Source organism: Artibeus jamaicensis, unplaced genomic scaffold (genome assembly GCF_021234435.1).
Source record: "Artibeus jamaicensis isolate MK-2021 breed Jamaican fruit bat unplaced genomic scaffold, CSHL_Jam_final contig_252, whole genome shotgun sequence".
Taxonomy (NCBI): Eukaryota; Metazoa; Chordata; class Mammalia; order Chiroptera; family Phyllostomidae; genus Artibeus; species Artibeus jamaicensis.
In genome coordinates this window covers 762,233-823,180 of record NW_026521538.1, presented here as the reverse complement: position 1 = coordinate 823,180, position 60,948 = coordinate 762,233, and the positions used below count along the sequence as shown (strand labels likewise).

Sequence of the window (60,948 nt, the reverse complement as noted above, 5' to 3'; positions counted from 1 at the left end):
AGATGTGTTATGCCAAGGTCAGAGTCCTAGTTCAGAATACCTGGGACCCTGACAGATGGGATGAGTATACCTGGTGATGAATGGTGGTGAATCCATCACTGGTGGTGAATGTCACCAATTATTTGGCTTCCCAAACTCCTCTAAACACTCAGAGTCTGCCAGGATGCCCGGTCTCATTAAGAACTAGGGGGAGGGATTTTGAGGAACAAGTATGAATGAAGGGGGGGGGGGGGGGAGGAGAAAGCTGAATAGAATTACACACCTGAAATATATATGATTGTATTAAAAAAATAATAATAAAAAATAAAATAAAATAAAAAAAATAAAAAAAGAACTATGTGGAAAGCACCGCACTCTGCCTATGTGGAAAGATACTGCAGAAGCCTCTCTCCTAGAAGGCTAAAGAAATTCCCTTTAGGATGTGTCTCTACCTTCCATCCTGGCTGCAGGCCACAAAAACCAGCTATGAATGCACTAGACTTGCTGAGGCAAGAAAAGATGAAATCCTGAAGGAGGTAGAAGAATTAGGCACCATGAACTGACAGGAGTTGAGGGAGTACCATGGGACTAGATATGAGAATGTTTGAGCAAAGGAGTCAGAATATAATACTGGATGAGGAAGAATTTATTAACTTAAGGGTAATTCTCGGGATACAGGATTAAACACCCTAGCAAAAACCCTAAGAAATATGAAAACTCACTGGGTGGCTCCTGGAAGACCAGAGAAAGTGATGACCTTCATTGCTTTGAGGCTGAAATGCCTAAATCACTACAGAAGATAGTAGAGGAAAGGATTTAAAATCTCAGGGAAGAGTAGATATATTATGTAAAGGCAGAAGACCCACCAGAGAATTACGTGCCAGAGGACAAGGATGTTCAGCAAGGCCATCAGAAATGCACTACTCTGCAGGCCAGGGCTAATTGTACCTGGGGCTACTTTTTATAAATACCAGCACAGTGATAGAAACACTTAATTATCAGAAGCTAGGGGTCTTAATTATCACAACAATTGACAAAATCTGGGGTCCGGTCAAGGGAGCTTGGCTCGCAGTTATAGATAAAGTTAACAGAACATAGCCACCACTGAGGCAGAATATGGGCAACCAATAAGGGTGTCGTTTAATGCATATATATCTCCCTCCCTGGTTCCAGTGTGTTTTTTATCCTATCAGTGGACTTAGGGAAGCCCAGTGACAATCACTACCCAGTGAGCTTCTCAGCCACCTAGCAGGTCACTTTTTTCAGACCAGTTGTGGCCTGTGGCATTGTCCACTGAGCATTTGTGCCATCCTCCAGACCACCAGTTTCTGCTGGCTCTAGCCCACCAATGCTCACCAGTGAATTGCTTTCAGCCACCCAGTAGCCCTCAGCTGGGCCATATCTTGTAGTGAGTTTCTCTGCCACTCAGTGGGGCAACTTCCTGTGGATCAGCAGAAGGCTGCTCACAGCTTCCAGCAAATTTCTTTAACACTCAGCAGGCTGTCTACAGCAAACCAGCTCTAGCTGACCAGTACACTCCAATGGGTTTCACAGCCACTGAACTGATTACTCCTACAGACCAGCTCAGTTCTTCACCCTCTGGTGAATTTCTTCACTACCAGCAGGCTGAAAGAAACCATGGAAGCAACAATCTCTTCAATAAGGTCTGAATCTCAGACTGGGGGGCAAGGAGCCTTATTCTAAGTGCTTAGTTTCTTTCTTGTTTATTCTCTCTCAATCCTATAAATAGTAGCTAATATCTGCATTCACCAATTCTGTATTCCTTAGCATCCAGTTTTCCCCTTATAATAGTTAACCAATAGTTTTACTCGATCATTTTAATGGCATTATCAAGATATAATTCACATACTATAAAATCTACCCACTCACAACTATGTAATTCAGTGGGTTTTACTTTATTTGGAGCTGTACAACCATTACCACAATCTGTTTAGCACACTCTCAACTCAAAAAAACAAAATCCCATTCCCATAACCACTCTCCATTCTCCACCAATGTCTATCATAGTTAACCACTAACCTATTTTGTGCCTATAGATTTGCATACTCTTGACATTTCATATGAATGGAATTATATAACATGTGGTCCTTTGTGATTAGTTTCTTTCATTTAGCATAATATTTTCAAAGTTCACCCATGATATAGCATATATCAGTACTCCGTTTCTATTGCTGAATAATATTATACGGCTATAACATACTCTGTTTACTCATTTATCAGTTTAGACAGAGTTGTTTCCACTTTTTGGCTATTATGGATAATGCTGCTATAAAGATTTGTGTATAAGTTTTTGAGTGGATATAGTTTTCATTTCTTCAGGAGACTATATATATATATATATATATATATATATATATATATATATGGAACTTGTCATATAGTAACAATGTTTAACAATTTGAGGAATACTCAACTGCTTCCTAAAGTGACTGCACCGTTCTACATTCTGACCTACAATGTTGCAACTTCACGTACTCACCAGCACTTGCCATTGTCTTTATTTATACCCATCCTAAAAGATGCAAAGTAGTATTCTCGTTGTGGTTTTCATTTGTACTTCCTAATGACAAAGGTATTAATTATATTTCATGTGCTTACAAGCTATTTGTGTATATTTTTTGGAGAAATGTATACTCAAATCCCTTGACCATCTTTTGTCTTTTTACTTTTGAATTGTAATTTTTATCTATTGAGTACAATTCCCTTACCATATATATGATTTGAAAATACTTTCTCCCATTCTGTGGGCTCACTTTCTTGAGTTCTTTAAAATACTAAAGTTTTTCATTTTAATAAATTCCAATGTATCTTTTTTTTGTTTGTTTGTGCTCTTGGTGTCTTATTTAAGTTGTTCTCTAATTCAAGGTCACAAAGATTTACACCATGTTTCTAACATTTTTACAGCTCTGTCTCTTAACATTTAGATCTTTGACCCATTATGATTTTTATGCATTGTGTGAAGTAGGTATCCACGTGCATTCTTTTGCACGTGGATATCCAGTTGTCCCAGCAGCATTTGTTAAAAAACTGTATTTTTCTCATGGAATTGTGTTGGCATTCTGGTCAAAAATCAATAGGTCGTAAATGTAGAGGCTTATTTCTGGATTCTCAGTTCTATTCCACTGATTTACATATTTATTCTTATTTCAGTACTACACTGTCTTGATTACAGAACTGTGGTTTCAAAATGGGGAGTTACAAGTTTTTCACCTTTATTCTTCTTTTCAAAATTACTTTGGCTATTATGGATCCGTTGCATTCCCATATAAATTTTAGAACCATCTTGTCAATTTCTGCAACAAAAAGGTAGCTAGAAATATGCCAGGAATTGCATTGAATCTATGGATCAATTGGGGGAATACTGCTCTTTAGACAAAATTAAGTCTTTTGATCCATGAACACTGGCAGTCTCTACATTTATTTAGGTCTTTGTTAACTTCTTTCAACAGTAATTTGTAGTTTTTGTATAAAAGTCTTGCATTTCTTTTGTCAAATTTATTCCTAAGCATTTTATTCCTTTAGATCTGTTGTAAATGGAACTTTTCTTAACTTCATTTTAGGGTTGTTCATTGCTAGGATATAGAAGTACAATTGATTTTTCTATTGATCTTGTGTTCTGCACTCTTGCTGATCTCATTTATTAGTTGTAAGCTTTTAGTAGATTCTTTAGGGTTTTCTACATACAGGATAATGTCATCTACAAAGGTATTTTTAATTCTTTTCCCATCTAAATGCTTTTTGGGTTTTTTTTTTCTTTCTTTTTCTTTTTTTTTTTGTGGCCTAATTGCCCTGACTAGAACCCATATAATGTTTAATAGAAGCAGTGAAAGTGGATATCCTTCCTTGTTCCTTATTTTAAAGGAAAAGCTTTCAGTGTTTCAGCTTTTAGTTTGATATTAGTCATAGTCCTGAAAATAAAAGCCCCCATTCCTGATAACAGAGGGAACAGAACTCATTCACAAAGAATTGTAATTATTTGTTTTGACCAGTTTTGGTAACTTTCTAGAAGAACTAGCTTTTGTCTAACTTGAAGTTGGCCCAGAGTTAAGGCTGCTACCTAGGGGAAATCTGAAAACACGAACAGACAAATGATTCAGTTGCTGCTGCCTGAAGTGATAGATAATATTTGAGGCAAACAACAGACTTAACCAAAACGCCAGGTAGGAAAGGCTGGGAAATGAGATGTTCAAAAGGGCTCCATAAAGCTCCAACATATTCCTGGGAATCTAAAAGGCCACATGTATGGCAGGACCATGTGTATGCTAAGGAAAGACTTGAGAAGGCCCTGAGCTGTCATCTCCTCTCACCTGGAGGCTGTGCCAAAGTATGAGGTGAGAGCAAAGGCAGAGTTGTAAAGTGCCTGGTTGAGTGAGGATCCACCACAAAAAAAGCAGTACCTTGGCACAGACTGGGAGATGTTTTCTACTTGGGATGTTTCAGGAAATCTCTAATTATTGGCTGACCATTAAGCCAAAATAACAGAGACTTTGGTGGCCACATATGACAAAGAACAGAGATTTTAAAAATTTAATTTAGAAAGGTTACTAAAAAACAACTACAATAAGCAGCAACAACAAACCCTGGGGCAGGGAAGGAAAGAGGTAGAGACTCTGATTTTCAAAGTTGCCACAAAGGATATTTTAAATATCCTATTTTCAACAACAACAAATTACAAGGAATGCAAAGAAAGAGAGAAATATTGCCCACACGTAGCAGGAAAACACAATTAACAGAAACTCTGAGAAAGTCCAAACATCAGAAATACTAACAGACTTTAGCCATTTTAAATATAGTCCAAGAACAAAAGGAAGCAAATCAAGTTTAAAGACCAAAAGGAAAGTAACAGAATGATGTCTCAACCAAATACAGACAATAAAGTTATGAAAAACATCTTTAATTTTAAAACTGTCTACATAAAAGTTAAAAAGGACAATAACTGAAAAAAATTCACTAGAGTAGCTCAGTAATGGATTTGATCAGTCACAAGAGAGAGTCCATGAACTTAAAGGCAGGTCAACTGGCGCTGTCCAGTTTGAGGAACAGAACACGGCCTCAGAGACCCGTGGGACACCATCAAGCATAACAGCATACACATAATGTGTGTCTCAGGTGGAGAGATGAAAGCATCAGGAAGAATATTTGAAGAAATAAGGATAAAAAAAACTCTCCAAATTTGATGAAAAACATTAATCTATCAAACCATGATGCCCCAGAAACTCCAACTAGGATAAACTCAGATGGAAGCACACATATCATAATCAAACTATTAAAAAACAAAAAAATCCTGAAAGCAGCCAGAGAGAAGTGTTTAATTTTTCATCAGAAACCAAGGATCTCAGGATGCAGAGATGACAAAGTGCTGAATGGAAAACAAAACAAAACAAAACCACCAACCAAGATATATTCAGCAAAACTATCCTTTAAAAAGGAGGAAAAAAGACATTCCCAGATAATTCCCACCGCTAGCAGATCTGTGCCACGCACACACACACAGCTACAGTGAGTCCAGAATGAAAGGACACTAGATAGTAACTCGAACCCATACAAAGAATACAGAATAAAAATAAACACACCAGCATAGGAAAACATAAAAGGGTAAATATATTTATTTGTATTTTCCCCCTCCTAACGTAAAAGACATGTACATAAAGCAATAGTTATAAAACGATGTTAATGGGCATGCAATTTATAAAGACATTTGTGACAGTATCAGCAGGGGGAGGGAATGAGGCTACATACGGCAAAGTTTTATTATTGAAATAATTTTGTATCAATCCGAATTAGATCAGCTGTACAATCTAATAAAAGTACTATATAACTTTTGTCTTTTTAATTTGTTCATTTATGAATTTAGTGTCATATTTAAGAAGGCTTAGCCTTAAAAAGGTCACAAGTATTTGCTTCTATACTTTCTTCTATAAACTTGTTTATATTTTGGTTTATGATCTAATTTAATTGTTGTGTATGTGAGGAATACTGTTTTTATTTCTGTCAGTGCTTTTGACTTCATAACCTCTACCAATCTATCTGCTTGTTTGCCGATTCCTCTTCCAGCTGCCAATATACGCCTTCTGTGGGACACAGGTGTGTGGAAAGTGAGATCTATCAAACAGGGTATATTTAATCTTACACGCAGAAACACTGTATTCCTGGTCGGTTTTGTGATTTTCTTCTTTTGACAGCTTCATACTTGTATTATAAATGGGCCTTCCGTTACTGTTTCCCAGATGATTCCTGTTAAGCATTCAGGAAAGCTAATTTGCAGTGTACTCCTTTGAATTTTCAAAATATTGAAACCAAGTTATTTGCATATAGTAGTAATTTGGTCTCTCTCCAAGTTTTACATTTTGCTTTCCTTTTATATTCGCATGAAGTAATTGATAATAGCAGGTATCTGTTTCACTCCTTAATTGAAAGAAGCAATTTCAGTTACAACCTGAACCTAAGTTCAATTTTGGTTGAAGGACTCAAACTACTAGGGATTAGCCTTAGCCGCTGTGGTTCAGCAAATTGAGCACCAGCCTGTGAACCAAAAGGATGCCAGTTCAATTCCTAGTCAAGACATATGCCTGAGTTGGGGGCCTGCAAGAGGCAACCAATTGATATTTCTTTCCCTCTCTTTCTCCTTTCCCCTCTGTCTAAAAATAGAGACTTCTGGCCAACATGGGGGCAGAGGTAGACACATTGTGCCTCCTCACACAACAAAATGAGGACAAGAACAATTTTAAAACAAAAAAACAGTACTGACAGAAAATTGAACTGTATGAAAGTCCAACAACCAAGGAGTTAAAGAAGACACACTCATCCAGACCAGTAGGAGGGGCAGAGGGGGGGGGCACAGTGGAGAGGTCTCACAGAAAAGTGACATCTATGCTGGGTGTGCAAGGTGGCAGCCAATGGACCCAGGGAGGTGGCAGATTGCGAAGCAGGGTGCAGCGCACAAGGCAGCTGGCAGACCGGGCAGTCCCACATTTGCATGCAGATAAACCAGGTGAAACTGGGGAGCAAGACAGATCGTGCAACCCAGGGTCCCAGTGCAGGGAAATAAAGCCTCAAAACACTGACTGCAAACACCTGTGGGGGTTGAGGTGCAGGAGAGACTCCCAGCCTCACAGGAGAGTTTGTTGGAGAGACCCACAGGGTCCTAGAACATACACAAGCCCACCCACACGGGAATCAGCACCAGAAGGGCCGTTTGCTTGGGGGAAGCAGGGGAAGTAACTGAAATCCAGCAGGCGGAACAAGTGCCATCGCTCCCTCTCAGACCCCTGATCCAGATAGAGCGTCACAAGGCAGCGATGTAGGTGGCCTGGCTCTGGTGAACACTTAAGGCTCCGCCCCTCACTACATAACAGGTGTGTCAAGACAAAAAAAAAAAGGCCCAAATGAAAAAACAAATCAAAGCTCCAGAAAAAAATACAACTAAGCAACAAAGAGGTAGCCAACCCATTAGATGCATACTTCAAAACACTGGTTGATCAGGATGTTCATAGAATTGGTTGAATTTGGTCACAATTAGATGAAAAAATGAAGGCTAAAGTTAAATAAAGGAAAATGTACAGGGAACCAATAGTGATGGGATGGAAACTGAGACTCAAATCAATGGAAGGGAACAGCAGTAAGAAACAACCAAACAGAAAAGAATGAAGACACAAGAATTCAAAAAAATAAGGGGAGCTTAGGAACCTCCAGGACATGTTTAAACATTCCAAGATTCGAATTACAGGGGTACCAGAAGGAGAAGAGGAAGAGCAACAAGTGGAAAAGTTATTTGCAACAGCATGGATGGAACTGGAAGGCATTATGCTGAGTGAAATAAGCCAGGCGATGAAAGACAAATACTATAGGATCTCACCTTTAACAGGAAGCTAAACAACAAAATAAACAAGCAAGCAAAATATAACCAAAGACACTGAAACAGAGAACAGGTGGACAATGACCAGAGGGGAGAGGGGAGGGAATTTCAGGGGAAAAGGGGAAGGATTTACAGGAACTAGTATAAAAGACACATGGGTAACGACTAAGGGGGGTGGAAATGGGAAGGAGGTAGGGAGCACTTGGGGGGTGGGCTGGGATGGGAGTAAAAGACAGAAAACTGTACTTGAACAATTAAATTTAAAAAAGAAAAGTTTTTTGAAAAAATAATGAAGGAGAACTTCCCCAATCTGGTAAAGGAAATAGACTTTAAGGAAATCCAGGAAGCTCAGAATCCCAAAGAAGTTGGGACCCAAGGAGTAACACACCAAGACATATCATAATTACATTACCCAAGATTAAAGATAAGGAGAGAATCTTAAAAGCAGCAAAAGGAGTTAACTACAAAGGAGTGTCCATAAGACTGTCATCTGATTTCTCAAAAGAAACCTTACAGGCAAAAAGGGGCTGGAAAGTTTTCGAAGTCATGAAAGGCAAAGACCTACGTCCAAGATAGCTTTATGCAGCAAAGCTTTCATTTAGAATGAAAGAGTAAATAAAGTGCTTCTCAGATAAGGTCAAGTTAAAGGAGTTCATCGCCACCAAGCCCTTATGATATGAAATGTTAAAGGGACTTATCAAAGAAAAAAGAAAAAAACGTACAGTAAAATGACAGCAAACTCACATTAACAACCACACCTAAAACAAACTAAGCAAACAACTAGAATAGGAACAGAACCACAGAAATGGAGATCACATGGAGGGTTATCAACAGGGGAGTGGGAAAGGGAGAAAGGGGGAGAAGGTACAGAGAAAAAGTAGCATAGATGGTGTGTACAAAATAGAGAGGGGGAGGGTAAGAATAGTATGGGAAATTAAGAAGCCAAGAACTTTTGACACATGGACATGAACTAAAGGGGGGGAATGTGGGTGAGAGGGGGTGTGCAGGGTGGAGGGAAGGGGGAAAATGGGATAATAGCATAATCAATAAAATATATTAAAAATGAAAATAAGATCTTTTAAAAATAGAAGTATTCTTTTAATATATCATAACCATCTTTACCAGGAATAAGTATTTTTTTGTAAGCACCATTCTTGGTATTGACCAAAATCATTTTTAAAATTGATGTTCATTATACTAACACTGGTACAATTTTCACTCAGAAGTTTACACTGTCACAGTGATACTCATTTGTTTAAAGAAAGCAGATTCTTAAATTTGGAGCATTTATTAACAGAAGTCCTTTGAGACACAAAACTAGTCAAAAATAATTCAAAGAAAATTCTGTCAAGCATCTTTCAAGGTACTGAGTACTTCTCTATTGTCCAGTTATTATGGGAAGCATACTTGGACCAGTGAACACCAAAATCAACCAAGCTGGTGCTATTTCAACTCTCCATTATTGGGAAATTTTCTTGCTACTGCCATACTCCTAACTAGTGACAAGTACTACTCTGAAAACCACTCCATCAAGTTTTGCTAGGTAAGATTCTTAATAGTCACTAATTTTAAAAGATTTTTAGTATTGATCTCTGAGAAAGAGAGAGAGGGAGTGAAGGAGGGAGAGACATGATTGGTTGCCCCTCCTACTCATGCATTCTTTGGTTGACTCCCCTGTATGTGTCCTGACCAGGGATGGAACCTCCAACCTTAGCACATCAGGCCAGGGCTAGAGTCAAGGATTTTGCTGAAAATAAGGATCATAACAAATTGCCATGGAAGAAAAAGAGCCAATACCCTTACACAAACGGGACATATCCCAAGTTAAGTAATAAAAAAAATCGGGAATTAGCTGCATGAAATTAATATCCTTCCATAAGCTGCATTACCCTTACATACAAATGACCTACCTACCCAGTCACCATTTTCATTACATTTACATTCTCTTTAATTTTAAGCACACATCTACATTGGTGACTTTACATACATTTTAGTTTTTACATTTTGTAACTTTTATACAGGTAGTGTACATCACAAAAATCTATACCAAGTGTGTTTTTAATTTTAATAAAATTCCAACTTAACAGCAGAATTTTGAGACATAAAGGTTGGTAAACTATTTGGTAAGCTAAATTTGGCCCACTGCCTATTTTACAAGTTACTAAAACATAGGCAGTCACTCACTAATGTGTTGCCTGCTTCTGCATTATGACAGTTAGGTAGTATGACAGACTAAATGACCTACAAGCTTAAGTTATTTACTATCTAACCTGTTACTGAAACACCTCATTGACCTTTTAACAAGACCAAAATTTTTCATCAAAAACTATTATTTAAAATTGTTACTAAATGCTCAGGATAAAATAAACTCTTTAAAAATTAAACTAATTTTTAAGTTAATACCAAATAGTGAGGCCCACTTCAGTGGAGATGGGGAAACAGGGAAAAAATAAAATTACTGACTCAGAAGTTAAGATTGCAAAAATACAACTTAGTTTTCCAATTTGTAAGTACCTCGAACTACTGAACATCACATTTTGTAAAGTCATCTTCAGCTCAGTTTCAACAGAGAGAAAAGTGGATAGATTTTGTTTTCTGCTCTGGCAATAAAGCTCCGATCAGGTTTCTTGCCTTCAAAATAACCTGAGGAAGTCAGGTCATTAACCTGAAAAAGCTACTAACTAGACTATCTGTTGCATGAGATGTTTTTAAATGGTTTTCAAAACTTTAAGACAAAAAGTATGTACTTCACTATACTGATATGACTGTTCCAAAATGTAATTTTAATTGTATTGGGGTGACAGTGATTCACAAAACCAAACAACGTTCAAGTGTACAACTCAACATCATCCGCACACTGCATCGTGTGCCTGTGACCCAAAGCAGTCTCTTTCTGTTCCCATTTACCCTCTTTGTCTACCCCCTTCTCTCTGGCTATCACCACACTGTTGTGTCCATGTTTTACCTGTATATTGTTGGGTATTTTGCTTAATCCCTTCACCTTCTTTCACCCAGCCCCCCCAAACCTCCTCCCCTCTGACAGCTGTCGGTCTGTTCCATGTAACCATGCTTGTTTCTATTTAGTTTTTTTTGTTCATTAGATTCCACATATAAGCAAGATTATATGGTATTTGAAGTGTATTTTACAGTGTTGCTAATACTGGCATAGTTCTTTCTGTTCTCTATTTACAAAAGGCCTCCATAAAATAGGTCTCCATAAAAACAGCCCTTCAATTTTATTGTTGTTAGGGTACTGAAGGGCATAAGCCTCTCTAGTGGCTTCCTTATAGCACTATAAAATGGGGTATTTGTTACCCATGTCAAACCTGTGGTTTGGGGGGCAAAATTCCACACTTTATTTGCATAGTTCACTAGAATAAAAATCTTTAAAATCTAAGTATTCCCCAATAGAATAAAATTTCCATTTGATTTTAGCACAGCAGAAAAATTGTGTAAACACAAACTCAAATTTAATTGAAAATGTTCATTATAGAAATTAACAATGCATACCATTCTTTAAACACCATGTACATTATTAATATATACTGTATATTTCCAATCACCTCCATTCTTAGGCTCAATTCAAGAAACACAATTTTAACAAGTTTTATACAAAAAATACTTCACTAAGAAAGTAGACAAACTGCACAAAAACAGTACATGTATAATGTGCATAGCAAGATTAGCTTGAAGCATCTATGTATGGCTTTCTTTAAAATAAAACTATTTGGAGAATGGGCCCATTTGGGACCTACTGTTACAGTTGATATATGTAAACTGTTTCACATCTTTTAGGCACTTGCTAACAATAGTGTTCAATCCCTGAAAAATGAATTTATCCTCCCCCCACAAAAAATTCTACCTCTGAAATAAAAACCAAGAAAATAATATGGGTAAAGTTTTATATATTCCTTTTAAATTAAACAACCACTTTTATTAGTGCATGCACAGAACTAAATTGAAAAAAATAAAATTTATGTCAAAAACTTTCTGTGCAAAATTTACACAATGAAAGGTACAAAAATATGTACAAGTTTAAATTCTTTGTTATATACAGAAAAGAAGCCCTGAAGTTTTCACTCAATCAATGAAAATGTCATAATACTTATAGTAACAGTGTAACAAAAAATTATATAGAATGTAATTTTCCAATAGAACTCCATTATTCACTGACTTAAAAAAAAAACAAAAGCTCGATCCAAACTTAAAGGTGAAAAGCTTAAGCCGATGATTCTGCCACTGTCATGAAAATATCCATTTTGAAATTCTTTCTCTGTTGGGCACATCCCTTAGGAATCTGTCCTGAAGTTTTATGTGCCATTGCTGAATCCACTATTAATGATTACTTTCAACTGCCAATAATTAGTAAATAATCTGCTTTGGGTTATGTCATACCAAAAATTTGCTAACAAAAATGGTTTGTCCCAATGTGGAGATTTTCACACACTAATAGTAATTAAACACACACAAAAATAGGATTCACTTTGCTAATCTCGCTTCAAATATCATTTCTGTAGAATTTTTAGTTTTCAAGAAAAGCCATTCTCTTGGAAGTGCTTCTATGTTCCACTCTTTTTAAAGGAATGGCGACCAAGAAAAAAAAATGGCAATTTGGTTTATGGGGGACAATTTAAATCAAACGAGCATAGTTGTATGCAAGGGGCTCACTGGAAAATATAAACAGATTCAGAAGTGTTCCAAGTTCTTTAATTGGACTTCATCTGAGACCAAGACAGTTTAATTCTTTCAAGGCTGCCCATCTACAATGCTTGACCTAGCCATTCAGAAAATCACCATGGAAAGGTGTTACAATCTCTGACAAGGGACACCAGCTTATGAGAAAAAAAATTTGTCAAAAACTTTCTGAGCATCATGAGTTTTAACTGTAGTGAATGAAATATACTCTCAAAGGAACCTATACTCTTCACAAGAACTTATATTTAGCAGATGTAGACTAAGTTCTTTACTCAAGCTCTCTTAGTATATATCCTCACAAATGATGTGAAACTCATTCAGTTCCATGATGAAAGAGCTCTCCATCTTCAGAGGAACTATACTTACCAGATTCATAAGGCTGGTGAAAGAGAAGGAATGGATGGGGCTGTCAGCCAGTAAGTCGCTGAAGAACTAAATTGGGTAAACTTTATCAAAATTTACTTTAGCCCTAACTTCCAAAGAACACATTTTTTAAAAATCAAATCAAGGTACATCTGTGTTGTGATGAATTCTTTCAAAATTAATGTGTGCAGTAATAGCATTTTCCAACATCACACATAAGACTTTCTCTTCTAAAGAATATAGCCAATGGTTAAATGTTTAATTTCTATGGAAGTAGAAAATGTCTGTATTAAGGTAAATCCACTGTTTCCTTTAATTTTACCTTTCTTTTCCTTGGTAATTACAGTACATTATTCTAACATATTCCAATCACGAGTAGCTTCCATTAAATGCCTCTGCCCATGACCAGCCCAAGCATCCTGATTGTCAAATACTCTACCACAAAACCAACAGTTAAATTTAGCCTTCAGAATATTTTCAGAGGTAGTTTTCACAATCTGATAATTGTTTTTGCTTGTCTTTTTGAGTGTTAATTTTAGCACAAATCTTTCTTTCACAGAACTAACAGGTTTAAATGTTTTGTGCCTCTTGGAAAAATCACCGTAAGTTGTTTTAGAAGTGTTATAACAAACTGGTTTCAGTAAAGCACTGATAGTTCTTTTTGACAACGAAACCTTAAGTACACGTCCATTAAATTTGGAAATTGTTTTCATTACATTTACTACTTCTGGTGCATCTGCATCTGGATGATTCAACACTACAACTGGTTGATTTCTCCTGGGACATGTCACGAGCTGTTTGGAGCTAAAGGGAAAAAGTCGCAAAGTTCTGACAGAATCTTTTGAAAGCCTCGGCGTGCAAAATCCAAATGATTCATGGACATCTTCAGGTTTAACTTTTTCTTTACACTTTCTATGTAATGTAGCTTTTTTTCTTGGACGTTCTAGGTAACTGTCCCTACACTTTCGTTTACAGTTTCTGCTTCTAGATACACCGGCAGTTTCAGAGTCTCTACTTACATGAGTTTTTATTCTTGAAATATTTTTTTTTGAAGTCTTTTTTCTATTAAAACTTCTCTCAATTGTACAATTTGTTTTATACCTCAAAACCCTGGCCTCTGAACCATCAGTGATATGTACTGGTTCCTCAGAAGATTCTGGGCATGTTGCAGTAGAACTTACCACGATTTCATTTGCTGGCATCATATCATCTACTAAGAAGGGTAAGGCATCTCTAGATGATTCTGGCTCTTTCTGCCCTCCTCCTGCAGTCTGATTAGATGACACATTGTCTTTCTGCAATGAGGATGCAGAGTTGCTTACTGACAGATTATTAGCAGCAGTCACATTTAAAACAGGGTTAAAGATTTTCAGCAATATTTTTTGTGATGTTCCCTCAGGTTTCTTTGGCTGTATATTTTGATAATAAGTACTATTTTGGACTAATTTAGGCTTAAGCAGCTCAGTTTTATTTGGCATCACACACTTCAAAAAAACAGTTTGTTTGCCATCAGGCAAAAGGGTAAAAAGAGGTGGTTTTGGAAAAGTCTCGTTCTGCTGTTTTACTGAACTCAAGACATTCGACTTAGCACCCTGATGCTCAGATACTATATTAAAAGTGGGAACAGCTTTCACTGAAGAACTTGATGGTGTTTTAATAATGTAAGGGCCTTTTAACGGCAAAGTATTTTCTGAGCTACTTTTCGTGCTCAAACAACTGCCAATGCTGGAACAAAGTGCAGGTGTCAGACAATTATTGTTTGGTTCTACCTTTAAAAAAGGTGTTCTGCAAGGCTCTTTTGTTGTAGTTCCACAAGCTTGAGAACTCTCACTCTGGACAGTGTTAACACCTTCAAATTTCCCATTATTAAATGTTAAAATCATCCCAGGTTTCTTGTTTAAAAGAAGAGAAGCAGGTACTCCTTGATTATTAACCTGTGGTTTTCCTGAAACAACATGTAATCCAGGCTTGTTAGCAATGTGCAATGGTACAAAAAAGCCTTTTGGAGTCTGGACGAATATAGCTTTTTTTGGTTCTGAATTTACAAGTGGACTCGGCATATACAAAGAACCTAAATTTTGTGTAGTGGCTCGCAGTTTGTCTTTTACAAGCTGCTGTGTTATTATTGCATCTGACTGAGTCTTAAGTAATGTGCCAATACCTGAAATTCTAGGTGTCTTCTCTAAATCTCTCACATCTTGTGACACTGACAGCATTTGTGTTTCTTTTCCACTACATTTTAAATTCAGATCATTTGTAGGCACATTAATATCCATACTACCAGACGGAACTGGGAAGATGCCTTGTACTCTGAAGTCTTTTGAAGATTCAATAATTTTGCCTTCTCCCTCATGTTTCTGAGAAGACTGGTCGCAGTGATGTGACAGGCTTTTATCTGGAGTGTCACTACACTCTTGTTTTACATCAGATTTTAATATATCTTGAAGTAACTGGTTTATTTCAGGTGGCAAAAATTCTGATGCCTGTTTGCTCTGCAGAGAGAACACAGATGTGATCCTAGGCATCAAAGGTGATTCAACGCTGGAAACGTCATCCCATTTAGATTTTTCAGCCATGCTCTCTAAATTTTGGTTTTCATTAATGTATAGGTTCTGGCCATCAGTGTTTTGTCCTTTTTCTAAAACATACTGTTCTTCTATATCAACTTGAGCTTTTAAAGTTTCATCTTTAGTATTTAAAAGGCTAACAGATGCTAACATGCTATCTGGGTTTGAGCTCTCCTTTTTCACTAGTGATAAGACTGATGCACTTATTGGTTGTTGACCAACTGTCCTACTTGATGAAGATTCTCTTTGAGGGCTTTCACATGCTGTTCCTGAAGACCTCCGACGTTTATTAGAATTATTCACTTTTGAGTAATTATGAAAAGGTAATGATCCTTGTTTGGAACATTCAACAGGTGATTCAGAGTTGACATAATTAATGCAGTAGTTATGCATATCTCCACTATGGTATGCATTTGGTTTGGTAGCAGAGTTGATTTTATCTGAACTTTTAATGGCAGTACCTGATACCTCAGGGTAACTATGAGTAATATGACTTCCTAGTAAGTCAACATTATCTCTTGTTTCAACTTTTGTACTGAAATTCACTGGTGACGTAATTAATCCTGATGATGATGTAAAAGATACACTTTTTTCATCATCCACAGTTTGAAGGGTATTACTCGTCTGAGACAGCAAAGCTATTTCTTTTTCTGAAGTTACTTTCCCTGCAAGGATAGGAGGCGAACATGAAAATGTAGTTGCTTTCATGTAAACTGTGTCACTTAAGTCAGTTGTTCCTCTTGTTAGAAATCCAGTGGTGTCCAAAGTCTGTAGCTTCAAATTAGCAGTACTGTCCTTTGCAGCATCTGACTGTGAACCTGATGAATATAAATTCTGTTTATTGGTAGGCAACAATTTTATTACAATATGTTGTTTTCCATCCACCATCTTGAAACCCATAAACTTAGCACTATAGTTAGCTGGAACTGTTATTCTATTGTTCTTCACCATTAACACTGTAGGTCCTTGTACAGCAGTCTTCAAGAAACCTGAAGTAGAATTTGACAGCTCTTCAGCTCTATTATGCTGTCCAGTGGACAGAATAGTTGGCTTTTCTGACTCTGACTCAGCAGGTTTGTTATTGCTTTCACAGTGCAGTCGTTCATCCTTTTCATTTAAATGTTCTTGAATAAGATGGCTCTGGCCTTCAGATTTAGCCTGTGTTTTGTTCACTTTTTTTTTAAGTACTTCAGTGTTTTTCTCTAGAATTTGGTCACTTCCACTGTGGATTTTCTTGCGTTTCCAGAATGTCTTCCTTGATGCACCTATTTTGTATCTTTTCAGTATTAGCTTAAGTCCTACTGAAGTCTTTGCCATCTTTTTTTCATATTTGTCTTTTTCTAATTTTTCTTTTGCATATAAATGTTCTTTGTGTAATGTCAGAACATGTCTTACAAGGTGCTCTCTCCTTGCGGCACCATAGCTACAATATTGACAAGTGAAGGGAAATTTAACAGAATGAACATGAAGGTGCTTCTGAATCTCTCCTCTAGTAAAATATATATGATGATATTTATCACTTTTATAATGGATTTCATTGTGTCTATGAATATGCTGAACAAATGTGCCAACATCCAGGGTGGAAAATTTGCACTTTTCACACTGAAAACTACCATTTACACAATGTGTGGATACAAAATGTTTTGTCAAGTCTAATAAAGTATATACATTCTCATTGTTACAAATGTCACATTTTACTAAAGTGCTTCTATGGGTTCGTCTGTGTTGTTTAAATGCCTGAAAGTCATTTGCTGAAAAACTGCACATTTCACAAGGATATGAAGGTAATTCGCCATGGTGCCACATTTGAAAGTGTTTTTGCAAATCATTTGGGCTGTATCGAGTGCTATCTCGGCATTTTAAACAGCTGAAACTGAGTATTTTTGCAGACATTTTTATACCCTCTTCTTCAACCTTCTCAGGCTTATGGACCAACACACACTCCCCTACACAGCTTACAGCCTTTATAGCGATAGATTTCCTTGCAGTCTGTGGTTTATGCTGAAATAATTTTCTGTATTTGTCAACTTCATGTTTCAGTAGGACTTCATTTGGAATATTTATCTTCGGCAAATAAATTTTCACATTCTTCAGTTTATAATGAAAATCACTTTCTGAAATTTTTGGTTCAATTACTGATCTGATAGTATCAATTACATCACTTTTCGTATCATAATCTTTTCTTAAAGTAGCTTGTTTTTCATCAGAGAATAATTGTTTCTGTTCAGATGGCATGATTTAACTGAAAAAATCCGGATTTCTTTTTTTCTGAAAACTCTTGAAATTACTGGAAACTTAAACAGGAAACAATACTGTGCTGAAACATCTTCGAAATACCAGGATTTTTCCCACATTAACTCACCTAAAACCAAACAAAGAATTGAAACTTTTATCACAAAAGTATCAGTAAATTTCATATATTTAAGTTTATTTTGACAGAAGATAGGAATGCTGCTCAAATACATAAATAAAAGATGTAATAAAAGATCTGTTAATTATTTTAAGAACAGCTTACCAAGAAGCAAAAGTTTGAAGTAGAGATATCTCTAACATGAAAGTCAGGGAATACAAGAAGTTTTATTTCCAGCTTTGCTCTGTGGCACTGGACAAGCTTCAACTTCTCTGCACCTCAGCTTCCTCATCTAAAGAAAACCAGAATTGGAAAGGCACTCAAACTCTAAGATTTTTATATTAAGTTGATGTTATAGTTTTTAAACAGGATTTTTAAAATCTTAAAAAGAGAGCCATAAAACTTTACGTTCTAATTACACACTTGTACCCTTAACTCTCTCACTTGTTTATTAAACTGACTTTAAAGATAATTGCTTGGAAAAATTTCAACAAACTTCTCTCCGTATTTCCTACTTCTTTAGTATATCAGGGACAACTTATATATAAAATCAAAGTTTCATTCATCTAACAACAACAAAATGACATTATCTGCTCTCAAGTTATCATTACTAACATGTAAAAAAAAAAAAGAACAAAACAGAAGAAATGAAAAAAAAAAAAAACCCCAGCACATTCCCTTGAGGTACTCCTAATATCTACCTAATAATACCTTTCTGGATGTTTGGCTGAATCCCTACCTTTCTGTATCCCTACCATTTTGGCTGTTTGGCTTTTTGTTCCTAGAACTCAGATGGCACCAAGTAAAGCCTTGGCAGATTAGAATGTACCCATTACTATTTGCTTCCATTAATTCAAATACTTATTGATTTATGTTATTCTTGCCAAGTGTCAACCTGTACCTTAGGTTCTTCATCTATAAAATAAAAAATATTAGTACTTCCCCTACCTATTTTATAAAATTGTTGTGAAGACTAAATAAGAAAATATATGTAAAAGTATCTAGTAAAGTGCTAAATAAGTTGCAGCTACCATCAGTATTGTATGTAACTATCATGGATGAGGGAATATGATTCAAATTTCAGAAGAATAAAAAACAGTAAAGTAGTAAGTTATGACAGTTCCTACCAATATGACAGGATATTGCTGAAATTGGAACCTGAGTACTAAATGTTCAGTAGTAAAATATCAAACTATGTAGTTGGAAGAATTACATTTTCTTACTTTAGTGGTCTTAAATATATATATGAATAATAGATAAAATTAGATAAGCTAATGAAAATAAAGTGAAAAATCACATGAAGGTTCATCTATAATGTCCACCCAAAGGTCTCAGCTTCAGATTTCAGTTAATCTAAATAACTAGGAACTTTACTGTCTTAGAAATCCTTTATTTGAGGAATATAATTAGAAATTACATTAGTCTTATATTAAAAGGCCCTTTTAATATTACTCAAACTTAATAATTTTGGGATGGGTCTAAAAACACATTTTTCAATATACACATATATATTTGTATGTGTGTATACACACGCGCACACACACACACACACACACACACACACACATATGCTAGCCTGATAAATTCATTAGAGAGGTAGCAGTTTACAGAATTTTTAAAAAAGATTTTATTTACTTTTTGAGAGACAGGAAGGGAGGGAGAAAGAGAGAGAGAGAGAAACATCAATGTGTACTTGCCTCTTGTGTGCCCCCTACTGGGGACCTGGCCCACAATCCGGGTATGTGCCCTAACTGGGAATCGAGCCAGTGACCCTTTGATTCACAGGTCGGCACTCAGTCCACTAAGCTACACCAGCCAGGGCAGTTTACAGGATTTTTTTACATACTATGCCTAATACAGTAAAATATTAAATTTTTACTGTAAATTTTTTACTATATTACTTAAAGCAAAATGTAAAAAGCTTTTTCTTCAAAAGTCAGAAAAATAATAAATGGCTAGAAAAAAATTCAATGATCTTTGGTGGTTATTCATACCAACTGAAAACATTCCCTAAAGATGATCACATTTTCAACAGTGACAAGTATCATAATTACATATAGAGTTTTCACCAGACCAGAATCTGAAGGTAGGGATCAAACATATGAAACTTTTTAAGAACACCTAGAACTAGAACTAGGTGTGGTTCTTAAGAATTAGAAATGGTTCTTCTCCATTTGTTGGTCATTCTGGATTGTCCATACCCAAGCTTTTCCATTTTTACATACGATTAAGAGGATTCTATATCATGAGTTTCACTGCAAAAGGCAAATTGTTTTTACAGTGATATTTCATGTGTTCAAAAATATAAGTGTAATGCTAAAAAAGAACAAATTTTAATATCTAAATATCATTAATTCCATTTCAAGATTTCCATGCAACTTAAAAAATTTTCTTATAAGAAAACGTGTATCTTAAAGTCTGACAACCAGTTTAAAAATATGATTTTAAATAACTCGATCAACTAACACTAATTAATACCTACTATGAAATGAGGCATTCTGATTGGTGTTGTGGAGAGATTCAAAAACTTGGTCCTTACCTATTTGAGGCTTACTCAAATATGAGTAAGCCTGATATGGGAGGACATTATGGGAGGCCATATACTTTAAAATATTTCTTATTAAGAGTTGACCAGCCAGGAACCTTACCTTTTCAATATACAAAGAACAGAAAATAATTAAGTAGAATATATTACAGCCAAATCAGATGCCATAAAGTTTACCCATTAAAGTGCATGCCCTTGCCCTGGCTGATTTGGCTTGGTTGGAGCGTCATCCTGTAACTGAAAGGTTGCAGGTTTGATTCCTGGTCAATGCACGTAACCTAGGTTACAGGTTCAACCCATGGTCCAGGCGCACATGGGAGGCAACTGATTAATGCCTTTCTCTCGCATCGATGTTTCTTTCTCCCTTCCTCTCTACAAGCAATGAAAAAATGTCCTTTGTGTAAGGATAGAAAAATAGATAAGTAAATAAAGTGCATACCCTTTCCTCACAGGCAAAACAAACCTGAAAGAAAGGGACTAACTTATTAAGAAATCCACTCAACTTTCACTTAAGTTTGACAATTGTTAATTAATGCTGAACACAGTATTAGGGGAATTTTGTGTATTTTAGGGAGTTCTGGGTTTGTTATTTTCCCCAAATTTTAAATTTGGAGTATCTATTTTGCCTTCAATTTTGTTCAACCTGTAGTATATATGGAAGCAATCAAAGATGATACCCTGGTAGCAAATTATGTTAGGGTTGCCACATATGGGAACAAAATACATTGCCATATCTGGAACACTTCAGAAAAATTTCAGGAGAAATTTACTATAATTTTAAGCTTCCAACCTATTAGCTAATGATCTTTTCACTATAGTCTCTCATCTCTACTCCAATATGGATTTTAAATCTTCTATTTAAACGACTGCCTTCTAAATATGTATTATTTCTTAATAAGACTTGACCAATATCTCATCAAGCCTTGAAATAATATAATTTGTATACAGTGACTGGCCCTTTAATATAACCTGGAAAGTTTCATGCACAAAGATAGAACTTAAGCAACCTGACTTCCTTCCTTTCCCAATTCCTCACTGAAACACAAACCAAAAAAAATTCTAAGACAATCCTACAAAATGGCTAGGAACTAGAAAACATTCCCTATATATACTACAAGGCATTGGTAGGAAATGGTCCAGAGAAAGAAGAGTGAAAATAAATGCTAACCAACTTTCAAGTACTATTTGTAAAGAGGAGGCCTACTAGGGGACATTCATTCAACCAATATTTGATGAGTATCTATTAATATTATTCCCTGAGTAAGGAAATGAATAATATAATATTGTCTAAACATACCTTGGTAGAGAAAGCAAGGGCTTGAGAGGAAGATTCTGCGGAGTCCCCTGGGGTAACAGAAATCTCCAGCTGAGGTATGGGGAGGAGAAGATGAATCCAGAGCTTTGATCTGGGTCCAGAAGCCAACCAGAGTTGGGGGTTGCTAGCACCTGCTATCAGGGGAAAAGGGAAAATTATTTCTGAATGAAGACATATCTTCCTAAATCCCTAGGTATCTTCTGCTTAAGATTTCTGTTTTTTCCATAGAAGTAAATAATTATTTCTAAGCTGTTAGAAAATTATTACATTAAAACTTTCCTCTGTCCTCAACTAAAAAAAAGGAAAAAGAAAAGAGTATCCTCTAAGAATTCATCTCAACTACCAGTGCCTATAAAGCACTGGGTAAAGCTGCTTTACCCATTGGGTAAAGCTAAGAGCTAACCCATTTTATACTTTTTAATCTTCAGAAGGATTTGGAACTGGCAGCACCACATAACTCTAAAATGGAAAAGGAGGAGGGAGTTGAAATAAATAGAAATTTGGAGAAAGTTGCTTGAGTTCTGGTTAGATGCTAAGAGTCCTCCCTATTCAATGCCAGGTAACTGCTGTTACCCCACCACAGTAGATGTCTGGAGGTTTATTCTCTGCAGAGAGTAAAACAGAATATCTGAAATAGGGGATACCAGACACACTTGAGAGAGTGGGAACCTAAAAGTAACAATCAGAGATGTTCATTACAGCCATTTACAAAAATCATAAAATTAAAAATAACTAAGTATCAACCAAAAAATAAATTATTGTATTTTTATTCAGTGGAATATTACTCAATTTTTACAATATACTATAAACACACATTTATTAACAGAAAGATATCCAAGATGTAGTGTGTGAAAACAAAAAAACGAACAATAGATATATCAGGCTTTCATGTATCCAACTACAACTATCGATATACATACAGAGGAGATGGATAAGCAAACAGTCACAAGGACCCACACAAATCATATACACATAAAAATGTTTAGTGATAACTGGTTTTCCTTAGGTCAGTATTTCTTAAAATGTTGTCGCTGGATCTCTATGGCCTCCATAGCGGCATACAGTATTTCCTTATCATAGCACAAGTAAACAGATTACATTTGTATGTAACAAGAATGACAATCTTGTCACCTCTAGACCACACTATTATGATACTTCATCAAAAATGCCATGAAACTATGAAACCATTCCAAGGTTTCATGAAACCTTGAAATTCTAAAACAAAGCAAGTGACTTCTGTGTAAACAGTTTTTCCTAAACTAACTTAAAGTAGTAAACTTGAGCTAAAACAAAACTGTTGTTTGTTTTGATTGCTTTTCTATACTGAAGGTAGAAAAGCAATCAAAATAAAATAGCTTATTCAGTCCTGTACTCCTCATATAAAAACAGAGGTGTCCAACCACACCACTATAGAAAAGTTTATTACAAAGTTAGTAGCAAACATCATATACAGAGAATGAAGAATTATGCTATTAGATGTCACTCATGCTTTGTAAATTCATGCTATAAGTGATTTTTTTTATTGTGTATTTAACATTTATTTTGTGAGCCCTGATGTTACATAAAAGGTAAGGGAACTGGCACCAGCAGAATAGCAGCTATGGAATGTTCTATACAAATAAAAAATTACATGTATTTTATAGAGGAAATTAATAATATGCCTCATTATCTTGGTATATTGTTAAAAGAATAAAAAAGTAAAAATTGTAACATCAATCTATTTTTTCTATATACTGCACAAACGAACAGCAAGTATAATGTTGAACTATTTTTACATTAATTAAGCATATCACTGCTTAATAAAGTTCTAGTTTTGATCAGACAAAATTTTATTTAGAATTTTCTTTTTCCAATGCTTGCTGTAAGTTTTTCTATTTCATCTGCTCTGTAAAGTTCACTACATATGAGAACTGTCTGCATCTTAAAACAGCATACACTATACTGACTTTCCAGTTCCAGGCAAGATGTCAGCAGAGGTAAACATGGTTCTGCTCTGCACACAACCACATCAAAATTACAACTAAAATATAGGACAACTATCACTCAGAACCATCAGAAACTGAGCTGAATGGAAGTCTGAAACTAAGGAATTAAAGAAACCACATCCATCCAGACTGATAAGCAGGTCAGAGATGTAGAACTGGCGGGTCCCACATCCATGTGTGGTGAATAAAAATTCAGAAGGGATATCTCAGGTGTGAGAAGTTCCAGCCCCACACCAAGGGCCCCTAGGCCAGGGTTTCAGTGTCAGGAAGACAAATTACCAGAACTTCTGGCTGCAAAAATAGTGGGGATTGAGTTGGTGGAAGAAATTTCTGGAGTCCCAAGCAGTTCCCCTTAAAGAATCCACATACAGACTTATTCAGATTCACTTCTGAGCTCCAGCACCAGGGCAACAGCTTGAAAAGTACCAGTGGCATACAAGGAGAAACTGAAGTGTCTGGCATCAACACAAGGGCTGGGGGACAGCTTTCTTCCAGACAGAAAGGTGGGCAGATCCACTGTACCTTTTCTGAACCCTCCCCACACACAGCCACAGAGCCACAGAGCCAGCAGGCAGAGGCAACGTCTGAGACTCCATCAACCTAGCAAACATTGTTTTCCCTGCCCTGGAGATACCCTGAGACACCATCACACCTGACTTATGGTCCCACCCAAACTGTTAAACCATGACTTTTCCATATGAATGGCTGGTCTTGGCTCATGCTTCACAACTTCCCAAATCCTACCAAACAAGCAACAGCCAGCCTCTGTTAGCCACCAGGTCCCGTACCTCTTGCTAAGTGGCCCAAGGCCGGGCACTAGGAACAGCCAACCTTGACTCACAGTTTGGCTTTACCTGGGAATCTCCAAACTAGCACAAGTAGCAGCCATCTCAGATTGCTTTATACTTCATGAAGGGTGACCCCAGGGAGAACACAGGTAGAGGCTAACCTTGGCCAGCAACAACGGGAAACCCTAGAGCCTACATGCCCAGTGGAGAGGTACACACCAAGTGGGAGCACTATGACCCTGTTCCTGTACAGCCAATCTTCCATGCAGGAAGGTTGGTGGTCAGGGGTCACAGCCAGTGCTTGCCACTGACTGGCTGGGGTAAATTCCCCACTGACCTGCTAACAGCAATCAAGGCTCAACTACAAGACAAGGGTGTACGCAGCCCACACGAGGGGTACTCTCGAGTACCCAGCTTGGGTAATAGGGAGGCTATGCCACTGAACACTACAGGACACCTACTACATTAGACCACACTACGAAGACAAGGAGCCATAGCAGCTCTATCTAATACACAGAAACAAAAAACAGGGAGGCTGTCAAAATAAGCAGACAAAGAAACATGGCCAAAAATGATGGATCAAAACTCCAGAAAAAGAACTAAACAAAATGGAGATAAATCAGATGTAGAGTTGAAAACAATGTTTATAAAGATGCTCAAGGAACTTAGTGAGGACCTCAACATGAAAAAAAAATCCAGTCAGAAATGATGGATACACTAATTGAAATAAAGAACAATTCAGGGAAACAACAGTGGAGTGGATAAAACCAAGAATCAAGTCAATGATTTAGAACATAAGAAAGCAAAACCAATCAATCAGAACAAGAAGAAAAAAGAACAACCCAAAGAATGAGGATAGTGTAAGGAGCCTCTGGCACAACTTAAAGCATTCCAACATTCACATCATAGGGGTGCCAGAAGGAGAAGAGAAAGATCAAGAAATTGAAAACCTATTAAAAAATAATGAAAGAAAACTTCCCTAATTTGGTGAAGGAAATAGACTTGCAAGTCCAGGAAGCATGGAGACTTCCAAACAAGATGGATGCAAAGAGACCCACTCCAAGACACATCATAATTAAAATGCCAAAGGTTAGTCTACAGTCATACCACCATAACATGCCCAATCTCGTCTGATCTGGGAAGCTAAGCAGGGTCAGGCCTGGCTAGTACTTGAATGGAAGACTGCCTGGGAATAGCAGGTGCTGTAGGCTTTTAATCTACAGCCATACTATCCTAAGTGCACTCGATCTTGTCTAAAATGCCAAATGTTAAAGATAAAGAGAGAATCTTAAAATTAGCAAAAGAAGTTAGTTACCTACAGGGGAATTCCCATAAGACCGTCAGCTGATCTCTCAAAAGAAACTTTGCAGGCTAGAAGGGATTGGCAAGAATATTCAAAGTCATGAAACGCGGGGGCCTACAGCTAACAGTGCTCTACCCAGTGAAGCTATCATTTAGAATTGAAGGGCAGATAAAGAGCTTCTCAGACAAGAGAAAACTAAAGGAGTTCATCACACCAAACCATTATTACATGAAATGTTAAAGGAATTTATTTAAGGAAAAAAAGCTCAAAACTATGAACAATAAAACTGCAATAAATACATATCTATCAACAACCAAATCAAAAAACAAACTAAGCAAACAAGAAGAACAGACAGAATCATGGATATGGAGAGTGTTCTGATGGTTGCCAGATGGGAGAGGGTGTAGGGGACTGGGTGAAGAGGTGAGGGGTTTAAGAAGTACAAATAGGCAGGTACAGAATAGCCATGGAGATGTAAAGTACAGTCTAGAAAGTGGAGTAGCCAAATAACTTATACCATGGCCTATGGAAATGAACAATGGTGTAGGGATCACTTGAAGGCATGGGAAGTGCTGGGCGGAGGGGGACAAAGGGGGAAAATTGGGACAACTGTAATACCATAAACAATATAATTTTGAAAAACTGCATATCCTACACCAACAAAACCATACGGGCCTGGTACTTTTGTGGATTTTAGGCCGTATAATTTTGCAAGTGGTTTCCAAGCTCCCTGAATTTGCTTGAGTCACTTTTGGCAATTTGTATTTTCCTTGAAAAAAATTAATTTCCTTTACATTTTCTAAGACTCTCCCATAATCACTTTTTACATTCTATCCTACAAATAAAAGCATCATATATATATATATATATATATATATATATATATATATGACTTAAATGTCCATGAATAGGAAAATGATTAAATCACAGAACAGCCACATGAAAACATTATAAAGAGGTATATGTACTGAACTGACTTATAAAGATTTACTGTGAACTTTTTGGTGTTTTAAAAAGGGAACTTCCTTGGGGAGGGAAGATAGCGACGGAGTAGAAAGGAGCAGATTCCATCTTCCCATACACATGGGACAGAATCCTGGCCAATGTATAGAGGAACAGGGCAAACAGCCAACAGTTCCCCAGCATATATGAAAATAAGAGACCAGAAATTGTAATGGACACGGAAAAACCGGACAGTAAGGAGACAGCTGTAGATCGGTAGGGTCTCAGGGACCAGAGCAGGGACAGGGGCAGCAGCGGCCTCGGCTGGCGACCAGCGTCCAGTGCCTAATGGGTCTGCCAGTGAATCTTCCAGAGCCCCAGTGACTGATGGGTCTATGGCGGACTCTTTGAGAGCCTTGGGCCTGCTGCAGGGTCCCTGGGAGAGAGCCAGGTCATCAGCTCCCTTCCTCCCCATCTAAGCAAGGCTGGGCAAAACCAGGAAGAGACCTTTCTGCTTGAGTTTACAGAGAGGGTGATAAGGGCAAAGGGCCATGTTCAACCTTGGATTCTGTGGTCACCAGCCCAGGAGAATTGAGCGGTGCAGTGATGGGCTCTGACTCCAATAGTTACCGGTCTGGCTAGGGGATTAGGATGTGCGGAGAGGCAGGCTTTCTTGAGAAATTTTTTGGAAAGTAAACTGAAGTATTCCTCTGCAACAGAAACTTGTCCTGCTCCCCACACAGCCTGGCACCAATCCAGAGGATGGGCAGAAGCCCTTGAGTTCCCCCACAGAACTGGGAAGGACTGTGTCAGATCCCGTAGAACCTGGACAGCCTGGCTGGCACGCACACACACGCACCCCAGCAAGGAGTCATGGGGAAAGTGCTCTGAAAAGAACCTAGACTCCCTACGAGGGGTGCCAGGTTAGCTCTTGAGACAGTGCTTGCAGAAAGACCACAGGAATTTCCCCTCAGCACTGCAGCCAGTAAAACCGGTTTGGCCAGTTTGAAATCAACAAGAGATTTTCTTTTTTTTAGTAATCTTGTATGTTTTTAATTTTATTATTGTTTTATCTTTCAGTACTTTTCTCCTTTCCTTTCTTCTTTCCTGGTTTATTCCTTCTTCCTTTCTTTCCAAACTTATCGCTTTTTCCTCCCTTCTCCTGTCTTTTTTGTTGTTGTTATTTTGTTTTGTTTTTTTCTTTTACCAACAAGTGACACAAACAACTTGAAACTGCGAAAAGACGAGTTGGACCCAAAGAGAGGGCATCCCAATAGTAGAGACAGAGAGACAAATTTCACTTTGCTATAGCAGAGAAGCCATAAGTTGCTGCATATTTGCATTATTATTATTTCTTCATTATTCTCACTTCTTTTATATTTTAATAGTATCTTTGCATTCCTCCTCTTTCTGTATAGGCTTCTTTGCCTTGGCTGGCTATATTGTATCTTTTCACAGGTTTCCCCTGTTCTCTCCTCCTCAGTGTATTGCTAATTTTCTATACTTCACTTGTTTTCCTTTAGCACACTACCCAAAGTTCTATATCCACCATTCATGTTATCCTGATCATATAGGGTCTGTCATAAGATTGTTGCTCTAATATTATTGTAAATAAGTTCTATACAACTGTAAATACTTCACAACACATCTCCCGGATCTCAGCCCACTTTACAGTTTCCTGAATTCTATTACTGTAGTGATTAACTCTATTTGCTCACACACTACACCTATTTACTATCCTTTACTCTCTCTCACCTTACCTCAGAATATGACCACCTGCAACCTCACTGCTTTCTAGATCCAACTCACAAGCCTTCCCTCCCCAACAAAAGACTTATCTTTTGTCTATCCTTTTTTAAAAGTAGCAAGTTGGGTTGAAGATTATGGTTAACACTATGTATAGCTTAAAGATCTTCTATCTCTTCTCTACTGCCTATGACTGTAAATATCATAAAATTCTCTCCCACTGTTATAAACCATTTTGCCTCCCCCTCCAACTGACCACAAAAAAAAAAAAAAAAGGAACAGGTGGAAACGAAGAACACCAGGATACCCGAAGGAGACTGCACCACTGAATGTCACAGGTATTCTACCACAGAAGTTCACAGCATAAACCCAGGGAGTCAGAACAGACCAATTTAAGAAGCCGAGGCTAACAAGAAGAGTCTCACAAACAATGGGAAGACAAAGAAACAATCCCCAAATGAAAGAAAAGGAGGAAGCCTCAGAAAGAATGTTAGATGAAATAGAGGCAAGTCAACTACCAGATACTGAATTCAAAGCACTGCTTATCAGGAAATTGAAAGAGCTCACAATGAGCTACGAGAAACTACAGGGGAGCTACATGAACTCACGGCAAACTATATCAACATAGAAAAGGGAATAGAAACTATCAGCAAAGGCCAAGAGGAAATGAAGAATACAATTTCAGAACTGAAGAACACAGTAGAAAGAATCAAAAGCAGAATTGATGAAGTATAAGATTGGATCAGCAAGCTGAAGGACAAAGTAGAAAAAAACTCCCAGAAAGAGCAAGAAAAGGAAAAGACGCTCAAAAAGAATAAAGAAAGATTAAGAGAAATGCAAGACAATATGAAATGTAATAATATGTAAGTAATAGGGATACCAGAAGGAGAAGAAGAACAAGAGATAGAAAACCTATTTGAAAAAGTAATGAGGGAAAACTTCCCTAATTTGATGAGAGAAAAAGTCACACAAATCCAGGAATCACAGAAAGTCCCAATCAGGAGGAACCCAGAGAGGCTCACTTCAAGACACATCATCATTAAAATGGCAAAATTTCAAGACAAAGAATCTTAAAGGCAGCAAGGAAGAAAAAGGAAGTAACATAAAAGGGAGCCCCAATAACGTTAGCTGCTGACTTCTCAATGGAAACACTCCAGGCAAGAAGAGAATGGCAAGAAATATTCCAAGTAATGAGAACCAGAGGCCTGCAATCAAGGCTACTTTACCCAGCAAGGCTCTCAATCAACACAGAAGGTCAAATAAAGAGCTTCCAACACGAAAGAAATCTAAAAGAATATGCTTCCAGCAAACCAGTTCTGCAAGAGATGCTAAAAGGACTGATTTAAGAAAAGGAAGGAAAAGAGACAGAGAGGAACACAGGTACAAAAATGGCAATGAATAAATACCTATCAATAATAACATTAAACACAAATGGATTAAATGCGCCAATCAAAAGACATAAAATAGTGGAATGGATAAGAAAGTATGACCCACACATATGCTGCCTACAAGAGACCCACCTCAGGACTAAAGACCTACACAGACTAAAAGTGAAGGGCTGGAAACAAATTTCCCAAGCAAACAGCCAGGAAAAAAAAAAGCTGGGTAGCAATACTCATAGCAGGCAAAATAGTCTTCAAAAAAAAGGGCCATAAAAAGAGATCCAGAAGGTTACTTCATAATATTCAAGGGAAGAATCCACCAAGAAGACATTAACATTGTAAATATATATGCACCCAACATAGGAGTACCCAAATATATAAAGAAAATCTTAGAAGACGTCAAGAAAGATATTGACAGCAACACAATTATAGTAGGGGATTTTAACACTCCACTGTCAAAAATGGACAGATCTTCCAAACAAAATATCAACAAAGATATTGTGGCACTGAACAATGCCCTAGATGAAATGGACTTAACTGTGCACATGTAACGTTTTCAAAGATAGACCACATGACAGGACACAAAACGAGCCTCAACACATTCAAGAAAATTGAAAGCATCCCAAGCATTTTCTCCAAACCCAAGAAACTGAAACTGTAAACCAACCACAAGGGAAAAAACCCAAAACACTCAAAATCATAAAGATTGAATATCATGCTATTATACAATGAATGGGTCAAGAATGAGATTAGGGAAGAAATCAAAACGTTTCTGGAAAGAAATGAAGATGAACTCATGACAACCCAAAACTTATGGGACACAGCAAAGGCAGTTCTGAGAGGGAAGTTCATAGCAATGCAGACCTACCTAAAGAAGATAGAAACATTTCAAACAAACAACCTAACACTATGCCTACAAGAACTCAAGGAACAACAACAAAGACAGCCCAGAGCAAGTAGAAGGAAGGAAATAACCAAGATCAGAGCAGAATTAAATGACATAGAGACTAAAAGCACAATTGTAAGGATCAATGAATCCAGGAGCGGGTTTTTAAAAAAGATTAATAAAATCAACAGGCCATTAAGTAGGCTCATCAAGAAAAGAGAGAAGAATCAAATAAACACAATCAGAAATGAAAGAGGAGAGATTATAACTGACACCACAGAAATAGAAGGGATTGTAAGAAATTACTACAAAGAACTGTATGTCAAGAAATTTGAAAACCTAGGTGAAATGGGCAAATTTCTAGAAAAATATAATCTTCCAAAACTCAATGAAGAAGCAGAAAGCCTGAACAGACCAATAACAGCAGATGAAATTGAAGCAGTAATCAAAAAATTCCCATCACACAAAAGCCCTGGACCAGATGGTTTCACAGAATTCTACAAAGCATTTAAGGAAGAGCTAACCCCTATTCTTCACAGACTATTCCAAAATATCCAGAAGGATGGAAGACTCCCAAACTCTTTATGAAGCCAGCATCATCCTAATTCCAAAACCAGATAAAGACACAACAAAGAAAGAAAACTTCAGGCCAATATTGCTGATGAACATAGATGCTAAAATCCTCAACAAAATATTGGCAAATCGCATGCAACAATAACAATACATTAAAAAGATCATACACCATGACCAAGTGGAATTCATCCCAGGGATTCAAAGATGGTTCAATATTCACAAATCAGTAAATGTAATACAGCACATAAACAAAAGCAAAGGCAAAAATCACATGATCATATCAATAAATGTGGAAAAAGCTTTTGATACGGTACAACACCCATTTATGATAAAAACACTCAGCAAAGTGGGAATAGAGGGAGCATTCCTCAATATAATAAAGGCCATATATGAGAGACCTAAAGCCAACATCATACTCAACAGGCAAAAACTGAAGTCTTTTCCACTACGATCAGGAACAAGACAAGGATGTCCACTTTCACCACTTCTATTCAGTATAGTACTGGAAGTTTTAGCTACAGCAATCAGGCAAGAAAAGGAAATAAAAGGCATCCAAATCGGAAAGGAGGGAACAAAACTGTCATTGTTTGCAGATGACATGATAGTGTATATGGAAAATCCTATAGACTCTACCCAAAAACTGCTCGAACTAATTAATGAATTTGGCAAAACAGAAGGATACAAAGTCAATATCCAGAAACCAAAGGCATTTTTGTATACTAACAATGAAACAGCAGGAGAAATCAAGAAAAAAATCCCATTCGATATAGCAACAAGAAAAATAAAATATCTGGGAATAAACCCAATCAAGGAGGTAAAAGACCTGTATACAGAAAACTACACAACACTGAAGAAAGAAATCAAGGAAGACAAACAAATGAAAACATATACCTTGTTCATGGATTGAAAGAATTAACATCATCAAAATGTCCATACTACCCAAAGCAATTTACAGATTCAATGCAATACCTATTAAAGTACCAATGGCATATTTCACAGACATAGAACAAACACTTCAAAAATTTATATGGAACTATAAATGACCCCAAATAGCAGCTGCAATTTTGAGAAAGAACAAAGTAGGAGGGATCACAATACCTGATACCAAACTGTATTACAAGGCCACTATAATCAAAACAGCCTGGTACTGGCATAAAAACAGGCACATAGACCAATGGAACAGAACAGAGAGCCCAGAAATAAACCCAAGTCTCTATAGGCAACTAATATTCAACAAAGGGGACAGTAACATAAAATGGAGTAGAAATAGCCTCTTCAACAAATGGTATTGGGTGATATGGACAGCTACATGCAAAAAAATGAAACTTGAGCACCAACTTAAACCATACACCAAAATAAATTCAAGGTGGATAAAAGACTTAAATATAAGCCGTAACACCATTAAAACCCCAGAGGAGAACATTGGTAGGAAAATCTCTTTACACCGGTCAGAATGATACCCCTTTATAATGGTCAGAATGGCCATCATAAACAAAGCAACAAACAACAAGTGTTGGAGAGGTTGTGCAGAAAAGGAGACACTAGTTCACTGTTGGTAGGATTGCAGACTGGTACAACCATTATGGAAAACAGCATGAAATTTTCTCAGAAAACTAAAAATGAGTATGCCTTTTGACCCTTTTGACCTAACAGCAATTCCACTGTTAGGAGTATATCCTAAGAACCGTAAAACACCAATCCAAAAGAACCTATGTATCCTAATGTTCATAGCAGCACAATTTACAATAGCCAAGTGCTGGAAGCAACCTAGGTGCCCATCAGTAAATGAATGGATCCAAAAACTATGGTACATTTACACAATGGAATTCTATGCAGCAGAAAGAAGGAGCTCCTACCCTTTGCAACAGCATGGATGGAACTAGAAAGCATTATGCTGAGTGAAATAAGCCAGGCAATGAAAGACAAATACCATAGGATCTCACCTTTAACAGGAAGCTAAACAACAAAACAAACAAGCAAGCAAAATATGACCAAAGACACTGAAATAGAGAACAGGCTGACAGGGACCAGAGGGGAGAGGGGAGAGAATTTCAGAGGAAAAGGGGAAGGATTCACAGGAACAAGTATAAAGGACACATGGACAAAAACTAAGGGGGGTGGAAATGAGAGGGAGGTGGGGAGCACTGGGGGTGGGTGGGCTGGGATGGGAGTAAAAGACAGAAAACTGTACTTGAACAATAATTCAATTAAAAATGCTTAAAAAAAGGAACTTGCCAATTAAGGCAAGTAATACACTTTTTAAATTAGGAGGAAAGATCCTCATCTTCGTATCAGGAGGAAAGGTCCTATATGTTTATACAAAGACAAATCCATAGAAAGATTTCCTCCATACTATTGAAAACAGGGTAGGTTTTTTAAAGGAATAACACCATGGCATACCAAAACAAAACAACAATAGGGAGAGAATCATCAGCTCTTCTAGGTATCCTGGCCTAAACCAAGATGGTAATGTAACACCACAAGTATTTACTGAGGCCTACCTGTATATTCCTGCCCCTAAATTCTAGAACATCCTATATCCTTAAAATAGTTCCCCCTTAAAAAGTTATACTATCTTAAACTAGCTAAAGCTAGTTCTATTACTTATAACCAAAGGCTCTTAATGAAAACATTAGGTTGATAGTTGAAAGTCTATCTCTTAAAGTAGACGATCCTTTAAAGAATAGTGGGATTTAAACACTTAAGAAAGGAACAAAAGCTATCTAGACCAAAAAAACAGAATAAAGAAACACTGGGAGAAAAACATTTTTCTCTTATGCCACTGGAGGATCTAGATCAAAGAGTCAATGTATAACAAAATTTAAGTGAGAAAAGAGTGTAGAGAACAGATCTGAAACTGAAATAAAAGGTAACCAGGAATAACTTACTTCTCAGGCAGAAAGAAGTTATAAAATCACTATTTTAGAAATACTAGAATGGTACTAAAAAGCAAGGAAAATACGGTAGAGAATGAGCAAAAAACTTAAGAGGACTAAGTGACAATCCAATAAAAAGTGAGGATCCAGAAAACAGGCAGTGTTAGCATGGGTTAGGAATTGTACATAGATACCAAGAAATTTTAAACAGACAATTCCCAAAGTAAAATGCCAAGGCTAAGACTTGAAAAAGTAAATAAAAAAGTACCCTTCCCAGAGTTTTGTTTGCTTTCTACAACAGATTAAAAAACAAAGATATTTCATAGTCTTTAGTTTTAGTGAAACAGTACAAAAACAAATGTATGTGCTATTTATTATATTCTAGTTGCTTAAATATTAAACAAAGAACTAAAAACCTCTCATTTTAGCTTATATTTGGATTCAGCATGCAGCTCTGTAACTGAACTAGTCACAATACACAGATAAACTAATTACTCATGATTTTTATAACTACTACACTCCTTGAGTCATCAAATTTTCTGCAGATAGTTGAATGAAAAATGGTCATACAAATATATAAATGGATATAAAACAAAAGCAGCATGCAGCAAGAAGACCTTACTGAAAAATATGAGGTTCTGCCTAAAAGAAATCTAAAACACACAAAACCCCTAAACTCTTATTTTCAAAGCAGAATGAACCTATTTTAGTGCCCTCAAGAAAACGATTATGTTTTCATGACATGGAACAAAGATTTGGGGTGTTTTTATAACTGTTTTAAGTTCTTTAAGGTTTAAGTTAACCTTAGAGAATAATGCCTATCATACTTAAATCGATTTTGTAGAATGAAAGCCAGCTCCGTTCAAATCACTGTGGCCTAATAAGCAACTTAAACACAGCAGAGAGAAAGGAAGTACCAATTATGCAAATATAACTAAGTACAGATCTACAAGTGTTGAAAATGCTAGTGTACATGTGAGACACATAACATTCCGCTAGATGGACAACATTGATATACAATCATGAAAAAGTTCCATTATGAATGAGTATGAATTATGAGAGAAAATTAAAAATTAAAATACGTAAACTATTCCTGGTTCAGATGAATCCTATTTCTTATTACTCTGAAACTTTGCTCAATGTGTGTGTGTGTAAAGTGCTCAATATATAAGATGCTTTCTGGCCTCCCCACCCCCACCCCCAACACACATACCTGTTTACCTTTGTTCATACTGTATCCTTCTGCCAGGTCTGTCACCCCTTCTCTCTATCTTACTTCAATACTGGTCAAACTTCCTTTCTAACTCTACCTCCTACAAGGTTATGAAACCTTTAAAACACACTAATCTCTCCCTTCTAGAATATTCAGAGGATAGGCATTGCTCACCACTTTATTACAAACTGTTTTATAGTTACATCATTTCATTTTTTAAAGTTTTACCTCCCAAGATAATTTATAAGCTTCCGAAAGACAAGTTCTATATCTTATTTCTCATTTATCCCTCACAAAAACTAACAAGAGTGGACACACAGGGACCTAACACATTCTTAATTCATTTGTTATTTTATTTTCAACTCAAGTACTGACTTCCTGTGATTTCAGATTAAATCACTTCATAGCAAATACCACAGATCATATAAACTTTTCTTGCTGCAATGCAGTCTGACTTAAAATACACAGACACAGTTAGAAAAAACACATTTTTATTGTGTAGGCATTAGTAGAAAAATGAGAAATAATCTGTCCAAAGTGAAATAAAAACTACTGGATTCGGAATAAGGAGAAAGATTACCTTCATCTCTCATTCCTTTCTTCCTGTCATTTTGCTGTGACAATGATTTAGGAAAAGAGGCAGAATTTACTTGAGATTTTGAACACATGGAGTGGGGAGCTTCAAAAGATTTACTGCTCCTTGGTTAGGAGAACATGTAATACATTTCCCCTCAGCTTTCTGTTTAATTTTTCTCTGGCTCTATAAAAACCCTCTGTCTATGAATAGAAAACAAATTCTACTCTCCAGGCTTCCCAATCTTAGTATGTGGCACCACAGGCCATCCAGTTACCAAACCCAGAAATCAAGCAACCACTCTTGATTTCCCTTTTCCTTATTTTCTACATTAATCCATAAGCAAGTCATGTCAATTTTACCTCCAAAATACATCTTGAATTCTTCTCTCCATCTCCACTAATTATTTTAGCCCACCAGCATCTCTAACTTGGATTAAAAGAATACTCTTATACTAACTGGCATTCCATGCCTTCCTTTTGCCCATCGTCCTCTGACTCCATCCTCCACACAGGAGTAAAAATGATCTTAATATATATAGATCAATTTCCCCAGCTTAAAACTCCTTAGCGGCTTCCCAAGGCACTTCAAATTAAATTTAATCTCTTTGTCAAGGCCTGCAAGGACCAGTGACATCTAATCCTGGACCTTTTTCTTCAATTTCATCTCAAACCACTCTCCCCACCTGTAAATATACTCCAGAAAGCTACCAAAAATAGTCTCTCAGTTCCTCAAATACTCACTATCTCAGGCGTTTGCACCTGCTGTTCCCTGCTTGAAATATTCTTCATAAAGCTAAATCCTTTTCATCTTTCAGGTCTCAGCCTAAATGTTAGCACCTCACAAAGGCTTTCTCCAACCTGTAAACCAGCCCTTCCTCAAACATAAAAAACTGTTCTCTATTTTAGTCCCTTGTATTTCTTTTTTTGTGATATTTCTTTCTTTGGCAAATTTTTTAAAAAATTTTTTGTGAAATAATCTTTTTTTTTAGAGATTTTATTTACTTACTTTTGGAGAGAGGGGAAAGGAGGGAGAAAGAGAGGGAGAGAAACATCAGTGTGTGGTTGCTTCTCACATGGCCCCCACTAGGGACCTGGCCTGCAACCCAGGCATGTGCCCTGACTGGGAACAGAACTGGCAACCATTTAGTTCACAGCCTGCGCTCAATCCACTAAGCCACACCAGCCAGGGCTCTGGCAATATTTTATTTGCCAATTTATTTTCTATCTGTCTCTACCTCAGAAATAAAAGCTGAATATGTATAAGGACCACATCTGTTGCATTCTTTGCTGGGTCCCTAGCACCTAGCCTAGTAGCAGGTTTGCAGCTAGCAGCAAATCTGTGTCAATCTTTGTTCTAAGCACTGGGAACACAGCAGTGAACAAAGCAGATAAAAATCCCTTCTCTCCTGAAGCCAATATTTTACTGGTTACTTAAATAATAAACTAAGTAAATTATATAATATATTCAAAAGTGACCCATGGTGCGGAAAAATAGAATGCAGGGAAAAATAGTCGGAATCAGAAAGTTGCACTTTTAAGTATTAAGTCAGGGAGACCTCACTTGAAAAGGTTGTATTTGAGTCAAGATCTTGAACAACTGAAGGAGATCATCCTAAGAAAAGAAATAATAAATGCTAACAGCCTGAGTGTAGACTGTACCTAACATGTTCGAAGGGTTGCAAGTTCAGTATGACTGGAACAGAAAGCACTGCAGGGAAAATAATACATGAAGTCAAAGTAACATAGGGACTGAAATAAGGTTTGCTGGACACTATAAAAACTTTGGTTTTACTATAAACAAGATGGGAATCTCCTCAAGCATTTTGGGTAGAGAATTAACATGAGCTGAATTATATTTTTAAAGAGATCACTCTGGCTATGTTAAGAACAGAGTTTGGGGAAGGAAGGTAAGAGTGGAAGGAAAGAGGCTAGTTTGGAGATTACTACACTGCAATTACACAGGTAAGAAGAGATGATGGTGTCTTAGTGGAGACAATGAGGCATGGTCAGACAATGTATATATTTTGAAGATACAGACCATGAGATTTTCTGACAGCCTAAAATTTGGCATATTAGAGAAAGAAACATGTCAAGGATATTTCTAAAAGTTCTGACCTCAACAACTGGAATAAATAAGTTGCCATTTACCATTAAGCTAGAAAAGCCTGTGTAGGAATAGTTGGTTTGGCAAGTATATCAAGAGTTGAGTTTAGCCACACAGGATTTGGGATATCTAGTTGACAATGAAGTGGAAATGTAGAATGTGCAGCACAATACAAAATACAGAGGTCTGGGTGTAAAATTTTGGGAGTCAGTTATGTGTGTACATTTTTGTGTGTATGTATTTAGTATGAAGAATTAAACGACCCAAAGGGTAAAGTCTAAGGCTTGAGCCTGTATTGTAACATTTAGAGGGAATATATGAGAAAGACCCAGCTAGCAAAACTGAAAGGAATGACCAGTGAGACTGAAGGTGAATCAGGAAATTGGTATCCTGAAAGCAAAGTGAAGGAAGGGTTCCCAGGGTCAGGGATTGATCAACCCTGTCAAGTAAGATGAAGACTAAGAATTGACCGCTGGACTTAGTCATTTTCAACTCTATCCTTTATCAAAAGGATAAAGGCACATTCTCTGTGCCTATCGAAACCTGCCTCGTTAAGTCAAAATCCATTTGAAGTTACACCTTAAGAAACCTTCCTAGATTAGGCCAGCCCTAACTAATTTCCTTCTTATCAGAACTTGGACTTAAAATCCATACAATACAAGTATGCATTTACTTATCTGTTTTAGCTGTTTATGCTGCATTTCACATACATCGATTTGGATACCTTAATTAAACTATAAGCACTTTGAATGTCAAGAACTCTTATTCTCACATATTACTAAAATGCTAAGCACAGCACTGATTATTCTCAAAACATGCCTATTATTGATGTAACTTAAGTGTACAAAAACAGGATTATATTAGAGAAAGTCCACCATCCACTCAGCCTAGTATGCATAATCTGTGACTAACTAGGCAGTTGCACATACTTGTACATGGTAGATAATAAATGTAAGGTGGAACGAAGCACTACATGCATGCATGAATGATGAATGAATAAAGGGCATCTTTTATAAGGCAGAGGAAAAGGGCACATTGTTGATGGATTAAGTTGAAGCTATAGGTCTTAAATTCGTTCTGCTGTAATCAAATTCAAACTACTTTATATACAGAATTTTGGCCCAAAGGACTATGAAGGACACCAGGGTAAGAGGCAAAATTAAAAGGTAGACACTGATATCTCATACCGTAGGCCCTGACTGAAACTGAAACTCTATCTCTATCCATCTCTCATTTCTATATGGCTTTACTTTTTCCTACTTCAGATGAGGTTCTCCTTCATGTGAGAAACAATGTCACTAGCACCCTCCCAAATTAACTTTAGAAAGAAGGGAGCATTTTTCTTCCTGCATTTACACACCAATTTGAAAGGATTCCAATTGTGTCTGCTTGAGTAACGGGCAATCACTGTGGCAAAAGGGATGACTAGGCCTGGGTTATAAAACTATAAGACTGATAGCCCACCAACTACTTACAACACAAAGGGATGGTTCCCCAAAATGAACATATACTGAAGGAAGAAAAATTATAGATAGATAGATTTTCTACCAGACACAACCTCCAAAACCCGATTTTAACTGGTAATGATTTTACTACATTTTAAAATTAATGGGGAGGGCTGGGTGGGTGGGCTGGGATTGGATGGGAATAAAAGGCAGAAGACCGTACTTGAACAATTAAATTTTAAAAAATAATAAAAATAAAATTATATGACCTTTTACCCTGGTAGGTATAGATCAGTTGGTTGGAGCATTGTCCTGTGACCTGCAAGGTAATGAGTTTGATTCCTCATCAGGACACAGGCCCAGGTTGCAGATTCAGTCCCCAGTCAGGGTGCATGCAAGAGGTAACAGATCAGTGTTTCTCTTCCCCCTCTCTCCTTCCCTTCCCCTCTCTCTAAAGTCACTGAGTATGTCCTCAGGTGAGGAAAGACAGACAGACAGACAGCTAAATAATTTGCCTTTTTCTAAAAGCCAGTATTTGTTTTCAGCTATTGCTATTTCCACTTCTTGAAATGAGACCTATCTGAAGCCCACCTAATTTTCTCAAGCTTCAAGTCATGCACCTTTATTCTAATATTGGGACACTTGTTTCATGAAGTCATACCTATTACAACGTTAAATTTTTAGTCAAACTTTGCTCAGCTTTTAAGATAGAATAATCCAAATCATTCTGGTCAGTCATCACAGAACAGCCTCTTGTTTAGTCCATTGTATTTGAAGTTTTCATTCTTCAACATATTACTTTTTGAATAGTTTAGATCAAACACAATAAAGAAAATTCTGTCCCGACTGATGTGGCTCAGTGGATTGAGTGCCAGTCTGCGAATCAAAGGGTTGCCAGTTTGATTCCCAGTCAGGGCGCATGCCTGGGTTGCAGATCAGGTCCCCAGTAGGGGGCTTGTGAGAGGCAACAACTTAGTGATATTTCTCTCTCTCTTTCTCCCTTCCCAGCTCTAAAAAATAAAAAAATAAAATCTTAGAAAAAAAAAGAAAATTCTTAGCACTCAGCATTTACTTTCTCTATTCCAGATGAACACAGTACTGATATGAATCGCATGAAGTAAGAGATCAAACAAACATCACATAGGAAGAAATTATGCAGGCAGATGAATATAAATGGAAACCTGGTATCTCAATTCAGCTTTGTTGCTTTCTACACATGGTAGTTGTTAGACATCAACTTCTAATAAAATTAAAAATGCATGCCTTTGTGGAAATGCCTCTGAAAAAAAGCCATCTACTAGTAAAGTTCATGGAACTAAAGTAGTAATTTAAATTGGTATTGTCTATTTTGGCTATTTTCAGTAGTTATGTACATATTTTCAGCCCTAATCTAGGGTTATACTTCTGTGGATATTTATTTCACTTGGTAAGGAAAATTATGATGTTGTGGTATCACAGGAACAAACATCAAGAAGCAAGAGACTTGTGTTTAAAAACACTTGTGTTTCAGGTCTTTTTTTCCTTTTTTTTTAAACAAGGGTACAATATTTTCCACTGAGTTTGCAAAGCTCTCCTCAGAATACCATGTATTTGTTGGCTGATTTTTCCCCCTTCCTTTTGTCCACACTGAGATATACAGATGATTGTCTTCAGGAAATCAGTCATAAACCTATAGTGATTCCCAAGTCCCTCTGCACAATATAGATGTCATTAATCACACTAGAAAATTTTTCTTCAGGTGCATTACTTTGCCCTTACTACAGAAAAACACAAACATTCCTCTGGCCATTCATATAGCTTCAAAACGTCTTCCTACTATATTTATCTCCATTGTTTATTACCCAAAAGCCCTTAATGTCATCTTAGTATTTAGAAGGATAATGTAGTTAAAATCATCTTTAGAGCTCTAATGAAATGTTAAACAATAAACAATAGAACCAAAACCTACTTTTCTACTTATATTGTAATGAAAATCTATATGCATTTTATTTTAAGCTAAAATAAAACGACAATTTATGAAAACTCACATATACATAACTATTTTATTTTGTCCAAGGTTAGAACATACTAACTTACTACTTAATAGACTATATAAAATAGTACTTCAATCTTTACCATACCTCTTTTTTCAAGGAACAAAAGGCACACAATTTAATGCTTGCACAAAGCCTCAATCAGGAACAGTGATCAAAAGAGATGGTATCTGGAAATGAAGACCAAGATTTTAAAACTCTGACTGTAAAAACTACTAGTACAATATTTTTATACTCTCAATTCAGTTATGCTTCATATTAAACTTATGTGTATAAATTTAGAAGGAAAAAAACTTCTCTGCACTTAGGCAAATAACCTATCATTGATACCCAGTGACAAAGTCGTGAGTTTACAAAGGTCAGAAAACTCAAAGCTCAGAAGGGAACTTAGAACAAACTTAATTCAATTTCATTTATCACAAGACAGGGAAAATGAGTCTTGCCCAAATTCACAAAGCTAGAACTAGAAACTGGATCTAATTCTAACCCAGCCACAATGGGTTAGAAACTGGATCTAACTCTATCCTACTACAATGGTATCTTCCACAATGGAGGGTATCCTACCCTCTTAATACTCATTTCTGGTATCTAACATCCCATGAAAATTGCTCACCACATGAAGCCAATACCCCATACATAAGTGAAATACTCATAGCCTTTACACCTTGGATCAGATAATAAAAATTTCAACTTTATTATCCCTTTTTTCTTCTGTGTACTGTGCTCTGTAAAAAAACTTTCAGTAGAATAACCTAAAAGAAACTGGGCAAGATTCAAGTCTTTTATCATTTATAAAAATGTATTAAGTGATCTAAAGCACACTTTTCAATAACAATTCCAAACAGAAAAATAAGCAATAAAGTACATTAAAGGGCATGTATAAAATATATATTAAAGACAAACTATATATTTACACTAAAATATAATCTCTCTGGTATGTTTCAAGATATAAAAACTTTTGGGATCACAGTATATTATTACCAGAAAACACCGGATCTGAAGTGTAATAATGATTAAAACCTTGAGCAGTGAAAACGCTCATCTGTTATCAATGTACACAGCACGTATTCTTGTTGTTGCTGTCCTTTAATTCTTCCATAAAACCAGATACAAAGTGCTTTGAACTGGTATTTATATTCACTCTGATGGCAACAACAGAAAAAATGTGAATGTGCAAAACAGGTTGTTAGATACCTCTATTTTACACCGCCTTCTGCTTTTAACAATTTTCTGGGTAAGGGGCTGTAACTTATGAGAATTTTAACAAAAATTAGCACGGTCTACTATCTACCCACCCTACGAAATACCAACATCCTAAAAATGTTAACAAATGCAACGTCTTTAAGAGTTTCGGAAGAACCCACTTGTATTATCAATTAAACTCTGAAAAATGTTAACATATTTCATTCAATTTTAGTGGTTTCTACCTATTCAACCCGAGGATATTAACTTCATAGTACACTCAAGTCATCTCTTGCTGCATAAAAACCAATTCAACAATTTAAAGTAGGCCTAACACACAGCTATTCGAGTGCATGAAATTCCTACCCTAATGTAGTTTGTTGTCTTCATGTTTCATCATGTGGCAATCATAATAACTCCAACATTCTTAAGAATTCCTTAAACACTGGTTTTATTTTTTTTAGGAATTTTTAAACTTTTGATAACCAAACACACCCAACTAATGTTTTCGCTACCACACCTCACAAACACTAGACGCCTCCAAATGTAAACCTATAAAGAAACTGAATCTTTAACTTTAGCATTTTGAATCTCAAAGCTACCATATCTGTTTCGTTGGTCTACTTAAGAGTTACACATTTTACCTCATACACATTCACCCTATATATTTTCAATGACCATGGCTATCTAGGAAGACTACTTGACAATGAGGACACCATGTTAAGAAGAGACTCAAAATGGACCCTACAAGTGAGAAAGCCAGTTACAAAGAAATCCATCTGCCACGGGGTGTGGTTGAGGTTTGCAGGGAAGAGCGCCTTTGAACAATTGCAAGGAAGGAACGCGCGCCAGAGAACTGAGCATTTCTGCAAGAAAAGACCTCCAAGACCACAGACTGGACCCACATTGGGGACGCCGTCGAGTTGGGGTGCCGTAGAACTGGGAACCTACAGCTCGAGGGGCGCGGTCTGAGGGGTGGCCGTGCCGCCTCCATCAAGCCTGGGACCCGCCGAGTGGATGCTTCGAGCGCCGTGCTCCCCTCTCAGTCCCAAACACCGCGCCCGATCCGCCCCTTCCTCCGGGGTTCTGCTGCCCCTCAGGCGCGCGGAGGCACACCATAGCCACACTCCCGCTCCAGCTCCCAGGCTGTGGGTCAGGGAAGAGTTGAAAAAGCCCAAACGTAAAACAAGTATGGCTAGGGTTAGCTCTAGCAACCTGCAAGGGACCACACTGAGAAGACCGACTTACCTAGAAAAACTTTGCAGCAAGTTAGGCGAAAGCACTGAATGGCCGGGACTATTTAACAGAAGCTTCCTAGCTCAAGAGGCGGATCCCTGAGCCAATTCGGGGGGGAACCCTGACGCCCCACAAACTCGCCCTTTGCCCCCTAGCTGGCCCTCTAGAAGTACAGGCATCCTAACAAGTCTGGACAGCCCCTCTCACAGGGAATACCTGTCGTGGTCCCCATTGCCTGTAAGTCCCTGACGGCGGCCATTACACTTCCATCCGGGTATTGACGAAAAGCCGATCGCCGCTCTACCGTGAGCGCTCGCTGTGGCGGAGGGATCCGCTGTGCACCTGGAGCAAGCGGAAGAGGACGGAGGCCGGCAGGGCCCGCGCCTGTCCTGGCGAGCCTAGGCCATTGAGTTGGGCTGACCGCTGACCTCTCAATTTGACGCGGTTGCCTGGTACCCGCCCCGGCAGGGACTCACTCTCCCTCTTTGCTCGCCAGTAGCTGGAGAGATCCAACTTCCAATGGAATAGTGGACAAGCATCCACTCTATGGTCTTGGTCTTCAGAGTAGACACCAGAAACAGGAACTGTGCTATTGGCAAGCCTTTGGTGACTGGGAATGGTCACAGTCCTGAGATTTTAATCATTTCCGGCTTTGTAAATGGCGTCTCCCCACTCTTTGATTCTGAGACGTATTTTTTGCAGCCTTTGCAGCCCTTGTCAATGAAGAAAGATGCCACAAGCAGCTGTGGAAGACATAGTGAACACCACACATGTACATATTTAATAACTGATCTGAACACTGCCCTTACAACAGGGGAAGCTCCCATCCCCATTGAAGAATTCATCTGTTCTCATTCCTGTCACAACGAGGTTGGACAAAGAGGTCAATTAATATTATGACTGGGTTTCCTGTAAAGACCAGTATGGCTCTTGGTTTCCCCTTTGGAGCATTTCTGAAATCCAACTTATTAACTGATCGAACTTTATGCATAAATTATTTTACCTTAAAAAGAGATATGGTAGAAACTGTAAAAACTGCTTACAAGAAAAACAAAAAATAACCCAACTGGGGAGGAGGATTATACCAAAATATTTAAAAAGAAACTACGATAAAATTTTTTTATATTTATGTTCCACTTTTTTTAGTAAGTAATGGAGTTTATATTTGAAAAAAAATTGTTTAACATAAACATTTTTCATTCTCTTAGAGTATGCTTTTGAAAATATCGACCTGTAGCTGTACACAAGACTTTGTCCATGCTTTAATGAAAAGTACATTGAAATAACTTCACTTTGTCTCCAGGGAGCTTTTTTATCACTCACTCACTCACTGTGTATGTTGATCTATGTGATTTGTACAGGAAAAGGCAAATGAGAGGTAATGCACATTAGATGTGCTCTCATATCCTGTGCTGGAATGCCTTCATAAAACACACCAGGAGAAATCTTCAGCAAATACCAAAAGGGATACCATTACAGAATGAGAAACATGTAATGGATTTTATTTTGCATTAAACATCATCCCCTCTCCTTCTGGTCTTCATGCCCATGCAAGTCAGACACACACACACATCACAGAGTAAAGAGAGATGACAGGAAATTTTTTTAATATATAAAAAAAGATGATGATTGGGAACTTGAACAGAGTTGTATTTTGATGTGATTTTTGTTTAACATTGAGGTTAGCACAGATAAACAGAGTAAAACAGAAAGTAAGGAAGGAAGATAATTAAAAAAGAAAGGATACAAAGGAGAGAAAGTTAAATCATAGCTTAAGATAGGATTCTGGAATATTTTCTATTTGAGAAAGATAGTTAATGGAGATAAGGCATCTAAATTAATACTTTAAATAGCAGATTCCTTCAAAGACCTGAGTGTACAATTTACTAGCTAGAGGGCATTTAACCTCTGAGTTTCACAGAGTTATGCAATGCATAATTAATAGAGTTCACAGATTGGAGAGAGTAATCAACCCCATTGCATGCACAGTGCAAATGGTAGAAGGAATGATGGTGGTGATAGTCACAAATGTTCCATCTTGATTACAAACCTTTATCTGCTTTTCAATATATAACTCATGGGCATTATGTTGCAAGGCAAATCATTTTAAGACAGTGAAATTTTCCTATATATATACATATATATATGAGAAAATGTACCATATACATATATATGTGTTACATTTCACACTAGAGAGTCACATCTCTGAATTATAGAAAACACCATACTATAATAAGTTTATTATAATATGTTTACAACAAACATATATGCATTTCAAAAATGTAAGCATGATTTTAGTCATAGATAGTTTGGTATATCACAAGCATTATATAAATAGTGTTACAATCATAATTAAAGAATTACATGATATTAATTTGAAGAGCAAGAGTCTCTTTAACATGGCTCCCTCCTTTTTGTTGATCTCTCAATTCAAGTCCAGACTCCCTACCTCCAACAATATAAGCAAGTGCAACCAAAACTGGAAAAATACAGATACAAAGAAAGAGCATGGGTGACCTAGCTTAAAGTGATCACACTGCTTGGTGAAGAATATTATGGTTGATTACTCTCTGCAATCTATCATTTGAACATAAGCTTCAAGTATTCTCTTCCCCAATGTCCTTTGACATCTTTTTAATTTAATATCTATTCAGTAGACACTTTCTTGAACATCTATTATGTGCCAAAAACTGCACTATAATAAATAAAGAATTATCCTTCAAGGAGTCACCAGTTCAATGGCAGAATTTTAAATATCTAAAAGATTTAATGACTCAACAGAGCCATTAAATTTAGCTATGAGCTTTAGGAAACTACACAAGACAAGTGATTTGTTTTCTCAACCAAACAAAAAAGAGATGGAAGGGAAGCCTGTCAATGATAAGGGACTCTAAGTCAATTCATCACTGCTTATGGAAGTTAGTTAATTAGCTCCTGATTCAAGCAAATAGCCAAAAACACATTTATGACTTATATGAGACAATTAGAAAATTGAAGACTGGGGTTATTTAATGATATTAAGAATTGTTCTGTTAATATTTAAGTGTAATGCATATATTGTTATGTTTTTAAAGGTTATTATTTAGAGATATATGCCAAAAATTATAGATGAAATTGATAATGTGTTTAAGATTCATTTCAAAGTAAAAAGGTAGAGCTGTAGGAGAGAGCAGAGATAAAATTGTCCTGAGTTGATCATTGCTGAGCCTGGAAGATGGGGACAGAAAAAACCATTATAAAATTCTGTCAACTTTTTGTGTATGAATTACATTTTTATATTTTACGCAGTAAAATTTGTTTAAGTTGGCATAAAGGGAAGAGAAGGAAGCTGAAGAGACCCCATAACCAAATCATGTTTCATTTCATTGATTTCCTAACAGGAGAGGGGCCACAGCAGAAAAGAAGAACATTATCCCAAGGGTCAGTTTTACATTTACTGAATAAATCAACTGAGAGTAAGAAATATTTCCATAGACTATATAGGTCTTCCCTTTAATCCTATTACCAAGATGACCAATGTTCCCCAAAACCAAAAGGAACTGGCCCTTAGGACAAAGGGCAGAGAGCCAACAGATCTAAATGAAAAATATGCTCAAATGTAGAGTAAAATTACACCAGTGCCTTTCCTCTCTCTAGTGAAATGGAAGAACTTAAGAACAATACTCACAGAGACTGACATTTAGGGGTCTTGCAATAAAACAGCAAGACTCCACAATAAAATCCACCAGTCAATAACCAATCCAGTCAATGTTTAATTAATTGCCTCACTTTTAAATATAAATTTTTGAGAGCCAAGAATAACCAAAAGTTTAAGAAAAGGCTCTAAAAATATATAATTCTTTCGTCAACCACCAAAACAAAACAAAAACAGCCCTTGCCAATGTGGCTCAGTTAGGTGGACATCATCCCATTACTGAAAAGTTGCAGTTTCAATTCCTGGTTGGGCACATACCTAGGTTGCAGTTAGGGAGCTGGTCCCTGTGCATACAATACCTGTTCCAGTCTGGGGGTGTGTGATCTTCCCAAACCAGAGACAACAAATTGATTCTTCTCACTCACATCATTGTTTCTATCTCTCCCTTCCTCTCTGTATAAGCAATGAAAAAAATGTCCTTGGGTGATGGGGAAAAACAGAAAAAGTAACTTGAAAGAAAGTTGATAGAGCAAGCAGAAGAAAGCAAACTAGTAAGCAACTATAATATCCCCAGATAAGAAAAGATACTGCATCTATGAAAGAAGAGCAGATGTACTATGAAAAGGGGATACTATACTGAGGCCAAAAAAAGAGCTCTTAAAACTTAAATAACATGCTCTAAATTATTCAATAAACCATTTTGAAAATAAAATTATTTAGTCTGCCCAAAATAAAAAATAAGAAATAAAAGATAAAAATACAAATAAAATCTAATATCCAATTAATAGGAGTTACAGAAAATGAGAAAATAAAAATGAAATTATCAAATAAATAACACAAGAAAATATATACAGAAATGGACAAATGCCAAATGTATGGTGCAATGAATTTTTCTCAAAGTGAATACACCCATGTATTCACTACAGAGATCAAAAAATTGCCAGCACATCAGAAACTGCCCTCATGTCTCCCTCAATCACGGCACACTATCCCCTCCCCAGAGGTAATTACTTTCACAACTTTTATTTACCATAAATTAGTTCAGACGTTTTTCTTCTTATAGTATGTAAGCAAAATCATAAAAGTACAATTGTGCTTTTGTATATGTACTAATTGAACATTATATCTTCCATTTTCTAGTATAGCAATAGATAATTATTTTTAAATTACTATGAACTATTACCTTATATGAATATACCATGGTTTATTTGTCCTTTCTATTACTGTTGGGCAGTTGGATAGCTCCCAGTCTGGGGTAATGACAAATAATGCTGCTACGAGTGTTCTTATATATGTCTTTTATTGCACAGATGCACATTTATGTTGGCTATATACCTAAGAATGAAACTGCTAGGTCATATAATTGTGTATACTTACTTTTAGCATAGATTGTCAAATCACCTCTAAAGTATTATACTAATTCAAATTCTGACCAGCTACATATGAAAGAGTACTAGTAGTTCTACATGCACACCAGTACTTGACACCATGGTTAGATTTGTATTATTTAATAATGACAGTGAGCTCTTTCTATACACTTAGTAGCTAATTGGATTCTCTTTTGTGAGGTGCTTAAGTCTTTTGCCCATTTTTCTAATTGGTTGGCATTGATTTACAGGAGTTCTTTGGATACAGTATTCTGAATATAAGTTCTCCATAGAGTAAATGTGTTGTAAATTGTATTTAAGTCTTCCTCTTTGTGAGTTGCCATTTCAATCCCTTTTTCCCAGCTTTATTGGGGCATAATTGGTATACAAAAACTGCACATAATTAATGTATACAATTAGGTGAGTTTGCACATGTATGCACTCACATTATTTATTATCACCCCATTAAAGTAATAAACAACCATCAGTACCAAAGATTTTCTTCTGTGCCTTTGTGGTTTCTTTTGTTTTGTGGAAGAACACTTAACATGAGATTTACATTCTTAACAAAAATTTAAGTGCAAAATACCATATTGTTAACTATAGGCACTATTTTGTGCAGCATATATAACACTGTATAACTGTAACTTTATATCTATTGAACAACATCTCCCTCATTCCCATTCCCGCATCAACTGGTAACCACTATTCTATTATCTACTTCTTTATTTTTGACTATTTTAGATGCCCCATATAAAAGGAACCATGCAGAATTTGTCCTTTTGTGATTGACTTATTTCACCTAGCATAACGTTTGCCAGGTCTGTCCATGCTATCGCAAGTGGCAGGATTTCCTCTAATGGTATCTTTTGATGAACATAACTTTTAAATTTTAATGTAGTTCAGTTTATTCATTATTTCCTTTAGAGTTAGTGTCTTTTATGTTGTTTAAGAATTATATTCCCACAACAGCCCTGAGCAGTATCACTCAGTTTTTTGACCATCAGCCTACAAAGTAAAGGCACATGCCTGGGTTGCAGGTTCAGGCCCCACCGATCCCAGGGCACGCAACTAATCTGTATTTACTCTCACATTGATGTTTCTTCTTTCCCTCTCTTTCTCCCTCCCTTCCCCTCTCCCTAAAAAGAAACACATAAAATCTTTAAAAAAGAAATTATGTTTCCACACCACAGAAGATCTTTTCATGTATTACTTTCCAGAAGTGTTGTTGCTTACTTTTCAAATTTACAAGTAGGAGTTGCTTCATTTGTTTGATTTAGAGACATTCAATTTTCCAAACATTATTAATTGGAAAGACAGTCCTTTCATTACTGTTTTACAGAACCAGCTTTTTCATAAATCAAGTGTACACAGGAGTGTGTTATATTTTCAGTATATCTCTTCTGGCCTATTCTACTTCTACATACTTGCAGCAATAAAAGTCTTAATTACTGTAATTTTATGTAAATTTTGATATAAGATGAAAAATTCTTCCCACATTTTCTTTCCTAATTTTTAAATTTTTTTTGTGAAGGCTTATTCTCAGCCCCTTTTGAACTAAAATTTACCATCTTACTGTTTGTTTTTTGTTTGTCCTACATTTTCTGTGCTATTTCTCCCTTTCTTCTTTTGAATTGATTTGGTCGTTTTGCTATTCCTTTCTGTCTTTTATCACCTTGGTATTTATTTATTTGTTATTCTTCTTTAAGTGCTTTACCTGTAGTTTATCTTATTTACCTTCAACTTATTAATGCCTAATAAATATTAGTATTTTATGCATCTCCTTGACAATGAAAACACTGACTCCCATCTTCCCTGATTTATGTGCTATTGCTGTTTATGTATTTTAATTTTCTTTATATTTTAAACCCCCAAAGATATTACAATTACTGTTTTATATAGACATAATTGATCCAGATTTACTTGCTTTCATAATATTCTGCAACTCCAAGCTTTTATCTGGGATCCTTTTTCTTCTGCCTAAAAGAAATACCCTTGATTATGTCCTTTGGCATGGATTTGTTTATGGTGAATTTTAAAAATTTTTGTTTGACTATAAATGTATTTGTTTCACCTTCATTACTGAAGGATATTTTTGTTTAGTATAAAATTCTAGGTTGGCAGCTATTTTCTTGAACCATGTTGAAGATCTCATGTCATCTCTGGTTCCAATTGTTTCTACTGAGAAGTCAGAGCTATTAAGCCAATTCTTATTCAAGCGAAAGTAATATGCCTTTTTTAAAGTCTTTGTAAGAAAGTAATTTTGCTTTAAATGTTTTCCCTTTATCCTTGACTTTAGCAGTTTGGTTCTTATGTGTTTAGCTTAATTTTCTTATATTTTATTATGCTTGCATTTTTAAAAATAAAAGTACTTTAGTTTTGAAATTTTTCATGTATTAGCTATTGATAGTTGCATAAAAATTACCTCAAAGAGTAGCAGTTGTAATCAATGAACACTTATTATCTCACAGTTTGTGTGGGTGAGGGATCTAAGAGCAGCTTAGCTATGTGTTTCTGCCATAGAGTCTCATATGAGGGAGCAGTCCCCATGCTTGCTAATACTGCAGTCATTTGAAGGCTCGATAAGGGTTAAAGAACTACCAACAGGGTATCTTCCTCACATTCCTGATGAGTAAATAGAGCTGAATATTAGCAGGTGAATTAAATGCAATGTTGGTCAAGTACCCCACTGGCATGGCAGCTGGCTTCCACAAAAACAAGTAATCCAAGAACATTCAAAATGGGAATTATATTCTCTTTAACGAAAGCTTCTGAAGTCACACTCCCTCATTTCCACAATGTTCTATTAGTGACAGAGGCCAACTGTATTCAGTGTGGGAAAGAACCACATAAATATTTATTCCTTTATGCATTTTTCTACTTCCATCTGGAAGTACAGCTACTCTCTGAACAACTTCCTTTATCATTTCTTTTACAGAATGTCTGCTGGAAATACATTCTTTCAGGGTTTCTGTTTTTGCTTTTTTTGGGGGGGGTCTGAAAACGTCCTTACTTTGCTTTAATTTTTATTTTGCTTTAATTTTGAGGGAACTTTTTTCTTTTTCTTTGCTGGTTATAGAATTCTAGCTTTCTGAATAGCTTCTTTCAACAATTTAAAGATGTTCCTCTATCACCTTCTGACTTCCCCTGATTCCCTTGAGAAGTCATTGGTCACTCATATCATTGCTCCTTGGAAATTTGATAACTTGTGTCAGTTTTGGAAAAATCTAGGCCAGTATGTCCTCAAATATTGCTACTAATTTTATTCTTTCCTCTCCTTCTGAGGTTTACACACGAGTTAGAACATTTCAGCATATTCTGTACATTCTTATCCTTGTTATGTATGTTTCATCCTTTTCTCTCTGTGCTTTAATCTTGATACTTTCTATTTGCATGTTCTCTAATTAGCCTCTCTTATGATGTGTTTAGTCACTTATTAAACCCATCAACTTACTGATATTTCTCAAAGCTAGTTATAATTTTTTTCATTTCTAGAACACTATTTGATGTTTTATTTTCATTTATTTTAAATTAAATTTATTGAGGTGACATTGATTAATGAGTTTATAGGTTTCAAGTGTACAATTCTATGATACATCATCTGTATCCATGCCCACCAAAGTCAAATCTTCTATCATCATATATTTGACCCCCTTCACTCTTTTCTACTCCACCACCTCCTACCCTCAGATAACCACCATATTGTTGTCTGTGTCTGAGTTTTGTTTGCTTTTCTTATTTGTTCATTTGTTGCCTTCAGTTTAATATCCCACATATAAGTGAAATCATATGGTCCTTAACTTTTTCTGACTTACTTCATCTAGCAAGACATTTTCAAGATCCATCTATGCTGTTGCAAATAGATATATTTCATTTTTTCTTATGGCTGAGTAGTACTCCATTTTATATATGTACCACATCTTCTTTATCCAATCATCTATTAAATGATACTTGTTTTTTCCATGTCTTGGCCACTGTGAATATTGCTGAAATGAACATAGAAATGTAGTATATATCTTTGCAAATAAATGTTTTCAATTTTTTCAAGTAGATACCCAGAAGAGGGGTTGTTAGGATGTATGGTAACTCTACTCCTAATTTTCTGAGCAGCTTCCATACTGTTTTCCACAGTGGCTGTACCAGTTTACATTCCTACCAGCAGAGAATGAGACTTCCTTTTTCACACAATCTCTCCGACACTTGCTATTATTTGTCTTGTTGATAACAGCCATTCTAACAGGTATAAGGTGGTACCTCATTGTGGTTTTGATTTGCATTTCTTTAATAGCTAGTGAAGAGCATTTTTTTTTTCATGTATCTGCTGGCCATTGGTATGTCTTCAAGGAAGAAGTGTCTATTCAGGTCCTCTGCTCATTTCTTAATTGGATTGGGTTATTGGTTTTGTGTGTGTGTGTGTGTGTGTGTGTGTGTGTGTGTGTGTGTGTGTGTGTATGTATTGAGTTGTATGAGTTCTTTATACATTTTGGATATTAACTCCTTGTCAGAGCTATTGTTTGCAAATATCTTCTCCCACTCAGTGAATTGCCTTTTTGTTTTGTTGGCAGTTTCTTTTGCTGTACAGAAGCTTTTCAGTTTGACATAGTCCCGTTTATTAATTTTTGCCTTTATTTCTCTTGCCTCTGGAGTCAAACTGATAAAATCACTAAGATCAGTTCTGTAAGTTTAGTAACTATGTTTTCTTCTATGTAATTTATTGTTTCAGGTTTATATTTAGGTCTTTGATCCACTTTGAGATCATTTTTTGTATATGGGGACAAACAGTAGTCTAATTTCATTCTTTTGCATGTGGCTTTCCAATGTTCCCTGCACCATTTATTTAAGAGACTTTCTTTTCTCCATTGCATGTTTTTTGGTTCTTTTGTCGAAAATTAATTGTCTGTTTACATGTGGATTTATTTCTGGGTCTTCAATTCTGTTACATTGGAACATGTATCTGTTTTTCTCCCAATACCATACTGTTTTTTATTTTTGTCACTTTGTAGTATAATTTGAAGCCAGGGATATAATATCTCTGGCTTTGCTGTTTTCTTCTCAACTGCTTTGACTATTCAGGGGTCTTTTGTGGTTCCACATAAGACTTCACTAGTGAATTCTACCTAACATGCAAAGATTTGATATCTACCCTTTTCAAACTCTTCTTAAAAATTGAAAAAGAGGCAATATTTCCTAACATATTTTATGAGGCCAAGATAACCCTGATACCAAAACCTGGAAAGGATAACACAAAAAAAGAAAACTACAGACCAATATTTTTGATGAATACAGATGCATAAATCCTAAACAAAGTACTAGCAAATTGAATACAATAATAAATTTTAAAAACAATACATCACAATTAAGCAAGATTCATTCCAGGGGCACAAGATGGTTCAACATATGCAAATAAATCAGTGTAAGGCACCACATTAACAAAATATAAGATAAAAATCATGATTCTATCAGTCAATACAATAAAAAGCATTTGATAAGCTACAACATCTGTTTATGATAAAAACACTCAATAAATTGGGTATAGAAGAAGAGTAACTCTACATAATAAATACCACATATGACAAGCCCTCATCTAACATCATACTTACGGTGAAAAACTGAACACTTTTCCTCTAAAATCAGGAACAAATGAAGAACATTCATTCTCACCACTCTTATTCAATATAGTACTGGAAGTCCCACTCAGAGCAATGAGGCAAGAGATACAGTGAAGGTGCAGGATGCAAAATCAATGTACAAAAATGCATAGCATTTCTATATACTAAAAATAAAATTCAGAAAAAGAAATAGAAAAAAAATTTTCTCTGCAATTGCAAAAAAAAAAAAATACCTAGAAATATACTTAACAAAGGATGTGAAGGACTTATATACTGAAATCTACAAAGCATTATTAAAAGAGACTGAAAAAGATACAATGAAATGGAAGCATATTCTGTTTGTGTTCATAGATCAGAATAATCGACATAGTTAAAATGTCAATATTACTCAAAGCAATACATAGATTTGATGAAAACCATTTACCTTTTAAATAAGCTCTAATATTAGCTGAAATTCTCTATATTTTCCTCCACTCTCATTATCTTAATCATTTTTATTTTAAATTTTCTGATAACTCCAACATATGAATCACCAGTAAGGATATTTCTACCATTTCTTTTTAATCTAGTTTTTAAAAATAATTTTATTTATTTATTTTAATTTTATTTATTTATCTTTAGAAGAGAGGGAAGGAAAGAGTGAGAGAAATACCAATGTGTGGTTGCTTCTCATCCATCCCCTACTGGGAACTGGCCCCTGCTGGGAACTGGCCTGCAACCCAGCCATGTGCCCTGACTGGGAATCAAACTGCAATCTTTTGGTTCGCAGGCCTGTGCTCAAATCACTGAGCTACACCAGCCAGGGCTAATCCAATTTTTTTATTTGGACACTTTTTATAGCATCTCTCAAAATTTTTACTGGGTGCCAGACACCTATATTTAAAGAATGTGAAATTTTGTTGGTTAAAGCATTGACCTGATACATCAAGGTTGCAGGTTCGATCTTTGGTCATGGTACATACAAGAATCAACCAATGAATATATAAATAATGGAACAGTAAATTAATTTTCTCTCTTTTTATTTCTCTAAAATTCCTTTCTCTTGCTAAAATCATTTTTAATGTAAAATTTTAACACCAGAGATGCACAGGCACAGAGAAAAGACCATGTGGGGACATGGTGAGAAGGTGGCTATCTGCATGCCAAGGAGAGGCCTCAGAAATGAGGTCAAACCAGTGACAACTTGATCTTGGACTTCTAGTCTATAGGACTGTGAGAAATAAATTTCTGTGTTTTTTTTTTAATATAAAATTTTGAATGACATTATCTCTTTCCTGAGACAGTTAATTTTTCTTCTGGCAAAAAGGTATGGTACAAACAGATCATCTTAATAGTGTCTAGTCTTAGTTTTAGGCTTTGTTAAAGCTGATTTACTTTTTTTGTCCTTACTTCTAAGATACGGTTTTTCTGTGCTCTCTTCTAAAAGTCTATGGTATTTAGGTAAGTTCTCCACCTTTACTAACCTTAACTTCCATCCTCTTTCTCCCTATCACCCCACAGCTGCTGAATCTCTATTCATCTCTTTAGCCTCAAAGATGTTCTTTTATACTGAGTTTATTGGAATTCACCCTATGCATGTACAACTTTGCAACTGGTAAACATCTTGTGGGAAGATGGCATACTGGTTTTTGAAATCACTTTCCCTTGATTCTCTCTGCTGTGGAATTTTTTCTCTCAAATTCCTGTTGTTTGTATCCTCAGCCCAATGGGATTGATACTTTCTGTTATGGATTTGTTTGTGTGTGCTAAACATTGACAAATTCCCTCAGGAAAAAAGCCAAGAGTTTATAAAAACTGATTAGAGAAATTTACAAACTACTGGGCAGAGTGTCTAGAAAATAAAAATAATTACTTGAACATTAAAACTCAAGGATCATATTAAATTACATATTAGAAACTCATGAAAGAGTGATAAAATGGAAGATAGATATGAAGATATTTACTAAATACGGCATTAAAAGTCAAAGAGATAGAAACAAAGAAAAGAACTAAGATACAAGGAAGAATGGTAATTCCAGAACATTTAATCAGAGTTCCAGGAGAAAAGAATATGGAAAATACTCTAGAGTCGATTGAAGAAACAACCTCTGAAAGTGGCTGTAACTGATGAAAAGACACCATGCTTCAGACTCTGGAAGTCCAGAAAATCCTAAATAAGACATATAGAAAGACATCTGTAATAGAGATAGTATGGCAAAACTGAAGAATACATAAAGGGAAACTGAATAATAAAAAGGAGGATGAGGAAGAGAGGAGGAAAGAATGTAGAGGTGGTGGTGGAGGAAGAGGAAAGAGGAGAAGAAAAAGGAAGGGAAAAAACTTGAATGGAGCAAGAAAAAAAAGACAGTATATTAAAAAGAGCAAGTTATACTGAGTGATGATTTCTCAAGGGCACAATAGTACATTGCCCATAAAGATTGAAAGAATATACTGATAATCTATAATTTATAGTAAGCAAACATACCTTTCAGCTTCAAGGATTGTAAGGTATCTTTTCTGATTAACCAATATGTTAATATTTCAAACATGTCAAATATCACAGATATAAGCAGGACCATATAGAATAGGGATAGAATAGAGAATGAAGACTTTATTTTGCAATTTGAAATAAATCACTTAAAGCTGTATCCCAAAGGAGGTAGAATAAAAATAGCTCTCTATATTTGTTCTCCTGAATTTCAAGTGCCTCAAATCCCCTTCCCTCCCTTTTTTTTTAGAAGAAAAAATTTTGATTGTCATATATTTTTATACAGAAGTATATGAAAAACAAGTTTTACTCATTTGCTTCATGTTTCCTGTGAGGATTGTTGACCCCAAACTGTATTTTGATAACACTGGCAAAAAAATTCAATGCTTTTCCAAATAGAATTCCTCTGTGTGATTTGTGTCAGAGACTATCATTTGTCAAAATGTGACAACATGCCTTTGTCTTCATTATAATGACCAGCAATTAAGAATGTTTTATCATGGTCAATTCATTTTTCTGTATTAAAAATATATTATAGCAGACATGGAAAATAGAAAGTAGAAAATAAATAGATTAAATGGTCAGTTTAAATTTTATCACTTTTGATAAAATTCACATTTGATGTATTTGTTAGTGCTTTTTTCTATGCATGATTTGTTTTTACAAAACTATGATATTAGTAGCTATTCATACGTTATTTGAGAGCTGGTTAACGTAGTCTTAGGAGCAAAGGATTGGTTCTCAGTCATATTCTGAAGACACAGAAATTAGAAGAAACATTATTGATTTGGTATAGAGTACAATTTAATGATCAGTTCTTAGTTAAAGCCAAAGACTGTATTTTATCATGGTGAAAAGCCTCGAGTTGTCTAAACAGTCCTGAATTTACAAGTGTCTAACAGTTAAAACTGTTTGCCAGAGCCTAACAGCCAGTTCCAGTTTCCTTGGTAGCAGCGAGAAAAAAGCCATGCACGTGGAGTCAAGGGGCAGGAGACCAAGTGAAATTTCAGGTCATTGTTTTAGGGAAGGTGACTCAGGCTGAGTTTGGTTGTGTGTCCAGTGTAAGGAGCAGAGTAGCTGTGTGGCCCCACTCCCTGGGCAACGGGATGCTGAGCTGAAGATGAACAGCCCTTGCAGACGTGGCTTACCAGGATGCCAAGCACGAGGGTTTTGCACTTTTCCAAATGGAAGCTCCACAGAAGAAGTTGAAAGCACAGGTTCTGTAGCCAGCCTGACGGGGGTTGGACCAGCACCAAATACAAGCTCTATAATCTTGAACAAATCATTGGCTGTCTCTTAGCCTTAGTTTCTCTGTATGGAAAAGGGAAATATTTTTCCCTCCTGGGACTATTGTGAAGAAAGGACTGAATGTCATGGCAATGCTTGTGTTAGGCACACTGCCTGAGAGGCAAAGACGTATTAGAAGGTGGCCCAACCTTTCTCAGTCACAGCCACCGCCCCTACCAACCCTACTTCCGGGAATGCCTCGACAACTGACTTCCTCAGCGGAACGCGGATCCTTCCGCGCTCGCGTCACTTCCGGGAGAATCCGGTCACCGTTCCTCGAATACCCGGATGTAATTTTCATGGATGCCATCAATGAGGGGCAACAATGAAGGCAGAGTCAAGAACTGCCCGGAAAGTCCACAGAGTTGGGGGCTTCATGGAGGCCTCTCTAAAGGACAAAAGATGGATTGCTGGGTGTCAAGGTGCCCTAAATGGTCCTAGGACGTGCCCCCGCGCTTCCTGTTAACCAGCCGCCAAATTTTTCTAGATCCTTCACTCCTCTTGGCAGGGTGGGGCTCGCTTCCTACCCTGACCTTCTTGGTGTGTCAGGCTTTTGTTCCCGTCATTCCCCTCCGCCCTGGAGAGGATCGGGCTGATGATGGCTGATCGGGGAGGAAGGGGCGGGCGGCTGGGACCAAGGGAGGTGGGGCGCGCGGAGAATTGCTGAGCGGCGGAGAATCCGGGGAAGCCCCACTAAGTGCCGCTCTAGCCACCGCTCACTTGGAGCCTAGTTCCCGAGTCGTTTCCCAGAGATGCTCCTCGCAGTGCGGGCGGCCTCAGAGTTGGTCATAGGGCTCTTCTCAGCGGATCAAACCATGCACAACAGTAGACTTTGGTCCTAGGATTTATGTAGTGCAATTCGTGGTGGTGGTGGTTTCTTTTTAATTCCAAACAAGCAAACTGATGATGTTTGTTTTAAGTTCAAAATTAATAGGGGACGCTCACAGTTGAATCATGAGGCGGGCTTTCTTTTAAGGTTTATTTTAAATTTGGATAATGGTGAGATTTTATCAAAAACATTTTTTAAAAATTAACATTTCGAGAAAATAGGCTAATATTTAAAATACTCAGGGAGTTAAACTTTGCTACTGTGTAGTCGTCATGCTGAAACTTGTAAAACACCAGAATTGTGCCTCATGATAAGGCTTTAAGTGCCAGAAGCTTCTGAAAAATGCAACAATTTTAGAAATAGGTTTAGATATATTAATTTGAGTTAGTTTTCCTTACTACAGGGTACCCTATAAATTTTGTCATCAGGTGAAATGAAAAAAATGTGAGTTGCTTCATTAACATTTCCTGGTAGTTAAAAATACTTTTAAATGTGATACTGTATAATACACATTACTTTCTAATAGAAACAAAAATATGGAAACTAAGTCAGGTTAACTCCATATAGTTTGTTATAATTTAGATTTTCACTTAAACTCTCAAAATTAGAGGAGCTCACCTAGAAAGGCGAAAAAAAGAAGAAATCTAGACATTGACCCTTTCTCAAAACATTCCATCTTTTGAACAGAAAACAAAACAACATTAGCACCTGCAATTTACTTACATACAGCTACATACTATGTGTAAAGCTCTAAGTTGGTAATGGATGAAAAAGTCTTTTAAGATACATATAAAGTAAGATACCAGCCACTAACAAGTTCTTACTTTCTGGCCAAATCATGTTTCTCTGTGGTAACTTTTAACTTCCAAAACTTGGGATTGTTTTACTAGCACTAATGTATACAGATTATAATCATATTGTAAAGGGAGCAAAAATAAATGATCTGTTTACACATTTTAAATGTTTTTTGATGATGTGTTACTTGAGATTGTGTTTATAAATGCATTTGTACACATAAGAGTAGTAACTTGATGGTCATAGATACCCTTTATTCTTACTTTTTGTATGTTTTCTTTCAGGTAAGGTCTTGGCACAATAGCATATGGACCTGGATAAAACTTCTTAAGGTGGAAATTTTTATTATATTAATTAGTTCAAACATTTGGCCAGTCTGTTTAGTTTTCCAGTATTTTAGTCAGATAACTACATGTGGGCTTCATATTGTGAGCAATGTTTGTGGGATAATTGAGGATGACTTTAAATTATTTCCTACCAATTGTAAAGCTGGATCTCATATAGTTAATCTTCATGGAGCACTTACTATAGGCCAGTATCTGTGTTAGTCTTTTACACACATTATCTCACCGAATGTTTACAGTAACATCATCAGTTATGTCTATTAAACTAGCTGTTGTATAGATGGAAAAACTGAGGCAAAGAGGGAGTTTGGTTGTGGAAAAGTTTCTTTTCCATAGTCCCAAAACTAGGGCCACATTCTAGAGCCTTTTCTTCCATATAACTGAAGACTTTGGTAGAAAAAGCATGAGAGTGAACTTAGACCTGGACTCTGGTCCTACCTTCTCTGCTTTGAGAGTTAGAGCATCATTCAACCTCTCCGAATTTCATTTCCCTCTCTTACAAGAAATGAACACTGTAAACTTTTATACAGGATCCAGTACAAATAACACCCCCTTTTTATGAGCTGGCAATCTATACCAAATCTTTTATTACAAAATCATAACCATGTAATTCTGTGACAACAATATCCCACTTAAACACAGCATATGACATTTTA

The 60,948-nt window shown here is 36.5% G+C and overlaps 1 protein-coding gene and 1 pseudogene across 4 annotated transcripts; one reads left to right on the top strand and one right to left on the bottom strand.

Annotated features, from left to right (window-relative positions):
- Positions 1–7,368: 7,368 nt before the first annotated feature.
- On the bottom strand, positions 7,369–44,432 carry ZNF518A (zinc finger protein 518A). Of its 4 annotated transcripts, none has more exons than XM_037138908.2 (5): positions 43,973–44,432; positions 41,630–41,712; positions 21,673–21,824; positions 17,996–18,122; positions 7,369–17,842 (listed from the first exon to the last, which is right to left on the bottom strand). In XM_037138908.2, exon 5 carries the CDS (start codon positions 17,713–17,715, stop codon positions 13,264–13,266), a length of 4,452 nt encoding a protein of 1,483 aa, XP_036994803.2. In that variant the 5' UTR covers positions 17,716–17,842; positions 17,996–18,122; positions 21,673–21,824; positions 41,630–41,712; positions 43,973–44,432; the 3' UTR covers positions 7,369–13,263. The 4 variants fall into 4 exon arrangements, with proteins under 4 accessions (XP_036994803.2, XP_036994807.2, XP_036994804.2 ...); XM_037138912.2 differs by having other exon boundaries at positions 21,673–21,821; XM_037138909.2 differs by having other exon boundaries at positions 44,177–44,432.
- Positions 25,557–25,674, top strand: LOC119044557 (uncharacterized; annotated as a pseudogene).
- Positions 44,433–60,948: the final 16,516 nt, after the last annotated feature.

Coding starts and splice junctions, on each gene's coding strand:
- ZNF518A (XM_037138908.2), bottom strand. CDS start 17,715: ATGCCATCTGAACAGAAACAATTATTCTCTGATGAAAAACAAGCTACT.